General features: G+C 42.0%; 2 protein-coding genes across 2 annotated transcripts; one reads left to right on the top strand and one right to left on the bottom strand.

Moving 5' to 3' along the window:
* Positions 1 to 10116: 10116 nt before the first annotated feature.
* Positions 10117 to 11833, bottom strand: LOC310857171 (chemerin-like receptor 1; the record flags this gene model as incomplete). Its single annotated transcript, XM_083762782.1, has 2 exons — positions 10117 to 10986; positions 11720 to 11833. 2 exons carry the CDS (start codon positions 11831 to 11833, stop codon positions 10117 to 10119), a joined length of 984 nt encoding a protein of 327 aa, XP_083618908.1.
* Positions 11834 to 35070: 23237 nt separating this feature from the next.
* On the top strand, positions 35071 to 60622 carry LOC310857172 (aminopeptidase N-like; the record flags this gene model as incomplete). The annotated part of the gene is made up of 23 exons (XM_083762783.1): positions 35071 to 35143; positions 38416 to 38514; positions 39928 to 40114; positions 41308 to 41450; positions 41982 to 42118; positions 43375 to 43501; positions 44185 to 44339; positions 45027 to 45140; positions 45355 to 45498; positions 47174 to 47239; positions 47508 to 47573; positions 48097 to 48260; positions 49322 to 49398; positions 50123 to 50253; positions 50438 to 50493; positions 50839 to 50986; positions 51103 to 51194; positions 52216 to 52323; positions 53464 to 53631; positions 54464 to 54604; positions 54910 to 54991; positions 55806 to 55949; positions 60611 to 60622. The coding sequence occupies 23 exons, from the start codon at positions 35071 to 35073 to the stop codon at positions 60620 to 60622; spliced, it is 2634 nt and encodes an 877-aa protein (XP_083618909.1).
* Positions 60623 to 65805: the final 5183 nt, after the last annotated feature.

The raw sequence follows: 65805 nt of genomic DNA on the forward strand, positions 1-65805 counted from the left end.
CTCAAATACTGTACTTAAGTACAATTTTTTAGAGTTATTTGTACTTTACTTGACTGTATTCCAATTTCCAATACATTTACATCTACTCCACTACATCTCAGAGCCAACATTTGTACTTTTACTCCACTACAATTATTTGAAAACTTTAGTTACTAGTTACTTTGGAGATTTACATTTTGATTAGAAAAACATACATTACTGTAACCAGTTCAACCCTATATACATTTCGACCATTTGAAAATAGCTGATCTACAAGCTCACGATGCGTCGCGATGCATTGTGTGCGACCTCTCTTTTCTATTCAAATATGAATATAAACTAGTAAGTAGTCAATAGGCCCCTCCCGCTAATTTTGCCAGCCAATTACAATGTCACGTCACCCTTGTGATCATGCATAACTACTTTGGATGAGATTTATCTCCCAAAAATCATGTTTTTGCGACAAACGGTTACATTTCTCGCATTTGCGGCGCCCCCTATGGATGAAAATGGAATTGCTTTTGGAACTTGGTTGATTGAACCACCCGAGACATGCGATTCAAATTTGGAATGGATCGGACATTCCGTTCGTGATTTATGGCATTTTTTGTAAAATAGGCCCCTCCTACTATCTTCGGACGACAATTACGGCCGAACGATACGCACTACCAGTTGGTGTTTTAATCGGATAGGTAGGATCATGTGTGCCGATTTTGTGAGATTTGGACAAAATCTGTAGGAGGAGCCAAAAGTGTGTTTTGGAGAAAATTCTAATTAGCAGGAATTTCTTTCCTGACGAAAATGGGCGTGGCCTATATGTGGAAATGCATCATGACCCAAGGAATCCATGGAAAAAGACAATTTGATTTTACGACTTACGGTTCAAGAGTTGCGCTTACGGTCTCCAATGGAAAAAAAATACTTACATTTAGTCTTCGATTTCCCCATTATAAGTCTATGGAGAACTAATTAATTAATATCAATTAAACTATACAACGGATCTCTTAGCAAAATACAAGGACACGATTCCCGATGAAGCCGGTCAATTTGACATATGGCTCGAGTGTGTGCGGCAAAAACTGTGGGAGGAGTAGTGTGGCAAAGTATCGCTCATTTACAATAACAATAGTCTGGTTGCCCTGTTAGGGCAACCACACTAACTAGAAAATTCGCAATTTAAAAAAATTGCAGAGTGTGGTTGCCGCAGTGGCTTACATATGCCCCTCCCACTAGTATTGCCAGCCAATTACAATTTCAAGTCACGCCTTAGATCATGCGTAAGTAATTCGGAGGGGATTTAACCCCCGAAATTCATGTTTTTGCAACAAACGGTTACATTTCTCGCATTTGCGGCGCCCCCTATGGATGAAAATGGAATTGCTTTTAGAACTTGGTTGATTGAACCACCCCGGACATGTGATTGAAATTTGGGATGGATTGGACATTCCGTTCGTGATTTATGGCATTTTTTGTGATATAGGCCCCTCCTACTAACTTCGGAAGACGATTACGGCCGAACGATACGCACTTTCAAAATTCTGCGGCTCAGTTTTAATTGGATGGGTCCAGAGATCACGTGTGCCGATTTCTGTGAGATTTGGACGAAATCTGTAGGAGGAAAAGCAAAAAGTGTGTTTTTGACAAAATTCAAAATGGCGGAAGATCTATCATGGGCGTGGCCTATATGGGGAGATGCGTCATGACCCAAGGAATCCAGGGAAAAAATAATTTTGATTTTACGACCTACGGTTCAAGAGTTATAAGCCAAAAGGTAAAGTGGGCTGTTATAGCGCCACCATGAGGCCGACCGATAAAATTTTAGGGTTAAATAATTTTAGGGATAATGTTGAATTATCCCTAAAAGTTTTGTAACTATAGTGATTACAGTCTCCGACGAACAAATACTTTTATGTGAATTTTTGCCTTTTCCCATTCATGTCAATGGGGAAATTTAATTCACTAATAAATTCATATCAATTAAACTATACAACATTTCTCTTAACAAAATACAAGCACACGATTCCCGATTTTTCCGGTCAATTTGACATATGGCTCAAGTGCGTACAGCGTACAGTGTGGGAGGTATAAAGCGTCAAAATAAAGACTACTCCAGTGAAAGAATAAAGTGTCACAGTTACAAGAGTCTGGTTGCCCATTCGGGCAACCACACTAATTATATTTTTATTTTAACATGCTCATAAAGTGCTCTGTGCTCAAAGTGAGGCGCCCATAAAATGTAGCTAACGTTTGCTACTTTTTTGCGTGCACCCCTCCCTTTGAGCACAGAGCACTTTATGGGCACTTTTTTCTTAAAGGGATTGTGACATTTAAAAAAAGGTTTTGGAATTGTTCTTGTTTTTTTTAGGTTTTCTAATCTCAATTGCACCCAAAAAACATGAACTTTTCAGTAGATTTTCTGTGATCTGGGGTTTTCTGGCTCAAACAGGTGCTCTGATTTGCCGGCAGTAAGTGACATCACTTACTGCAAATCCCATATATGTCAATGGGATTTGCCAGCAGATGTCACTGTTTCACTGTGTTGCCTGTTTTCATTGTAGCTCAAAAGGCCCCCAAAACCCCAAAGAAAACTTCAGACCACAGAAAATCCACTGAATGTTCAAAGTTCAGGTTTTTTGGGTGTAATTGAGGTCATAAAACCTAAAAGAAAAAAGAAAAAGAAATGAAAATGAATGTCATGAAACCTTTAAGCCTTTTTCTTCCAGTTTAGGCAATGAGTGAAAACAAAACGCCTGTGGTTCCGAGGCTAGGCAACAAGTAGGTTTTAAGCTATCTTGTGATGTTACAGTAAGTAAGTAAGGGCTCTGACAGACCGACCACAGCCTGTCACCACCTCCATCATGGTTCCTCAAGATCAGTGCCTCTTACACAGATCATATCCCCTTTTTTCTTCTTTCATTACGCAGGCTGTTGATACCTCTACAAGTCTATATTATAGAAAAACTACTATAAGTCGCAGCAGCTTCTTGTTCACATATTTACAAACTGGCATTGTAACGCATAATCTGTGGCCCATAAAAGCAGCACTATAGCATTACAGTTGAATGTACTGTACTCTGGTAGGTGAACGAAACTCCCTTCACCAGGGCACCAGGCATAGACTAAATTAGCAGTATTTGTTTCATAAGCAAGCGTGAAGCGTGTTAGATCATCAGCTTCACTACAGGTATAACATTGTATCAAACAATCTCTCTCACCAGTCACCAATGCCATGCAGGGTCTATTTCTATATATTGTGTTAAAATACTTACATAGTTTAAAATAGAGATAAGATTCAAATAATTATGAGCTTTAATTCCTGAAGAGGAAACTCGCATTGTCATTTCCAGCACAGACACATCCACATAGTCACACATCCACATCCACATAGTCATACCATACACATCCACATAGTCATACCATACACATCCACATAGTCATACCATACACAGCCACATAGTCATACCATACACAGCCACATAGTCATACCATACACATCCACATAGTCATACCATACACATCCACATAGTCATACCATACCCATCCACATAGTCATACCATACACATCCACATAGTCATACCATACACATCCACATAGTCATACCATACACATCCACATAGTCATACCATACACATCCACATAGTCATACCATACACATCCACATAGTCATACCATACACATCCACATAGTCATACCATACACATCCACATAGTCATACCACACATCCACATAGTCATACCATACCCATCCACATAGTCATACCATACACATCCACATAGTCATACCATACACATCCACATAGTCATACCATACACATCCACATAGTCATACCATACACATCCACATAGTCATACCATACACATCCACATAGTCATACCATACACATCCACATAGTCATACCACACATCCACATAGTCATACCATACCCATCCACATAGTCATACCATACACATCCACATAGTCATACCATACACAGCCACATAGTCATACCATACACATCCACATAGTCATACCATACACATCCACATAGTCATACCACACATCCACATAGTCATACCATACACATCCACATAGTCATACCATACACATCCACATAGTCATACCATACACATCCACATAGTCATACCATACACATCCACATAGTCATACCATACACATCCACATAGTCATACCATACCCATCCACATAGTCATACCACACATCCACATAGTCATACCATACACATCCACATAGTCATACCATACACATCCACATAGTCATACCATACACATCCACATAGTCATACCATACCCATCCACATAGTCATACCATACACATCCACATAGTCATACCATACACATCCACATAGTCATACCATACCCATCCACATAGTCATACCATACACATCCACATAGTCATACCATACACAGCCACATAGTCATACCATACACATCCACATAGTCATACCATACACATCCACATAGTCATACCATACACATCCACATAGTCATTCTGTCTTCTTCAATAGCTACTCAAAGTTACTCTATAAATGACATCTATGATGTCAGTGTCTACTTCTTCTGTCTTCTTCTTCCTGCTATATTCCCTATTTATTTACTTACTTAAATGACGACTGCATAGCTCATAGTTGCTCTTACGTTCCGCTGTACTTTTACTTGTACTTACATTAAATTGAATCTCATCTCATCTAGGACACACATTCCATTTTCCAATTTAAATTCAATGGTCCTATTACAAATACTATTTCAAATCAATTGGTTTTTAACAAAACTATGCCTGCACTACAGTAACTGTCCATCTTGTATTACTGCGCACACATGCTAACATAATTCAGTGATCTATCACTTATCTCCACTAATTTATATTAGTGTTGTAGTATCTGACCTGATGAGCAGCTGATCATGGTATGTCTCATATTCAGCCCTGCGGGTAACTCACAGCCTAGTATACATGGGGGGTTTGTTGCTTTGACCGTCGTTATGCCATAAACATTTCAAATAGCACTAGCCCAGCTGTTTTCCCTATCCTTGGCCAAGTCAAGATAAGGTCAAAATAAAGTCAGATCCTGAGCACAACCATTTTAAAGTTTACAGACCAACCACCCATTTCCTTTCATAGCAGCCATAATTGATAATCCCTCCTTACTATTTTGTCAATATGCATCTGTCATTCTTACCACACCTCTCACCATCACTACAGAGAGAGTAAACACAGTTCCTGCTAGCCACAAAATCAGCAGATGACGTGGAGGAGAACACAGCCATAGTTCCCAAGGTCTCACAAAATCAGATGTCGAAAACATATCCTCCATTGTTGTTGCAGAAGTCAGCTCTGCCTTGCATTTGAACCCATCCTTTGCAGGGTGCCCAAAACCCTTCACACAGTGTCTCAGTACAGTTCAGTTCAGTTCAGTAGGTGTCTCAAAGTTCAGTGCAATGATCACACCTCCCACAGTGTGATCTTAAAAATCAAGTAAGCGGTTTGTAGCCTGTATCTCTCCCTCTCCATGGTAACGGGTCAAGAGCAGGCTTACTCTGACAGATGCATACGTTTTGCATACTGCAAATTACTATATTTTAAATGATCACAATTACAGCTGCTATTACAATCATATTCCATGTACGTGATCTAATTGCCATATTCTTTGTTCTTACCTAATGTAAATCGCTCTGGATTTAAGGTTTAGCTTTCTGGATTTCCTTAGATCTTTGCAAAAGATGTCACCAAATCAATCATCGTCACACCATTCTTATTTGCCAATCAGTGACTAGTTGTTAGCCTTGTTATCCTTGATAAATGCAATCTCCTGTATCAGCCAGATGTATACACAGTGTTCGGGCAACTTCTTCATTTTTCTCTTTTACGTGCACATACGTACATGATCAGGTCTCTGGCTCAAATACCACAAAACTAACTTTTCCCCTTACTTGCGGACTCTATCGGTGGGGCCTTGATTCCGAATTGAATTTTAATTCACACATTAATCATGTTACCAAGATTGCCTTTCTTCACCTTAGAAATATTGCACGAATCAGAGCCTATGTGTCGCTCATCCACGCCTTTGTTTTCTCTCGGCTTGATTACTGCAATGCACTTTTCCAGGACTGCCTAAGAAAACAACTGACAGATTACAACTTGTCCAAAATGCGGCAGCCAGAGTTTTAACTTCACTGCACTGGCTCCCGGTTGTTTTTAGGATTGATTTTAAAATTCTTTTACTTGTCTATCAAGTCCTCAATGGTCTCGCACCTTCCTACCTACATGACTGCTTGCCTAAATATGTTCCAAACCGCCCGCTAAGGTCTTCCACTGCTGGCTGCTCGCTTTGCCTGTCAGGCAGCCTCTGTAGACATTTTTAAAGCTCAGCTCAAAACCCACTTCTACAACATTGCCTTTAAGTGATCTTATATATTTTTTTTATTCATGTCCTCACTGTATTGCATTACTGCTTGCTTTTTAATGTCGTTGCCTTGCTTTCCTTTTACGCTTTGCTTTTATTTTATTCTTCATTGTTCTGTAAAGCACTTTGAGCTGCATTTGATGTCATGAAAGGTGCTATACAAATAAAGTTTTACTATTATTACTTTATTATTATGACACACTAGCGTCATGACCAGGGGTGTAGGGGTTAGGCTCCTGCCCTGTGACCCTCATGGCTTCAGCAAGGCTACTTACATACTCCCTATAATCCCACTGTAAACCCTTGTTCTTGACTACGGTAATTGCTTCCAGCATATTTTAACATTAATTATCTCACAGCATGACCCCAGGCTAGCATCAACACTACTTCTCACCTTTTCATTACTACTCTGACTACATTTCAAACAACATGCTTGTAGAACTGCTACTTCTTAACCTCTTTCCTAGCACATATCAAATGTATCATCTTAGAATCTGTCCTAACAATTACCTAAGGTAGAACACCACCTGTTTCTGACTGCTTGATTTCAACAAACCACTACCCCCAGGCATTATTTGACCACATGGGGTGGAGCACTCCACATTCCTTTATCTTTTCCTGTTTTTACAACGGCCTTATACAAACCACCTCTAGCCACATTTGCTTCCTCAAATGAACCCTATCATTGCCAATTTGCCTATGGGGGTGTTTCAATACATGTATACTTTAACAACACATTTATGTAACAATGGCAAAACTTAACTTAACCAATAATCACTATTGTGAGTCCATAAAAAACTCTTTCCTTTTGGATGCATTGTTGCATACATTATACTCAGTTTTTACTTTTGGCCTACTCTAATCTTATCCTCCAATCCGCACTTCTTTAACCTCTATTTGTACCCAGGCAAGTTGAGGTATTTATAATCCGGGCCACCTGCTGTGTTACTGCAATTCTCTGCTAATTTCTGTAACATTTTTCCATTCTGTTTTATCTTAAACCTCAACCAATTTAACATTAACAACATACTACTAGTCTGTCACTATTGCTGTTTTCCTTTTCTCAATCTGACATGTCTACAATTTAAACAACATGCCTCGTGCACATAGTAGATCTGCCATTCAACGAAGTCAGGCTATCCTTATCTCACAATCTTACTACACTAATTGACACAGTCCAATATACTATTAAGCAGACGCTCTCAATCCGGAGCGGTTTACAAGAATATCCATGGCATACTCATACAACACGCCACGTATTTTCAGAAAACAGGAGATAGCCTCCTAAATATGGTGCATGACTCTTAAACTAACTTACAATATTAATCAGGGCATGGCCTGCCTGGGGGATTTAGATTACATTTTGTTTTTCTACATAAACCAATCCTAAATTTTATGACAACTCCCCTTGCAGGGAGCCATATAGACTGCCATCATGCCAGGTTAAGGAGGAAGAAAAATAAATAGTCCTAATTCAGACATTCCACTGCTCATTTGAGGTATTTCCGCAGTTACCATTTCCATCAAGAATACTTTGACCCCACATATAAAATGTAGTTGATAGATTTAACTACCATAGGCTCACTATTTCATCAAGATTTACTTTTAACTCCACAAATTACACAGTAACAATATCTAAAATAGAATATCTTATAATTTCAACACACCAAATATAATATGCCAAGAAAAAAATGAAACCATACCACTCTCACACTCTCCTTCGTTTCACATCCTTACTTTCATCCATATTATGGAACCATTTCCATTTTCTCGACTCGAGAATTATGTCATATCATGTGACTAAAATGTATTATTTTACCTCTATATCAGGCATTACCATATCTCCATTTTAGATTATAAAAATCTCCCATTTCCACATTTTCTCTCCCTGTCATACTGACACCTTGCCTCACCCATACTCACACACACACAGGCAGATAGGCAAACACACTCAAACACCCTCAAACACCGTAGGCCTACATTCACACACTGGCTAGCCAACTTTCGTTGTTTCTTAAAACAACAGGATACCCTGGCAGGATCTCTTGTCCCCCTATTAGACAGCAGGCAACTTAATGAATGATCTATTGAATAGACTACTTTTTCCTAGCCATTCAACCAACCAAACACTATTCCTCCGTCTCTCATATGCACATATGAAAGGCAAAACTTCACAGTTTCCCTCTTTAAATAGGCCATCAAAAAAAAAACAATTGTGATCACAACCAACTTCATCACTATACTTTAAAACTCTGAATAAAAGCAATACCTCATTTTCTGAACATCCAAACAGACCCATATACTCACTTGCGCGACGTCGGCCCAGCCGAAAGACAGAACTTTACCCCACCGGGCCGACATCGCCAAGCCCAGCACATCTCGCTGGGGCCTCCAAATATGTAATGGAATCTGTGGACATATGCTCAAAACCAAATCACAACAATGAATAATGAGGCAACACAAGAATTCTGAGGTATAGAATATAGAGATTTACTCGAGCAGGAGACAGACTTACACTCATGTATGGAAAACCCAGTCTGACTCCCAGAGTCTCAACAATTGACAGCCTTTATAGCCCTCCTCTTCTCCCACAGACAACCCCCAACATATAGCCACAAGGCATGACCATGTGTGGACAGTGACGTCATAAACCAGGGCTGTAACTTTGAGTATTCTACATGTTTATATATAGATTTCCACGACATATACACATCCACATAGTCATACCACACATCCACATAGTCATACCATACACAGCCACATAGTCATACCATACACATCCACATAGTCATACCATACACATCCACATAGTCATACCATACACATCCACATAGTCATACCATACACAGCCACATAGTCATACCATACACAGCCACATAGTCATACCATACACATCCACATAGTCATACCATACACAGCCACATAGTCATACCATACACATCCACATAGTCATACCACACATCCACATAGTCATACCATACACATCCACATAGTCATACCATACACAGCCACATAGTCATACCATACACATCCACATAGTCATACCATACACATCCACATAGTCATACCACACATCCACATAGTCATACCATACACAGCCACATAGTCATACCATACACAGCCACATAGTCATACCATACACATCCACAAAACAGAAAAAAAGAAGAAGGAAAAAAGAAGAAGAAGAAAAGGTGATGTTAACACACTGCTCTGTTAGCATTTCTTGATTATGGGCTTGCTGGAATCCTTTCTATTTTCCTTGTTACGTTGCCTCAATTGCAAGCCTTTCCAAGTAGCACTAATTAAGGCATTTTGCGGCCAAGCAAAGCAATTGAGAAGAAGTATAATTATCGATACATTGGTAAATGGATATAAAGCCCTATATTCCCCATTGTGAAAATATAACTTTTTAGGCCCTCTTTAAAAGAAAATGATTCAGAGTTTGGCCAGAACTCTTAAATCACACCCGTGTGAACTGAGCGGTGCAGGGTGTGTGAGTGTGTGTATGTGTGTGCTGCAGTGCGGTCAATGGGTCTGTGTATGTGTTGGGCTTCTCAACAGTGACACTTTAGGTCACCAATTGGTATTGCAGCTGTTTTTACTTTAAACGGACATAGGGACATACATAGTGACACACGCGGCCAGTTATTGGATCGGTGTGCACCACTCAAAAATAAACTAGGCCACAAATGGAATGAATGGCCAAACTGAGACTGCATGCCTATCCCTCACATTGTTGTTAGACAGTGTGGGCTTCCATCCTGTTACAGCTGTCCTCCCCGGAGAGTGCGTGGGACTGGGTGTATGATCCCCCATCCACCCCGGATGTTCTCGTATCCTCATCGTCAGCCAGCGCCGTGCGGAACACCCCAGCTAGGCTCTGTCTGAACTTGGCCTTCACCCCCATAGCGAAGTAGAGCAGTGGGTTTACACAGCTATTGAAGTATGCCAACGCCTTTGCCACTTGCAGCCCCATCTTTACCGCAAGACTGTTTTTGTCCCTCATACTGACCAACTGTAAGCAGTGGTAGGGCGCCCAGCACAGAAAGAAAGCAACGACCAGCAACGCCATGATGCGAAGTGGTCGAGACGTCTTGGCGAGGCCCTTGCGTCTGATGGCGAGGCCCTTGCGTCTGATGCCAACGCCCGTCAGGATGTAGCAGAGAAGCATGACGATGAAAGGCAGCAGGAAGCCACACAAGAAGCGAACTACATTCAACGCCAGAACGATGACTTCATCTGTGTTGTTTGACCCTTTCACGACCGCTCTACATTTGGTCACGTTGTTATTCCCCAGGTACACTTCCCGGTAATGGAAGTATGGAGCGCTCAGAGCGGATGCCAGCAGCCAGATGCAGGCGCCTATCACCCTCGCAGCTCGCAAGGTCCTCCGATTCCTGGCGAGGATGGGAAACCAGACGAACAGCATGCGGTCAACGCTGATAACGGCCAGCAGGAAGACGGAGCAGAACATGTTGGCGTACTTGAAGAAGCCGTTGAACTTGCAGCTGATGAGAGAACGTCCCTCAAAGAGAGAAAGGGCACGTGTGAAGCAAAAGATCAGGTCAGCCACGGCCAGGTTCACCAGCCACACGTTGTTCACTGTAGGCTGGAGATGAACAAGGAAGCAGGAGATAGACAATTGTAGAGGAGACTACAGCAAGGGACACTTTTAAGTTATATTTTTGTTCCAAAATCAGATATGTATCCCTCAATTGAAAAAGAAGAAGAATAGAAGGTAATCTGCTTTTAGAAAATAATGCAGTTAATCATTAACACAAATCATGGTACTACTTTTCAAAGCACATGTTATTACTAATCTAGATGAATTTCATGAATAGTCTACTCTATTAAACCAGAAGGAAGCGCTGCTTTGGTTCAGTCATAGTAGCTTTCTCAAACAAGTACTCTGGGGAACAATGGAACAGTTGGGAGGAAGAAAACAATTCTGCTTGTGGTGAGTCAGACTCATTAGCCTCCCTACAGTCTGCCTTCACCATAAGCAGAACTTTATTTTGCTTCCTAGTGTATTGTTACTGAGATTGAATTAAATGGGTGCCAAAACGTTTTCATCTATACACAACCCTCCTGTGCCAGAACGTGAAAATCATTTCTTTATTAAAATTGCAAAAAAAAAAACCAAAAAATATTTTTTTTTAACTTTTTTAAAATGTTTTAATCCGATGCACGCGGACGCAGGCACCCTTATTTGTCCTTTTTCTCTGGCACCTGCACAACACTTTCTGTCCACCAGGTGGCACTCATTGTGTTAACCTCAGGAAATTACCATTCCCCAAAGATTCATGAATAGCAATTCTAAAGTGAAGATATATATAGGCTACCTTGAGTTTGAAGCTGGCAACCCAGATCACCAAAGAGTTGCCTGTGATTCCCAGAATAACAGTGAAGGTATAGATGACATAAGAGATTGTGAGTACAATGGCATCGATGTCCATCACGTGTCCTGACTCTTCTTACTTGACAAGAGTTCGAAGAGAGAGATGGATGAGTTGTTGAATGATATTCTTTACCACTGAAGAGAAGAACACATGTTATTTTATATTATTACAGTATTTGGATTATACCATTGACCACCCATCTTCTGTGCATGCAAGCTAATTGTCTCCACCAGCCGAAGGCATGGGGTGAGTATATGTTTTGCGTCCGTGTGTCTGTCCGTCTGTGTACAGCTAATCTCCGGCACCGTTGGCCCGGTCGATGACAAACTCTGCTCACACACTCCCTGGATGCCAACCTCTGCCCCAATTTTTCCACAATGGCCTGTTATAGCACCACCATGAGGCCGATTTTGGCAGAACACATTTCTGTACATTACTCATCCATATTTCATCCATGCATCTCGCAAATCGGTATACAGTACAGAATAGTCATGTGATCAACACTGACGCTTACCCATATTCCATCCCCATTGGCTAACGTTACCTTCCAAAGTTTGCAGGATTGGTCCATTATTCAAATCATGAATGCAGAGTGCAATTTCTGTGAAATTATGCACACACATTCCCACCTGGCACAGGAACAAAAAAAAAACACATCCGCCTCATGATGATTTTTTTAACCTATACCTGCACGATCTGTGGACAACTTTATGCGCATTCCCTAGTTCATACAAAAATATGTATGTATTGTTGCTGTCTGGCAGAAAGGATCCGTTTTTTCTTTTGGAGATTTTCGTAAATGAAACGGCCTACATGATCATAGCTGCAGTGTCATAAAGCATCAAAAGTAGCAGATCCACAAGCTTGCAACACGTTTTGAGCTTGTCGATCTGCTACCTTTGCTGTTTTTGACAATATCTTAAATATGCAAACCTAACAATGTCATTCTAATGCCTTTTTCAGAACACTAATCAAACGCAGCACGCGGAGCGGCGGAGTCAGTTCAGTCAGTCAACCTCAAGGGAGGTTCTTGCTTGCTCAAAGGCCCATACTATGCTCAAGGGGTTAACATGCTGCATTACTATGTGGGAGTATACGTGTGTGCAAGTCTCTCACGTCATTCGCTGATGCGGCAGTCAGCTGACTAAGTGGGCAGGCTACTTAAGCTCACTAGACTCCATGCTCTTCCTGCCTTCCTCTGCTCATGGTTCCCCGGTTGTATGTGATGTTTTCTGTTCCTCATGATTATTGCTGCTGCCTTCCGCGTGTGCAGCTACTGCTGCTTAAATTATGCTTCTCAGCTTCTGTCCATGCTGTGATAAGGGCCTGAAGGTTGTATGCAAAATATTAAGTTTGATATGATTCTGCTAATGCTGCTGAGCTCGATTATGTGGCTTCAACAAGCTTCATAATAGCCTGTTCTGGTAATTAAGCCAGATGCACAGACAGTGCTGCAGCTTCTATTGTAATATGGTACGTGTCTAGTGTCTACAGTCAAAGCCACGCTTTCATTTTGCTGATGTTTTGCCAAGTCAGCTCAGGTGCAGTGTTTGTCCCCTCCAGCTATGGGTCCTCAACTCATGTGCAGTGGTTGCCACATGCGCTTTTATAAGCAACTTTGGGCTTGTTTTCTGTAGTTAATCGTTGTTCTGGGGTTCTGTCATAGATCCAAATGACCTTGTCCATGAAATGTATTGTTTCAAGTCATTGTAGTCATTAGGTTATATATATTGTAAACTAAGTTCTCACGTGGTGAGTCCTAGGTATGGGAAGGTTCTACACCTAGTTGCTTTCTTTCTCAAGATCTGGCAACTCTGCTGCCTGTTTGTCTCCGTTTCATTAATTTTGAAGCAAGACTTCAGTCACACTCTGCTTACTCTAGTATTACTTAACACTTCTTATATGTGCTTGAAAGTATTGCCGTGAGTTAACTACCTTAATGGCAATCTCTATAGATTTGGTGCTTTACTGCTTTGTAGCCATGTGGTTGTTGAGGTTTCCTCATTGCCATGAGGGTTGTTCATGCTAAACTAATGCTAAAGCTAGCACCCTTTCTCCATGTGATTTATTATGTTTCAGTTTTGAATTTATATGTGGCATAGTTATTATTCTTAAAGTTTTCCATGTTTCCATTCAGGACAGTATCATAACATAAGTTATTGTTAATTCATCTCAATCGATTCAGTTATGTGCAGTGTCATATTAAAGTAGGTTAAGATTGCAAATTGCATTTGCAGTAATCTCATGTCAAGTGTCATAGCCTTCTGTCTAGTTTAATTTCTTCTGTAAGATTTGTTTATAGCTGTTTATTTTGGATGTAGTTCTTAATGGGCATTTAATTAGTGCTTCCTCTGTCGTGGTATCATGTCTCAGCTTCTCTATACGGGTTGAGCTGTCTTGGAGAAGAGCTGAAAGCCTTAACAAACTGCTGCCTCCGTCCGCCCCTCAAGCCTATCTAGCTGTCGGTCTAGTCTCTCTAGTGTATACCCTCCTCACTTTCTTTGAGGTCAGAAGTTCAGATCAATATATACGTATACGTATATAGCGTCTTGTCACCGTGCGTCCCATTGCCCATTTGTCCCTTTTAATGTCTCAGATTCATATCGTATGTTCTGTTGATCAGTCCTTGAGTGGGATTAGGTAATGGCAGTTGCTTCGTGGGACTGAAGATGTTTCAGAAGGTGGTAGGTTAGCAGCTCGCTGCGTTGCTTCATTTCTGCACAGCTAACATCCACTGCCAGGAGCTCTAAATTGAACTCGTAAGCAATAATTCATCACTTATCCGTGAGAGGATCTGGGTTGAAGGAAGGCAGCCATAGACTATGTCTATGTTCGCAGCAAGCTTGGCTTCCGTGTCGCAGTGCTTGTGCGACCTATCGGTTGTGGTTTCCCCGGTGCAGTCTTGGGATTGTACTCTGCCAGTTGTATTCAGATCAGTAATTGATTTGATGTCGCTCAGTGCCACTATAGTATTGAGTAACAGCATTAGGAATATGTAACCAAAATGTATCCAAGTGTAACCCTAACCTTAACCCAACAGGATAATTATGTCATAGGTATCCTCTGCACTCGGCACCAATGGTCGGAATGGAGTAAGTCCCTGCGTCATACTAGCGTCACGTCCAGGGGCTGTACGTGTACATCAATCTGCTCACTCTACTGAAACAAGAGTTAGGCTCCTGCCCTCGGGCCTCATGACTCGGCAAGGCTGTTTTCTGCCCATCTTAGTTATTGCAACTAATGGCATCGGATGACAGTAATCAATTCATAGTTAATTGCATATATGTTGTCAATCAACCGTAGCCTTTGTCATTGCTTCTTCATAGAAGCTGTTTAGCGTTGTGTTAAATTAATTAATAATATTAATTAATTATTAATAATATTTAATACAAAAAAGTGGCTATTCAGGACAGGCACATATATAGGCATGCTTTCTCTCAAAGCATATCATGTTTTATCTGTTATCTGTGGCTCATTCGTTCATCAGGTCATGAACCCCAGATGATCTTTTGGTCCTAAGCTTTCTTTCAGCTCAATCACAGATGTCCCGGGTCGCTCAGTCAGGAGATTCACCAATGCTTCTTCAGCCGGTGTGGGCCGGTTGGGTTTCTTCGAAAGTGATGGTTCTAGTATCTAGCGAAGAAGTAAGTCCATCACCATCACCCATGTGCAGGCTGCAGCGCTGTCGATCCTGCACCATTATAGATTGCTTGCATGGGTCATCTCATCTTAGTTCTGGAGAGTGGTATCGAACAGTTCTCGGGTCTGCATGACATGAAGCTTAACTTCTTTAAAGCTCAGAATCAATTGCTCAAAGGCCGCTTGAGAGCATATGCCGCTCATTTAAGTTAATTCATTAAGGGTCTCTATCAGGTCCTCCATGCTGGCCTACTTGAAGTGCCTAAAAGAATGCACAAAAAGAGGCAGCTTTTTGCTTCTACGGCCCAACAGCCTGGAATAAACTTCCATTCGAGCTCAGACACGCACCCTCTGTAGACATTTTTAAATCTCAACTCAAGACTCACCTCTTCACTCTTGCTTTAGTTGAGTTTTACTATGCACGTTCCTACCCTGCCCTGACTGATTCGCTGCATGTGGTGTTTTTATTTGTTTTTATTTATTTTATGTTCTTATATTCCATTTTGTTCTTTGCCATTGTTCTATCATTTTAACTACTTGTGTTTTATTGTATTATATTTTTGTGTCCTGACCTGTGAAGCACCTTGAGCTGCATTTATGTATGAAAGGTACTATACAAATAAAGTTTATTATTATTATCACTTGGGTGTTTAAATAGTTTAGGATTAAGATCTAAGGCTTCTCTTTAAGTATTGGTATCTCGGCTTGTGGGTGTGGGAAGTCTCTCCGTGCTTAGGATCCCCTATTCACTCTTTAATTAATTCAGTCAGGATGAAGTATAAGTAACTCTGTCTCTGCTCGTGTCTTTTAGTTCTACATTGGGCAACCTGCTCCGGCTGCGTTCCGGATTCCGTAAGGTGGCGTAAGCCCTGCTTAATCGGCTATCGGTCTCCTCAGCACATTCCCTGGCTACTCCCGATTCTACTGCCACGCTGATGCACCAGTCGCCACCTGAAACTCAGGCCATGGTCCTCATCTGCCCATGAATCATCATCATGTGCATCTAATCGGAAGAGCTTTCAGTGTTTATTCAGGATGTAATGAGTGCAAGTGTTGTATTCGATCAGGAATGGTAATCTTATTACCTTCATATACGGTGGTCGCTGGGGGTAGTTCAATTGGTGGCATGTCACAAGCTAATGTTAATAATGGTTCGTTGATGTTCCTCTACAGTGGCATTAAAGGAACATCGGGGTAATTGTGGTTTCCTCACTCTGGCGTTAGAGGAACGTTGGGGTAACATAAATGGTTGCACTACTTGTAAGATCTGTGAAATAGTTCAGGTAAGCCTCACGGCTATGGCATGCGCCATAGCTACACGTAGCTCACGTGTATCCGTGCAGGATCCAGAAATGCATAGCTTGCATTTCGTCACTATCGAGTGGGACATCTGCCCGGATGTGTATCGGTTGAGAATTCCCGTAGGCTGATGGCGTTTCCTCATAAGGAACGTCGGCGTAATTGGGCCAATGGTGTGTCCTCATACTGGCAGTAGAGGAACATTGGCGTTGCACTACACGTAAGCCCTGCAAAAGCAGCGTAGAATATTCCTCTATAGTGGCATAGAGGAATGGCCTATCGGCGAGCGCAGCCATGCAGGCCTTTTTCAGCTTAAGCTTAAGGTTAGTATATGCTTGTACTCCAAACCAAATGGGTTTTGAGTCCGGCTTTCACCCCACACATTACTTTCTCAGAGATAAGCCTCACGGCTTGCAGTCATGGCTACACATAGCTCACGTAAAGTTAAAATATCCGCGCAAGATCCAGAAATGCATAGCCGTTGCATTTCGTCACTATCGAGTGGGATATCTGCCCGGATGTGTGGGACATCTGCCCGGATGTGCCCGTAGGGCGTTCTCGGTTCTGCTTTGTTGGGGGGGTTAGCAATCTGTGCAGGCTCCAGAAATGCATATTTGCATTTCGTCACCGTGCATTCATAGTGGGTCACCTGCCCGGATCGACGGTGAGAGTTCACCGAAAGGTATGTGTGTTGGGGGGTTATTGTATATCTATCTCCCTGCTCTTATGTTTTATGATGTTGCTTAATCATGCCGAGCAGGGAGAAATCCAGCAGAGCCGAACGCCAAGTCAAATATCATGCACACTCATTACTCATTCTTCAATAAATATTGTTTAATCTATTCGTGAGTTGTCTGACTGAAATCAAACGCAGCACGCGGAGCGGCGGAGTCAGTTCAGTCAGTCAACCTCAAGGGAGGTTCTTGCTTGCTCAAAGGCCCATACTATGCTCAAGGGGTTAACATGCTGCATTACTATGTGGGAGTATACGTGTGTGCAAGTCTCTCACGTCATTCGCTGATGCGGCAGTCAGCTGACTAAGTGGGCAGGCTACTTAAGCTCACTAGACTCCATGCTCTTCCTGCCTTCCTCTGCTCATGGTTCCCCGGTTGTATGTGATGTTTTCTCCCACCACCACCCCAGCACCACCGGTGGGCTCTGCTATCTATGCTCCCCATGGGGGGGTTATTGTATATCTATCTCCCTGCTCTTATGTTTTATGATGTTGCTTAATCATGCCGAGCAGGGAGAAATCCAGCAGAGCCGAACGCCAAGTCAAATATCATATGCACACTCATTACTCATTCTTCAATAAATATTGTTTAATCTATTCGTGGGTTGTCTGACTGAACTACTTACTGAGACACAAGCATAATTATGACTGTTATAATGCAGTGATGACCACTTACTGCATAGTGACATATAGTCACACAATGTTATTATATAAATTCTATATTATTACTAGTATAGGCTACTATTTAGTAAATAACTAATTATACACATGCACAATATGTGTAAAAATAGTTTACTGCATGTTCTGAACACTATTAGACTTTTCAAATACCAGCTAACAAACATTGATGAAGTTTGATGTAGTATTATGAAATGTTTACAAAGCATGTTTAGCTGTTATAACTGTTATTATGCTATAGCCTAACTAATCCTTTGTAGTAGTGGGAGTCTTGGGACCCACACCTGCTGCAGATTGAATTGAAGGATTTACCTGAATTAGCCTGACAAAACAGAAATAAAACAAAATTGCGCTGGCAGGTTCATCAGGTTTCCTGGTTTCTGAATAGCAATGACTATAGAATGCTTGTAGAATGTAGAAGTTGCCTTTGCAGGAACAACTAGATAAAGTGCCAATCGGCACAGGTCTCCACCAGGATTCTTCCTCAGCCTAGTGGGAATATGCGTGCACAGTTTCATCGCAATCGGACGCTGCCGAGTTGTGGCCATCATTTGCTACTCCTGAAAACTGTAGGAGCCAATCGTGGCCAATCAGGATGGAATATGAGAAATCAAACAAACCTGTGTTGATCACATGACTATGGAGATCATGTGTACCGATTTGCGTGAAATTTGGATGAAATCTGAAGGAGTAATAATGGAAAATGTGTTTTACATATGTGGGCCTCCTGGTGGCGCTATAAAGAGCAGATGTGAAAAATTCCAGACAAAGGTTTTTCCTTGGCCTCTAGGGAGTTGGCATACAAAGTGATCCACAGATTCGTGCAGTTAGAGGTAAAAACACTTTTCGGCCAGTTATAGCGCCACCTTGAGGCTGAGTTGAAATTGTTCATGTGGCATTTCGTCCTCGGCCTAGTGGGAATGTGGGTGCACAATTTCAAGGAAATCACACGATGTGTTCATGATTTGCAGCATTTTGTTTGAAACTGAGCACTCCTGTGAACTTTGGAAGCCAATCTTAACCAATCAGGATGGAGTCTGAGAAATCTGAAAGACCGGTTTTGTTGAATGGCTGTAGAGAGACTGTGTACCAATTTGCGTGATGTTTGGACAAAATCTGTAGGTGTACTGTGCAAAAAGTTGTTTTGCACAAAGCGGCCTCCTGGTGGCGCTATAACAGGCCGTTCTGGAAAGTTTGGGGCAGAGGTTCATCGTTGGCATCCAGGGAGTGTGTGTGCAAAATTTGGCATCGACCGGGTTAACGGTGGCCGAGATTAGCTACTAACGGACGGACGGACACACACACACACACACACACACACACGGACGGACACACACACGGACGGACGGAGTGCAAAACATACTCTCCCCACATGCCTTCGGCCACACACACACGGACGGACACACGGACGGACGGAGTGCAAAACATACTCTCCCCACATGCCTTCGGCCTGGTGGAGACAATAACCAATGGAAAACGCTATGATTGCCCTGATTACAACCTCAGTTGGTTTCAACTCAGAGTCTAAGTCAGTGTAATGTTATGTTTCTAAATGCTATTTAGCTATTTAATTCTGTCACATTATCATGCAGTGTACAAACAGGCAGCCTGGCCAAGGTATATTTTATCGGTAGCATTACGTAGTAAAAGATGACGTTTATAGAATCATCATAACTCAACACGTCAACATTTATTTCTTACCTTTCCAACGGACGGCGTCTATGAGAAAGTGATGACTTGAAAGACCAGCTAGTGCCAGCGAGGGTTGTTGAGATTCCAGAGGAAGGTGAAGGGTGTGTCTGAAGGTTCTCCCGGAACCACACCAGCGTTTTATAGCTTCTGCATGGACTTGTTTAGTCATTGTGTTGTTGTTGTTGTGTATTTCACCACTGTGTTGTATCTGCGATAGCGATCACATGTCGTAACATCCAGGATATGTGGTCACACACACAAGGCCTTATCTCCACGGACACAGACACGACACACGTTTCTCGTTTTCTGATGGCGCTCATCGCCATCGTCGCGCTCAAATGCATGGGTCTTCAACGTGTTGGGGGTTCCGGGACCCCCTATGAGGGCGAGGTCCTCGGAGTTACAACAGGGAGGGGGCTGCCAAATCTTTGTGCGATAGGGATTTATAGAATACGGTAGATTAGATTAAATTACAGGTGTTTTTATTATCCACAAGGGATTTTATTTTCTCGGGTCAAGACAATATTAATACAATATACATACATGCACGACAATTAACACCCGGCAAAGTACTTCAATGATATAAAAGCTCATTCTAAATGTAAAAGAGTCTTTGAGAGAAAGCAATGTCCTGCACTTCTACTGAGACGTTTAGTTGGCATAAGGTCATGGGTCACCCAGACAGCCTATAGGATCTGGCACGAATTGTGACCTGATGGTCAAGATTAAATTTATCCCCTGAGCAAGCGTTAGCTCAGTGGTAAGATAAAAATCAGCACTCGAGCAGGAAACCGGGTTCAATTAAATACAGGGTAGAGGAGGAAAGTTACATGAATCTAATAGATTAATGTAATCTATGATTTCTAGATTACATTAATATAGAAATCATTTCCACCGGTTCTTTTGGTTCTTATAGTCCATGAGCCAGAGCTCCACAATTGGACCGTTAATTATGAATTGAGTGTGGGCAAAAACACACGGGTCGTTGTCACCATGACACTTCCTCATACACGGAGACAATGATTTATTGTAGTACAAATGTTATTTTATTTTAAATATGTAAAAAAAAGAAAATATGAAAAAGCTGCTACCGTTTATTTATATTGATCCTATAAACACCCCCCCCCCCACTGGGGAGGCACTGAGGGGGCACTTGGGACAGTGGAGGCATTGGGGGGACACTGAGGACAGTGGAGGCATTGGGGGGACACTGGGGACAGTGGAGGCATTGGGGGGACACTGAGGACAGTGGAGGCATTGGGGGGACACTGAGGACAGTGGAGGCATTGGGGGGACACTGAGGACAGTGGAGGCATTGGGGGGACACTGGGGACAGTGGAGGCATTGGGGGACACTGGGGACAGTGGAGGCATTGGGGTCTCACTAGGGAGGCCCTGGGCAGACATTGGGGAGGCACTGGGGGGACACTGGGCAGTTTTTGGGAGTAAAAGAATAAATAAAAAATAAATGTGTGGCCTGTAGGAAGGGCCGGGCCTGTATAAACAATAAGGGATAGTTTTGCCCCGCACTCAATTCATAATTAACGTTCCAATGTTGGAGCTCTGGCTCATGGACTAAGAACCAAAAAGAAATGAACCATTGGGAACCAACTGGTGGAAAAAGGGGCCTGAGTGCAAAGCAAACAGCGTAGAAGTGCTTCACAGAGCAGTTCAGGGGTCATCACTATGTCCCTACTCAGTCTGGACCAGTGTTGTTTTTGGCAGCAAAAAAATTGTTTTTTTCATATTTTAGTCACCTGGAATGTTTTAGTGTTTAGTCTAGTTTTAGTTGACTAAATATCATAAGATTTTAGTCGACTAAAATCTTGGTGGGCCTTGATGCTGCTTGTTGTCAGTAAAAGTCTCCAGGTTTTCTTCAGCATATTTATGTACAGTATGACATTGATTTACACTATGGCATATTAGGAGTCCTGCAGTACCAAATGTTTCATTCGCAAAGACCTCCTTAACTCTAAGAGCTTTGAAATGGAACCAAGTAGACCCACGGGTCCATTTGGATCTCTTCTCCACTCGTGCCTCCCTAACATTTTAGTGTAGTTTTTATTTTATTTTACGAAATTGTCAATATATTTAGTCTTAGTCATCGTAAATCTTTATTTTTATTTCGATTTTATTCAACCTTTCCTCTGTGTAAAAAGGTAGCCGACGGACATATTTCGTCATAGTCATAGTTCCAGTTGACGAAATCAGCACTGGCGTGAACAAACAGTATTTTTGATCATGGTGAGCGATCGAGCTAGGGCTGTTGGCCACTGTCACCATGACTGCTCGCTTTTATCGATTGAAAGGACGATACGGAGGTGAAAGATCTGATCTGCGATGAGTTTGTCATGCAACCGTTATTGTGAAAGAAGTATATGTCTATAGACTATAGGTCAGGAGTCTTCAACATGTTTTAGCCCATAAGGACCCCTTGGCTGAGAGACAGATGAAGCAGGGACCCCCCTACGTAGGCCTATGAGGGACCCCTTAGCTGAGAGACAGATGAAGCAGGGACCCCCCTACATAGGCCTATGAGGGACCCCTTAGCTGAGAGACAGATGAAGCAGGGACCCCCCCCTACATATCCCACTGTATATGAGGGACCCCTTAGCTGAGAGACAGATGAAGCAGGGACCCCCCCCTACATATCCCACTGTATATGAGGGACCCCTTAGCTGAGAGACAGATGAAGCAGGGACCCCCCTACAAACTATATACAATTATGTTGTCATGTCATAGATTATTTGACAACTTTAGTTACTATATAGCCTATAGTTACAAAGAGAAATCAACCATGGGGCCGGACTGGTAAACCAAATCAGGTCGGGAGATGAATCGAGGGTATGCGCATGCATGAAGTGAACGGCAAATCGAGTGGCAAATTGAGTGGCATTTTGTGAGTTGTCAAGGCTAGAAAGGATACTTTTTTGCCACTCTGTATAAGCATTCCTGCATTTCTGGTTTGATGATGATGTCACGCGCATATTACCCTCATATATAGCCAGGCCACACACTTTTTCAAATTAATTATTTAATTCTTATTTTTTGCGCCCCCGTGGATGTAATGTTGATCATTAATAATTTTTTACTAATTATGATCAACAAAAACACAGACAAAGCCGGTCACCAAAACAACATATATGGAGGTGTGACCGACCGAACGACTGATGGGAAATGCATGTTTTCATAGTAAACTGCGGCCAACCACTTGGATGGTTTTGAAATTAGAAGAGTGGTAATATGTCTTTTTTGGTTGGGTCTCTCTCGTGGTCTCTTTGTAAATGTGTGTAGCCTATAATTATCAGGCTACTGATGAGCCTGCAAAAGTGCCGTTGGATAACTCAATAAGTCTGCAGTTCATATAGGTAGCTACCAGGTGTCAGCTTTGGCACTTGTTCAGTGTCAAATAAAAGCCTGCTGATTTATGAGCAGATGACAGTGAGCCTTAACCTTAATCTTCAACACTTGTTTATGGAACAGTTAGTCTACCTGCACCATACAGTGCAATATGTGCTATGCAATGTGAAATCGAAATGTACCAGGAGGTTTTTCTACTGTCGTGGCACTTCTTCTTATTGTTTACTCTGTGGAGTTGTTTTTGTAAAAGATGGTTGGTGGTTGGAACTTGGAGGTAGTTCCAGAAAGGCTGTGATAGCCTAAAATAGTCTTGCCTAGGCTGCCTATAGGCTATCATATATCTATCATGTAGTCCATATCCATATAGTCTAAAAGGCTATAAACAGCCATATCACTTTAAAAGTTAAAAGTTGTAGGCTACTATTGTGCTCAGTTTGTACTATCACCCAATAATGAATTACCTCGCACCACTTGCACCTGTCACCAAAGGAAGTTTTCATAGTTCAGTCCTGCAGTTTGCCTGAACTTGGAGAATGTTGTCTGTGGGAATATATTTTTCGACACAGCCCATAATGACAGAAAGTTTCATTAATATGAAACTTGAGGACATGCATAGCTGATCCCGAATTGCAGCAGGCTATATAAATGCACATGACAGAATAACTCTTCTGGGCCCCTTCCCTATACTTCCTTCACAGGTGTTACCGATGATACTAATTAAGGCTCTGTTCCGAGTGTATAGCCTACAGTGGTTCTCAAACTTTTTAATTCCAAGGACCCCCACAGTAACTCTGAGTGTACAAAATGTACAGTGTGTACATTTATACACTCAGAGTTACACACCAGTATGCAGCCATTTGGAACCCACTCAAAGACACTTTTGAGACCCACTGGTGTAGCATAGTGTTTCCAGTGAGCCAACATGCACAATAGCAGCACCCACAAACCACTCTGTTTGACTAGAATGGAACAGAGCCTTAAAAAACAGGTCTCCACCAGGTTATCCACAGATCCGTGCAGTTAGAGGTAAAAACACTTTTCGGCCAGTTATAGCGCCACCTTGAGGCTGAGTTGAAATTGTTCATGTGGCATTTCGTCCTCGGCCTAGTCGGAATGTGGGTGCACAATTTCACGGAAATCACGCGATGTGTTCATGATTTGCAGCATTTTGTTTGAAACTGAGCACTCCTGTGAACTTTGGAAGCCAATCTTAACCAATCAGGATGGAGTGTGATAAATCTGAAAGACCCGTTTCGTTGAATGGCTCTAGAGAGACTGTGTACCAATTTGCGTGATGTTTGGACAAAATCTGTAGGTGTACTGTGCAAAAACTTGTTTTGCACAAAGCGGCCTCCTGGTGGCGCTATAACAGGCCGTTCTGGAAAGTTTGGGGCAGAGGTTCATCGTTGGCATCCAGGGAGTGTGTGTGCAAAATATGGCATCGACCGGGTTAACGGTGGCCGAGATTAGCTGTTCACGGACGGACGGACGGACGGACACGCGGACGGACGGAGTGCAAAACATACTCTCCCCGCATGCCTTCGGCCTGGTGGAGACAATAACGTCACCTCAACTGTTCTGCAGAATACAGAAGTAAGTTGTGTCACTATTTATGCTGGATTTACTGTAAATTAACAAATGTAGAAAACAAAATGAAGTGCTCCTGTCGTATAATTCTATAAATGAAACCGGAATACTAGCTGAGTTAGTAAAAATGTCTCATCCTTTTTCTGTAGACTCAGAGCCAGGAAATGGTTACACTTCACATCTATTGTTCTAAAACCTTAGTTTGAAGCCTGCTCGGAGGTGTGAGTGAAACCATATCCTATTGTTTGTTACAGGAACATGTGTTTGCATAGTCCTGTGACCAAATGGGTGGGGTTTTAGAAGCATAAAGTTAGAATACCTACTCTGGATTTGATTTAAACTGTTCCACATTTTCTAAGAATGACTTTTAACAATCTGTCCCTATAGAAAAGTATAGACGCTATAACTATTAATAGTGAGTGCAATTTGTACTGATTTAAAATGTACTATGAGACTATAAGATTATAACTTCCTCCATTGGGTTAAACCGTTTTCATTCACTTATTAAAATAGAATGTTCAGTTCTATTTTTAGTTCCGTTAAACATTGCTTAACTATAAGTCTGTTTCCGTTTCATATACTTTTAGTTATGGTTTAACTATGTTCATGAGAGTCTGTTCAGTTTACATTTAGTCCTGTTATGTTTTAACTATGTATTCATTATATCTGTAATTCATCATTCATCTGTTTATATTCTAAAAGTTAGAACTCCAGTTAAAACAGGACAGGTCTTTGTAGTACAGCAGATAATAGGAACGATCTTTCACTTGGTGATACAAGCGTGAAATTTGGCATGAACATGCCTCTGAGTCACCTCTTTAACTTTTTTAACCGAGCCAACGAAAAATCCAATATGGCGGTCTTTTTTCAAGATGGCCGCCAAATAAAAAAGGCCTTTTGTGGCGGTTCTGGACAACCATGGGTGCGGCCGACTCAAGACCGGGCACTGCACTCCCTGTTGGTGTGTGGAACGTGTGTGTCGAATTTGAAGTCGGTGGGGCGAACGTTTCTCGAGTTACGTGAATTACAGATGTACACACGCACACAAAATTTGTGCAATATAGCAGATCATTGGAACGGTTGTTCGCTTGGTGATACAAGCGTGACATTTGTCATGAACCTTCCTTTGGGTCAACTCTTTAACTTTTTTAACCGAGCCATCCAAGAATCCAATATGGCGGTGCTATTTCAAGATGGCTGCCACATCTAAATGTTAGCCTATGTCTACATTTCTTACAAATTTTAGGAACATTTTCACCATTATAGATAGATAGATAGTTTTTTTTTTTTATATATATATTTTTTATATTCTTTATATTATTATTATTTTTTGTTATTATTTTTAGTTTTCATACTGAAAATGGTAGCATGCTAATGCTAACTTAATGCTAACATGGTAGCATGCTAATGCTAACATGGTAATATGCTAGCATGCTAACATAGCATGCTAACATGATAATGCTAACATGCTAGTGCTAACATGATAATGCCAACATGCTAATGCTAACATGCAACATGCTAACATGCTAGTACTGACATGCTGCTAATGCTAACATGCTAATGCTAACATGCATCAACATCAGCATGTTAGCATGTTAGTGCTAGTATGTTAGCATTAGCATGTTAGCATTAGCAGCATGTCAGTACTAGCATGTTAGCATGTTGCATGTTAGCATTAGCATGTTGGCATTATCATGTTAATATGTTAGCACTAGCATGTTAGCATTAGCATGTTAGCATTATCATGTTAGCATGCTATGTTAGCATGCTAGCATATTACCATGTTAGCATTATTATGTTAGCATTAGCATGCTACCATGTTAGCATTAAGTTAGCATTAGCATGATACCATTTTCAGTATGAAAAGTTAAAATAATAACAAAAAAATAAAATATAAATATAAAGAATAAAAAAAATATATATAATTTTTTTTTTAATCTATCTATCTATCTATAATGGTGAATTTTTTCCTAAAATTTGTAAGAAATGTAGACATAGGCTAACATTTAGATGTGGCGGCCATCTTGAAATAGCACCGCCATATTGGATTCTTGGATGGCTCTGTTAAAAAAGTTAAAGAGGTGACCCAGAGGCATGTTCATGCCAAATTTCACGCTTGTATCACCAAGCGAACAACCGCTCCAATGATCTGCTATATTGCACGAATTTTGTGTGCGTGTGTACATCTGTAATCCACGTAACTGTTAACAAGCCGGCAGTAGGCCTCAATGAAGTTGCATGGGATCAGGTCAAAAGGGGCGGAAGGCAAGAAGCCAGGGTTGGAGGAAGGCGTGAAAAACAAGCGCTGGTCACAGATCAGGGGCGGGTGAACTTTCAGGACATTTCACAGGTGAGGAAAGGGTCACCGCGCCAGCAAGTGGCACCGCCTTCCAGTTATGAGGAGAGTTTTCCCAGATTGTATACTAGGCGACCCCAGAATGGTAAACAACAAGAACAACAGTGGGGTCGCGTTTACCATAGGTACAACAGGGCAGGCGAGTCATCTCCCACCTTTCATGTGCCAGAAGCACGTTCTGGCCAGGATGACAGGGCCCGTAAATCTTCTCCATCTATGGAGGAGAACAGTGCCAGAGCCAGGGATAGAGATCTGAGGGCTGACCAGAGACGTCCGGTATTGCAACAGGGCAGAAGGGTCGAAGGTGACCGAGCTGAGGGAAGATTTGGGGCAGGTCTTATGAGAGGCCGGGGAGGAGCCAGTGTGAGACCCTACTACAGGAACAGGGATTTTTGAGAATCCACAAGCAGGCCCACTAAGAAAGGTTTTTTAGGTTTTAGTGATGAATAAACTGTTGAAGTAACTAAGATCTTTTTTTTTGTTTGAGTAAAATGTTGTTTGCTATAGAAGCATGATTACTTTTATGTGCGTATAAAAATATAGTTTTGGTTTTTGCTGTGTTTGAGTCTAGAGATAAGAGGGAGGGATAGAAAGATAACAGGTTGTGTGTGTGTGGCTGACCTAGTTTTTGTTAACTATCCCCCTCTTTGCCCCCTTTCCCTGACGGTCAAAAGTTTAGGGGAGGGGTTTGCCCCTCTGCCCCTCTCAAAGCAGAGAGCATTATGATTGAGTGTGTGTGTTTAATTTCATTTATTGTGTCACATATTGTGTGATGTAGTTCAGGTTTAATGGGTGTGGCAGTATGATGTACCGGTAAACAAAGTTTTTAGCGTAACATACACACTAACAGTTTTACTCATGTAACGGTTTTTCTCTAAATATAATAATAATTATTTTGTTTTGTATTTTAATGGCTTTTAAGTATGATTACAAAAGAAAAGGGGAAGATTTTTTCGCCTCCCTGCAAAAAAAAGGAAGAAGGTAGAGTAGTGAGTATTTTAAAGTAGACAGTCTATGCCTTTGGTAGGTTTAAGCTTCTAGATGTGTATAAAAATGAGTATGTTAAAATGTGTGTACTAAGGGTTACTGACTCATGATGTTGAAAGGTGAGAGGTGAATAGGGGGGTCATAATTTTGAAAGAGAGTTTAACATTTTGAAGTGTTTGTAATAACAAATTGATGCAGAAGGCCAGAGCCAAATGGTCAATCAAGATAAGGATTGGAGGGGGGGGGGGGGTCTAAACAAGGTAGTATTTGAGGAGGTAGGCGGGAGCAGAAAGGGACCTTTCTTTTTTCTTGCAGTAGCCTCTGGGGAGAACAGTACTCTGATTTGTGATCCCAAAGACCATTGTATTATTTTTCTTTCTTTTTAGATTCGTTTTTTTTCCAGTCATTTATTTTTTACCTATTTCGATATTTTCTTTCCACTGGATATTTTACGGAACCTGTAGCGTTTCTAAACATTTTGGTTGTAGTTTTTACCATTTTGTTCATTTTTATCATTTTTGCTGTAAACCATATATTTGCTGATTTTGTGGAGAAATAAACGTATATTGGATTAACTACTACTTCTGCTATCCGTTCATCTATGCTGGTGAGTAATAGCCTATAATGTATATTCGTATGTTTGTTTGTCTGTATGTTTGTTTGTTGGTCTGAGTCTGATTCAATCTCTGCGACAGTGTATGTCCTATTGCTGTCACAATATTGCGGCTGGTACATTCTGAACATATGCACAGTGGACAGGGAATCAGAAAATAACACCGGGAGTTAACAGCAGGAAGTGTCCTCAGGCGAGTCGCTGGGATATCTTGTTGTTTTCCTGTGAAGAAGGGCTGCTCCGCTCTACATGAGAGCCCTGTCGTGTCCTCTCAAAGCAACTGAACAGTGCACTTCCGGTGCCCTATCGGTGAGTCGCGGTAGGGGCCTAGGATTTGACTGCATCAGAGCATATACGTGGATTTCTCTTGATAACCGACAAAGGGGTGTGATCAACGGGACTTGAAGCTATAACAGGGAGAGATTTGTTGCGGTGCTACACTCAACTGGTCGACAGTAACCCGAGAACCGTTCGCCCCACCAACTTCAAATTCGACACACACGTTCCACACACCCACAGGGAGTGCAGTGCCCGGTCTCGAGTCGGCCGCACCCATGGTTGTCCAGAACCGCCACAAAAGGCCTTTTTTATTTGGCGGCCATCTTGAAAAAAAATTCGCTGGCTCGGTTAAAAAAGTTAAAGAGGTGACCCAGAGGCATGTTCATGCCAAATTTCACGCTTGTATCACCAAGTGAAAGGTTCTCTCACAATATGGCTGTTAGCCGCTGTACTATTGTTCCTTTGTTCTCTCTGCTAGCATGACCGGGTCCCGCCTCTCTCTAACCGGAAAGAGCTATCTCATTGGTCAAAAGTCAGGAAACGCCTGCCGTATGTCCTGAGGAGAGGAGGGACCTAGTTATGATTTATAAAGACAGGGTTGAGGAGGAGAAAGGGTTGCTCGCTGGATCCGGTTGCACTGCTTTTGATGACCCAAGTGTAGCCTGTGTATTATTATCCGGGAGATCCAAGGGATCCGCTTTGTGATCCCTTTGTTTTTGTCTTGACTGTGGACTATCTTTTGGCTGCAAATAAAGACGTCTGCTTTAAACTCATTTCATCTGGACCTGCCTCGGTTTTTCCTGTATCGCTGCACGCTGTACTTTGTTCTTCAGAAGGGGAAATACACCTCACTCCTCCTAGTGATACAATTCACTATGACATGCCAGTTATTTCCCTGTTCCTGTTCTGACATTATGAATTAACCATATGAGCTCCTTTTCAAATAATAGTGAAAATAGCAGATCTATAAGCTCACAAGTCACAACATTTGAGCTTCTATTTTCACTATTGATATTTTTTGAAAATAATACAGCGATGCATTGATATTAAAAATAAATGTTGTAAAGGACCGATATGGGGATCTTGGGCAGTGGTGGTCAAAGTGCTCAATATTACTATTAAGTGAAGGTTGCTCTGTTAAATTTGTATAGGCTACTTGGAGGAGCCTACTGGAGTAGGCTACTTCGCATGGATGCACCTGGGACATATCCTCAGTGATGTATCCTGAGGTCAACGGGGTTTCGGGTCTTCCAACATCATACCCCTCACTCAGGCGACCCAGCCGGGGTGATCAAGTCCAAACTTACGTCCCAGTAGCTACCCTCAATCAATCCCACTAGGGCAAAACCAGGGCCACACAATCCGTTGGAACTACTCCAGAACTACTCTGCCAGGGCTGGGAGGTACACTTCTGGCGCATGGAAGGACTAGGCTCTGTGGGTTGTCTCCTGTCCGGGCCCCTCCTACTTCTCACCAGGTCCACTTCTGCTCTCACCAGGCTCAGGACCTGTGGATTGCACCAGAGTCCCAGCACCATTTTAATGCATTGCTGTATTAAAATGTAGACATTTTGCCAACATTTCAAAGATTTTCAAGACATTTAAAAAAAATCACACCTGTGTGAAGTGAGCGGTGTAACTGTACCGTGGGGGTCCCCGGGGGGGTTCCCGCAACATCCAGACCCCCAGGAACGCCATGGGGAGCGGCCTGGTTCCGGCGAGCCGCCCCGCATCCGAAACAGTCAATGAAATGACAGTTTCAGCTTTCCGTGCTTGGACAGACACGGGGACATACATATACATACCAGGGCCGGCTGCAGGATGAAATGACTAAGGGTGCAGATGAAAATTCTTAGGGTGCACAGGAAATAGTGTTATTTTATTTCAACATACAGCTATAGCGTTGTTAAATCAAATGGGGTGATAACTGTACAAGTGCCTCCAGAGGGCGCTGTGGACTGTAGGGGTTTGGAGAAGTGTAGGACGGTTGTTACAGAATAAGAATGGCTTGTCTGTGACCGCAGTCCTGCACTGCATATTTAGTAAAACTTGTATCAGCCTGTTGCCATGTTGAATGATTTAACAATGAATAGCTGAATGCTGAAATATTTACTGCTGTTAAATAGGCAGCATTTATTTAATTTAAGTGTGGTATAGCTACAATCTGCAAAAATTGATACAGTATTCAATCAATCAATCAAAAACCTGAGTTTCCGTCTGTTTCTACTGCAGCCGCAGCAGCATTTATTGAATTAAGTGTAGCCTACATGCATGCTACTGCATGCAATCTGTTATAAAGTATTCAATCAATCAATAAAAATAAATTGTCTGAACTGCAGCCACAGCCAGGTCGGACACATTTTCTAAAGTATAAAGCACTGTGCAAACTTATAAACCTATTCAGTCCCTTCCTATAGGCAGAACAGGCAGTTGCCTAGGTGCCATGAGAGGAGGGGGGCAACAACCAACCATGCATTCTTTTTTTAAACTCATATACATATTTTTATATCATTAATTGAAAAAGCTCCATCAAATTTTTAAGTTTTGACAAATCTAAGTTTGGGGCATCACAATAACACACCCTCTGACTGAACTGACATCCCCCATGTCAGTTCATGGGTTCGGTGCCCCCCACCCCGGGGGACACCAAAATTCCTGCCTAGGGCACCAAATTGGCCCCCCACCCCGGGGGACACCAAAAATCCTGCCTAGGGCACCAAATTGTTAGGGCCGGCACTGTAATAAACGGATCGCCTGAACTGCAGCCCAGCCAGTGAGCCAGGACCCAGGGCAACATTTTCTAAACCAACATAAGTTCAAAATTATACATCTGTCAATGTGGCCATGGTGGAAAAACAAAAATAAACTAGAAAAAGTGCCCTTCTGGGCACAGGTCTCCACCAGGATTTCTTCCTCAGCCTAGTGGGAATATGCGTGCACAGTTTCATCGCAATCGGACGCTGCGTTGAGGAGTTGTGGCGATTTGTACAAAGCGGGCTACTCCTGAAAACTGTAGGAGCCAATCGTGGCCAATCAGGATGGAATATGAGAAATCAAACAAACCTGCCTTGATCACATGACTATGGAGATCATGTGTACCGATTTGCGTGAAATTTTGATAAAATCTGAAGGAGTAATAATAGAAAATGTGTTTTACATATGTCGGCCTCCTGGTGGCGCTATAAAGAGCAGGTTTTTCCTTGGCCTCTAGGGAGATGGCATACAAAGTTATCCACAGATCCATGCAGTTAGAGGTAAAAACACTTTTCGGCCAGTTATAGCGCCACCTTGAGGCTGAGTTGAAATTGTTGATGTGGCATTTTGTCCTCGGCCTAGTGGGAATGTGGGTGCACAATTTCACGGAAATCACGCGATGTGCATGATTTGCAGCATTTTGTTTGAAACTGAGCACTCCTGTGAACTTTGGAAGCCAATCTTAACCAATCAGGATGGAGTGTGAGAAATCTGAAAGACCGGTTTCGTTGAATGGCTCTAGAGAGACTGTGTACCAATTTGCGTGATGTTTGGACAAAATCTGTAGGTGTACTGTGCAAAAACTTGTTTTGCACAAAGCGGCCTCCTGGTGGCGCTATAACAGGCCGTTCTGGAAAGTTTGGGGCAGAGGTTCATCGTTGGCATCCATGAGTGTGTGTGCAAAATTTGGCATCGACCGGGTTAACGGTGGCCGAGATTAGCTGTTCACGGACACACGGACGGACGGACATACACACGGACGGACGGACACACGGACGGACGGAGTGCAAAACATACTCTCCCCACATGCCTTCGGCCTGGTGGGGACAATAAGATGAGATACTATAGGCTATAGTCTCTGGTGGGTCACGTCACGCTGACTCGCGCAGCTCAGCAGCTAGTGGAGAGAGAGAGAGAGAGAGAGAGACAGAGAGAGAGAGAGAGAGAGAGAGAGAGAGAGAGAGAGAGAGAGATCGAGGCGCGAGCATCTCGCTCGTTCAAAAAGACAGCCATTCCTTCACCAAGTTCACCATTCTGTTGCTACTGCTACAATGATACAAAAAATAGAATAGTGAAAAAGAATTAAGCCTATAGCATAGCCTAAAATAGCCTGTTTCAGACAGACATGACAAATAAAACCAGCAGAACAAAATATGCCAGCTAAATTCCAACTGAACCAGTCAGTAGATTGCAGCCTACCAATAATTAGGAAATGTCCGACATGGAAAGCAAAAGGCAGCACCAGCTTCCCAAACCAGCTAATGCTAAATTAGCTGTTTTATTGAAAAATATTCGAGTTGGGTAGGATTGTAGCTCCATGGCTTCTCTGTCCCCAAATCAACCGGCGGCGGGTGTGTGGTGTGGTGGCAAGCTTAGGCTTACCGAGGTGGAGTTCTTCCAGCTAGAGGAGAGGGCAGATCTTCGGTCTTTGAATCACTTTGTTTTAATTTGTTTTGCACGCTTTTACTTTCCACAACAAAACACAACAGGAGTCAGGACGAGGTGAAACTATAGGGTCAAAATTCTAATCACTAAACTGTCCGTGGTCACGGTGCCACTGCTGACTGCTGAATAACAGGCTATACTGCCTGGCAGGCAGGTGATCGTAAATTGTGGAATTAGACTGGAGCTGCGCTGCAACGACAACGAGCAATTGATAGGCTGGCTGTGGCTATATAATATTACTGGGTAAAACTGCGTGTTTTGATACTGTTATTGTTATCTCTATGACAATTATAATATTCTGAATATATGTTTGTTATTTTTGATATTTTCATAACTTTACATAGAACATAAACTGAGGGTGCACATTTTGCAACTGAGGCACCCCCGTGGCGCCGGGCATGATACATACGCATGCACGCACACACACACACACACACACACACACACACACACACACACACACACACACACACAGTACATACATAGCTGCCGAAGCTGCGTAATGGAGCGGTTAGCGGGGCCTAATCGCTGTTAGGACTGTGGGGTCCATCCTGGGTCCATCCCGCCTTCTCCCTTGTGCCATTTCACACCAGAAATGTAGTAGGCCTGGCTATTGGATGTCTATGTTTCACAATATAACTTGGCCCATGTCATTGGACAATAAGCAATGGACTTTGGCAGCAGGTGCCCAAGCCCCAAAAGCCACGTGTCTCTGAGTCTGTCTTGTTTTGGGCTTGTTTTATAGACCTGCCTGCTGCCTCATGGTTGTTATTCTCTGACAAATCTGGCAACACTAATAGGGGATTCACACTGAGACGGACTGAATCCGTTTCATTGGAACCGTTTTCGAATACGGTTGCCTGGTCCCCGATGGCCATGATTCACATTGCCCGAGATTCAACAGCGCACCCGGTACACTTGCATAACACACTTTAATCCTCCTGATGACGGTGTGCTTGATGGCTGGCGCGCACGGACATTGGCCATCAACTGTGCGACATTGTCTCAAATAAATCCAGACACACTGAATTGCATTGCCTCTTTGGCTTTTTGCCGTTATACTACTTGTCAGCCTGCCTGCTATTCACTGTGTCAGTCAGTTCTTAGCCCTGGAACATGACTGCCACGAGAGTCATGTTTACAGGGCTAGTCAGTTCTGTGCTCCAGTGTATTAGTTTGCTATGGATTCTACTTTAGCATTATTATTTTGTTTTACTTTGGAAACTGTGCCAAGCAAAGCCCAAGAGCCACGTGTAGTCCGCAGAATAAGATCAGCGCGGTGCTGCGCGTATAAGCAGATTCAACAGGAGAAGGGCGGCGTTGAGAAATGCGCTGGTGTTACGCATCGTGCAGAGGCTGTGTTTTTTTTTGTTGACGCTTGGCTCGTCGACTGCATGCATTCACATTGGAACGATCGATCCGTATATCTGAATACACTTCAACGGTCCAGAGACCCTCCCCCCATGCGGTCCCGGGGACGGTTGGGCGATCCGCTCCCGGGAACGGTACGCATCATTCACACTACCACAACATCTGCCAAGTGGTCCCGAGTGCGCACCCGGGACCATAGTGTGAATCCCCTATAACAATCCGAACCCCACTTCTGTGATAAGTGAGAACCAATTACCAGTGCTGCCCGGCAGTTAAGTGTGCCATGATTTGGAACAGCAGCCTGCAGCCCCCGAAAGAGAAAGTGTACATGCCACCGGTCGCTAGCCAAAGTTTCAGTAAGTAAAACAACAGCGTGCAAAACTCTTTGACGTCATTACCCCAGTCCTGTCAGTTACGGTGAGTGTTTTAACATGAATACTAGGCTACCCATGTGACCTTAACAGCCCAATAAAACGCTGCTGTGGTTAATTAATTACTATCCTTATCTCTTAAACCGACTGTCATCATTAATCTTCTCACCAACGGACCAACCCAACCCATGGGAGATCTGCGCCAATACATGAATTACTATAGCCTATAGTGATGCATGTTGTTGTTGTAGCTCAGTGCAGAGAGATAGGGAAACTTAGCCTATAGAGTGGACAGTAAGTGTTGGACGTTTATAGCAAGTGTTAGAATGTTTTAGCTATTTTAATCCAAGTGCTTCTTCAGGTGATTGTGTGTAGCCTACCTGTGCCACTGAAACCATGGGAAAACGTAGCTGCCATGTTAACAAATGGTATGTATTTGCTGCCTTTCTAGCCATGGGATCTGTGGCAGTCATCGTTGGCTTGTGGACTGTTGCCCTCACAGCTGGTAGTTCTGTCGTCAAACATCCGTGGCAAAGGTAGGTAGGACATGGCTATTTCCTTCCAGTGGTGGAAAAACTGAAATAAAAGTATCAATACTATTGTAATGTAGAAAATAGTAAATCATGATTGATTGATTGAAAATTGTATTGTATTAATAGTTTTTGAATTGCATGGCCACCCATAAGTGGTCATTATGCAGAATGTCCCATTCACAATCACAAGGTATCCAAATGTATTAAAATATTGTAAGTGTGGTTGCCACAGTCGCTTACATAGGCCCCTCCCACTAATATTGCCAGCCAATTACAATGTCACGTCACCCCTGTGATCATGTGTAAGTAATTCGGAGGGTATTTATGCCCCCCAAAAAGAAAATCATCTGCAACAAACGGTTAATCTTTTTGCATTTGTGGCGCCCCTATGGATGAAAATGGAATTGCTTTTGGCTTTTGGTTGATTAAACCACCTGCGATATCTGATTCAAATTTGGGGTGGGTTGGACATTTGGTTTGTGATTTGATTTGTGGCGGTTTTTGTAAAATAGGCCACTCCCACTAACTTCGGAAGCTGATTACGGCCGAACGATACGCACTATCAAAATTGCTGTTTTCAATGGAAAAGTCCAGAGATCATGTGTACCGATTTTTGTGAGATTTGGACAAAGTTCGTAGGAGGAGGAGCAAAAAGTGTGTTTGAGAGAATTCAAAATGGCGGAAAATCTATCATGACGCAAATGGGCGTGGCCTATATGGGGAGATGCGTCATGACCCAAGGAATCCAGACATTCCATATGTTTTTCTTTTTTTTAAACATATGTTTATTGTTTTCTTTACAAAGAAGTATTTTAAAAACAATTTACATATATTCCCCCCCCCCCCACATCCCCATGGCAGCACAAATACAAACAAAATTTTATCACGAAATGTTTTGACAACAATAAATAAAGAACAAAAATAAATAAATAATAATGACAACTAAAAATAAAACACATTACATACAGTTAAACAAACAATGTCCGCGACATTCCATATGTTGATCTGACCTCATCAAACCCTATTACACTCAAGACAGGCTCCATATATGGCTAGTACATAATTCATTCCATACGTTATTACGTTGATCTAACCCCCAATGCAAAGCGCCGGCGTTCGCCCAGCAGTCTGTTGTCACCCAGGCTGGTTTTAAAAAGATCAACTATTTAAACATTGAACAAAAGATTGTTCGTAGATTATAACACTGTAAACTGCAGTTTGTGAACTGGATTAAATACTGTAATCCATGCTTTATTGATTATGAGAGCAGTTTTCGCCCTGAACGCTGTTTGTTTTTCCTTATTGTACATTTCTCACAGATATCGTCTCCCAACTGCATTGGTCCCACATCACTACAATGTGACCCTGTGGCCTCGCCTGACCCCTCTACCCACCAGGGTGGTAGGTGAGGAATCAAAGTCATTTGTGCACTAGCTTGTACATTTTAGGGGTTTCCAGGATAGAGTATTAAAATAAAGACACAATGAAATCATTGATGCCAGCATCACTGGGTCATCATGCAAGTCTGCAAGTCTGCATGTTCACATATTGCAGTTTAATTTAAACATGGTCTTGTTCCTACAATGGTCACAACAAGTGGCAACAAACATAATATACGCTACAATACAAGTTTGAAGTACATTTTCCATGGTCTGTGCTGTGCTACCATGCTCTAAATCTAAGTCTAAATCAATCACCACATCAACCAGTGGTCCGGGGACCACCAGTGATCTTTGAGGAGGTTCCAGGTGGTCCCCAGCTAAATGATGGAGAGTTGGTAACCACCTGGACCTGGAGTGAATCTTTAACTCTTGAGAGCGTAAAATGAAACCAAATGGACCCGTAGACTTAAATTATTGTTAAACATCTGCATTACTTAATTTACAAGAAGTCTACACAATTAGAGAATGTAGAAGAATTGTTATTTTGATCAACGTTCGCATGTACTCTCCTAATGGTACAAACATCAACACAGCATGGAATTGTGTACAAAATCTTATTCCATTAATAACAAAATATTCTTTAGTTTTGGGTCTGAGATGCTAAATCTCATCAAATGGTGGTCCGTTAGCTCAAATGCCAAATAAATAATGGGCCTGGAAAACCACTGCTCTAAAAAGAACGGAGCTCTGAAAGACACGTCAACGTTTTGAAGCACCAATTTGGCGTCTTCAGTATGGCTACACTACAGCCATTGTATCAGGGCCTTAACACAATATTCCTCTATAAAGGTTGCTCTTTGTCTGCAGTCCTGTTATGACATACTGTATATCACAACCATTATGTAGAACCCAACCATTATGTAGTGAGAATTTACCGGTGTTAGACCAGCTAAGCCAGGGGTGCCCACACTATTTTGACTTCAGAGCTGATTTAAAAATGACCAGTTCAACAAGATCTACCCACCAAGAAAAATGGATTATTCCATTGCTGAAAATAGCGTTGCTGAAGTTACATATAAGACAAACACACTATAGGTATGTAGGAAGGGGAAATAGAGAGGGGGTAATGGAATTGGTAGGGTTTTATTTGTATGTAACTTGTATTAACTTCCCAAAGCTAAGTCCACGCCTGAATGACGTTGTAATATTTTTTTAACAGCCCTCTGTCTACAGACTGCTGTCTGTAGACAGAGGGCTGTTAAAAAAATATTATCAGATTATCAGATTAGCAGATTATCATCACCATCTGTCTTTACATTACTGACACTTCCATGCATCACAGGTCACTCTACGGTGGAGTTTGAGTGTGTGGAACCGACCAATGTGATTGTAATCCATTCTAACCGGCTGATCTACAACACAGTCAGACTCGCCACTACAGGTACAGTACATACACAATATCTCTGCTGTCGGGCAGAAACCAGCCAAGTCCAAAATATTCACTTTTCAGGAAATGAAAAGCAAAACAAAACATGTTTTTAGAACAACACACTACTGCAGTGGTAGGCAACAGGTGGCCCGTGGGCCAGAACTGACCCGGCAGCGATAATGGCCTGGCCTGTCAAATTATTTAGTAAATCATTTCCAATGACTTGAAACTTCTCTCAAGCTGTGTTATACATGCCTTAAATGATACATTGTTTCTCTCCGTTCTAAGAGACCTTGAACCATGAAAGAGCTCTTGTTCCAAAGACGTGTCTCCAGATAAATTGTTCATTTGAAACCTTTTGACGAACTAAATATCCTTTAAGTGCCTCTTTCAAGGATGAGGCCTGCACCTGCAACATTTTATTCCACATGATTTTCCATCTATTTTTATTCCACACACATAACTAACTTTTATAACAATATAGTTATTATTGTATATAAGGTTCCAGGTTCAGGTTCCACCAGAGCTGCGCACTGTCACTTATCCTGTTTGTGATTTTCATGGACAGGATCTCTTTTTCACCACCTGTGCGCAACCTAACACACACACAAACACACATGGGTGTGCCAGTACAGTACAGTGACAGTACAGTACAGTAGAGGGACTCCCACATGGTAACTCTGTCATTTCTCAACCGTAATGGATTCAGAATCATGAAAACCCCCTACATTTTTGCCTGCCATAGGATGTTAATGATTTTTCTTTATGTGACCACAAGAAACCCCTATAAAAAATGCCCAATACCGACAGCCGGTCAGCAAGTGGATTCATGAATATACCGTATGTATATATACTGTACACAATATTGTAGGCCAATAAAAAAGACTATATACCAAATTTCCCACCCGTCCACCTCGACTGCCGGACTACATTGATTGTGTTCTGGCTCACCATCTAATGTCTTTGTAAGAGTTTGGCCCAAAGCCGAACTTACTTGCCGACCCTTGCACTACTGCCTCATCAAAGTTGGTATGGTGACTTTATACATGGTCAGATACTTGGATGGAGTTAGCAGGTTTAGTTAGAAGTGTTTTTTAATACTTTTCATTGGTTAAATATTTGTAAAACGCACACACAGACGTAAATGGTGTTCAATAGCACTGATAATTAAAAAAAAAGTTGAAACTGGAGATACAGTAGCTGGTTTCTGCCCGACAGTGACAATATGAAATATGACCTGTTAGGACTGTTTCATCAGAACATCAGTTAACTTGCACCTTAAATAAAGATAATGAAAGGAAAAGGACATCAAACATGATCACGCATCATCAGTCTTTTGTATAGCCTACAATTTGTACAATTTGTTTACTACTACAGTACTACTGATAATAATAAAGTTTCCGTGAAAATGTTCTTTCCCTTCAGGTGAAGTGTCTGCTCCTGATATTAAGTCTCACTGGCTGGAGGCTGACACTCAGTATCTAGTCGTAGAGTTGAAAGGTAAACTGACTACAGGACAGAGGTACCAACTGTACACTGAGTTCACCGGAGAGCTGTCGGATGACTTGGCTGGCTTGTACCTCAGTGAATATGAAGAAGATGAGGTCAAAAGGTGATGTTAAAGGTGTTGTTAAAGGTATTGTTCTTAAAGGTCTTGTTAAGTGTTAAGGGCCATCTACGCCACTTATGATAACTATAATAATTTTGTGAACATGAACGTGACGCCCTGTACATTTGGACAGATTTTAATAGGCTGACGTTCATCGCTCTGAAAGTGATCCCAGCGATCTTGTTCACCACTATCGCCCTTATAGTTGTGTTGTGAACTTTGCTATCCATTTAGTTGGAACAATATTTTTTTAACATATTTGTAGTTATTGTAATATATTTATTTTATTATTTTATATTTATTTATTCTTGGTGTTGACAGCTATTTACAGCCACAAGAGTACCTGCTGACCAGGAGCCAAACATTGAAAAGGTTTAGCTAAAGATAGTTTCTAATTAGATGTTCTCATTTACATGATACATGAACTGTACAAAAATAAATGTGATACTTTAGACTCTGGGCTTAAAATGGTGATATAAACGCTTCTATCGTAACCGTATACTATAGTGTATGCAAATGTGATAATAATAAATAGTGACATTTATTCCTTCTACTAAACGCAGTAAACATACAAAACTGTACTCAACAAACGCCAACTTGTTTTTCTTCTCACCAGTAAAATATGGAAGTAGTTTGAGTGGTAACTGTCTTCACATCATAAATAAATATAAGTAGAAATATAAGTCATAAATATCCTAAATGCTACATGGAGTTGGCGAATGTGTCTGTAAAACTTTATGGCTGATCGAGTTAACCATATCTTTGACTGGAGTTGTGGAAATGTGTTGTGTAAGAAGAGTCCTTTGCAGTATGCGACTTGTTTCTGTACTTTTTACGTTTACATTTTACATTTAACCCAGGCGGTGGCGTAACCGTCTGGGCACCCGACTGGTAAACCAGTCGCAGTTTGCCGACACGGCCTTTACTGCATGTCTTCCCCCATCTCTCTCCCGTTTCCTGTCAGCCTACTGTCTGTCCCTTCAAAAAACCAATAAAAGGCGTAAGCCGCAAAAAAAATAATATCTTAAACTGAATGCTAGACTTATTTGGTCCTATTGCACCATGGCAGAATATTCTGAATTGTTTTGACCTGCAGTTCCTGTCAGTATGCAGATGTTTAGCTAAGAATTGAATTGTCAGTGTTCAGTGTCAGTGTCAGTGTTCAGTGATACTGATGATGTTTTGATCATTCTCAGGGTTGTTATCACTTCTCAGATGCATCCAACGTATGCAAGAAAGACCTTTCCTTGTTTTGATGAGCCAGCTTTGAAAGCCGTTTTCCATATCACTCTTATTCACTCCCCCGGAACTATAGCTCTGTCCAATGGCATGGAGGCAGGTGAGTGGAAAGTGCAATGGCAGTGTGAAAGAACTTAACCACCTTTGATATACTGTAACCCAAACCTTTAACATTCACAGCAAGTAACCATAGCATATCAGAAGCTACAGTATTGTATCTCTGGTACGCAATGCTATTTTAGCCAAACTAATAAGAGCGACATCCTGTCACTGTTATTAAGCCTGCTTGCAATATGATTTGTCGTTGTGTAGCCTGACCTAAGCAGAGACATTTCTGGTCTAGAGGGGCGGGTCGCGCCTCAGAAATGCGCGCACCCTGATTGGATCTCATCGATCTGTCCGTCACCCCCGGCCCCTCCTCTCCCTCCTAGTGCAGCGCTACGTCACATCATTTAGAGCGACGCCCACCCGGAAGGGTTGACTCCCACTTTTAGACTGGTTCAGCCCACGGCTTTTTCCAGGCTTTCATCTTTCGCGCAGACGAAATGAAAGCCTGGGTATCGAGGCTAGTCGTTGTGCAACTTCATGCATGAAAATGGCATCCAATTATGTGTTTTTTCCTTCTATCCAGAGGTTGTTAACACAACCATAGATGAAGTGGCAGTGACACGGACAAGGTTTGAGCCCACCGAAAGGATGTCCACTTATTTACTGGCCATCATCGTCTCTGACTATGCCCATCTTATCTCTGAAGAAGGAGACATACTGGTAACTCTTCATTTATTATGCCCAGCTCTACAGAAGGAGTATTGGTAACTTTTCATGTATTATGCCCACCTCAACTATAGAAGGAGACAAAATGTATTACCTCATAAACACTCACTAATTACCCATGCAGTGGACATGATGTCATAGTCATATCCACATAATAGAGTGAACGTAGAAGAACATGTATCTATTATATGACAAAAAAAGTGCCCTTCCGGGCACAGGTCTCCACCAGGTTATCCACAGATCCGTGCAGTTAGAGGTAAAAACACTTTTCGGCCAGTTATAGCGCCACCTTGAGGCTGAGTTGAAATTGTTCATGTGGCATTTCGTCCTCGGCCTAGTGGGAATGTGGGTGCACAATTTCACGGAAATCACGCGATGTGTTCATGATTTGCAGCATTTTGTTTGAAACTGAGCACTCCTGTGAACTTTGGAAGCCAATCTTAACCAATCAGGATGGAGTGTGATAAATCTGAAAGACCCGTTTCGTTGAATGGCTCTAGAGAGACTGTGTACCAATTTGCGTGATGTTTGGACAAAATCTGTAGGTGTACTGTGCAAAAACTTGTTTTGCACAAAGCGGCCTCCTGGTGGCGCTATAACAGGCCGTTCTGGAAAGTTTGGGGCAGAGGTTCATCGTTGGCATCCAGGGAGTGTGTGTGCAAAATATGGCATCGACCTGCACAAAGCGGCCTCCTGGTGGCGCTATAACAGGCCGTTCTGGAAAGTTTGGGGCAGAGGTTCATCGTTGGCATCCAGGGAGTGTGTGTGCAAAATATGGCATTGACCGGGTTAACGGTGGCAGAGATTAGCTGTTCACGGACACACGGACGGACACACGGACGGACGGACACGCGGACGGACGGAGTGCAAAACATACTCTCCCCACATGCCTTCGGCCTGGTGGAGACAATAATCTGTGTGAAGTGAGGGGGCACTCTTATCATCGTACATCATCATACATCATCTCATTCCGGCAAATCACAATTTGCGTCCTCACCTTTGTCATCAATGGTTGTGTTATTGTCAATGGCATTCAATGTTTGTGTTAGGACAAAATTTGGGTTACACACACCAAAAGCTGGACATAGGAGGGGGTATCGCCCTCAAATACATTCAAGTTCATGGTATACTCTATATCAGCATGGCTGCGATTATCTTCTATGACTGAGTCACAGCTGTGCTGATATCATGTACTTTAGTTAATAGCATTAACTTTGCTTCAATAATATTGCATAAGTAATTATTTTCAGATCCGTATCTGGGCTCGGAGGAAGGCCATAGAGGAAGGACAGGGAGACTATGCCCTCAATCTGACTGGACCCATACTGGACTTCTTCCAACAGTACTACAACATCTCCTACCCTCTGTCCAAGTCTGGTAAGTTAGTACTAAAACACCTCCTACCCTCTGTCAAAGTCTGGTAAGTTAGTACTACAACACCTCCTACCCTCTGTCAAAGTCTGGTGAGTTAGTACTACAACACCTCCTACCCTCTGTCCAAGTCTGGTGAGTTAGTACTACAACACCTCCTACCCTCTGTCCAAGTCTGGTGAGTTAGTACTACAACACCTCCTACCCTCTGTCAAAGTCTGGTGAGTTAGTACTACAACACCTCCTACCCTCTGTCCAAGTCTGGTGAGTTAGTACTACAACACCTCCTACCCTCTGTCAAAGTCTGGTGAGTTAGTACTACAACACCTCCTACCCTCTGTCCAAGTCTGGTGAGTTAGTACTACAACACCTCCTACCCTCTGTCCAAGTCTGGTAAGTTACAGTAGTACTACAACACCTCCTACTCTCTGTCAAAGTCTGGTAAATTACTACTACAACACCTCCTACCCTCTGTCAAAGTCTGGTGAGTTAGTACTACAACACCTCCTACCCTCTGTCAAAGTCTATCTACTGTGCAGAGGTCATTCAACTGTCCACTATTAGGCTTGTCCTATATGTAAACCAGCAATATGTCTCTCCCCTACGGTGTACAATCATAATAACCTGCTTCACAGCCATATGGCTCAGTTCAACTTGCCCAGCCTAGACTATGATTTTGTGCCTTACAGATCAAATAGCTCTTCCAGACTTCTATTATGGGGCGATGGAGAACTGGGGTTTGGTCACATACAGGGAGACCAATCTGCTCTATGACCCCCTCACCTCCTCCAATAGAAACAAAGAGACCACTGTCACCATTATCGCTCATGAACTGGCCCACATGGTAAGATTATTTGTGTTTAATAATTAGCAGAGAAAAGCAAATAAACACTTGCACACTGAGGGCTCCAATGTGACAGATTTATTGCACCAACAAAAAGCTGTGCCATTTCGAGGTCCGAGCTCTTCCTCAGACAGTATGAGGAACACTCAGTGTATGAGTTTATTTGTTTTTAAGTGGTGCAACCACTTCCTTAAGTAGCTTTGTGTGTGCCTGGGTGGCTGGGTGGCTTGGCTGGCTGGCTGGCTGGCTGGCTACAGTACAGTACAGTACAGTACAGTACAGTACAGTACAGTACAGTACAGTACAGTACAGTACAGTACAGTACAGTACAGTACAGTACAGTACAGTACAGTACAGTACAGTAGACTGACCCCCACATGGTAGTCTATGGACGTTAATGTTTGTTTAGTGCAGTAAATGACAACGCAAGACATCATCTGGCTGATATAAATATATCTTGGAATGTTTGTGTCATAAAACAAGCCCGGATGGACAGATGAAAGAAACGATACAACTGTAACCAGTGTGGAAAAAGCTTCACAAGAAACAGTACATTAAAACAGAACCAAATAATTCATAGAAGAAAAGCTGTGGCATGGAAATGCCCCCCAAAAAATGATTAGACCTTTTCTTATTGTAGTATACGTCTGTCTGTGTATGGATTAACTGTCTGACTGTCATGACCAGTGGTTCGGTAACCTGGTGACTCTGAGGTGGTGGAACGAGGTGTGGCTCAACGAAGGCTTCGCTTCCTATGTTTCCTATCTGGGAGCCGACAAAGCGGAACCACAATGGAACGTGGTACAGTATATAAACTAAATTACTAATGTGTGTGTTGTGTGTGTGCGTGTATGTATCTTTGTTTTTCTATACCTCTGTATACAACACGGTGGCTAAGCCAAAACTGCTGTTTTTAAGAGTGCTGTGTGAATAAACTTGACTTGAATTCACATAATATATTGATAAATATGTCACATTTAAATAGACACTGACTGCATCTGTCTGTTCCATCCAGAAAGACTTGATAGTATTGAATCATGTCCAAGAGGTGTTTGCCGTGGACGCCCTGGCCTCTTCGCACCCTCTGTCCTCCAAGGAAGAAGACATTGTCCTGCCACATCATATCAGTGCGCAGTTTGATACCATCTCATACAGCAAGGTACAAGAAGCACTTTGATAGCATCTCATACAGCAAGGTACATGTACAATAAACACTTTGATAGCATCTCATACAGCAAGGTACTTGAAGCACTTTGATAATATATCATACAGCAAGGTACAATAAACACTTTGATAGCATCTCATACAGCAAGGTACAATAAACACTTTGATAGCATCTCATACAGCAAGGTACAATAAACACTTTGATAGCATCTCATACAGCAAGGTACAATAAACACTTTGATAGCATCTCATACAGCAAGGTACAATAAGCACTTTGATAGCATCTCATACAGCAAGGTACAATAAACACTTTCATGACAAGAATAAGGGAATATAAATTAGATACAGATTATCACTGCTCATTACCCAGTAGCCTTATTTTACATGAAGATGATGAGAAAATAATGTTTAACCCTAAACATGGGTGATTTTCACCCGGACGATTATATATTATATATTATTATATATTTTCATAATGTTGCTGATGTCTGAGGCGGGTGGGTCTTTCAGTACCTTCATGATGCTCAGTGACATCATAGAAGGTAGGTTTGTTTCCCTGCCCACATCCCTGATTTTTCCTACAGGCAGGTCTCCGGGTGAATTTCACCCATGTTTAGTGATAGTGTGATCCAATACAAAATCCAATACACCCACAATTTTGCCACCCCATGATAGGGCCACCCATGAAATATCTTTTTTTGTTTGTGAAAAGTTATGATGAAATATTAAAGAAGAGTACCTCAAGTTGCCATGTATTGCTGTACTGCAATATATTTTTATATTTTCAATATTTTATTGGGTAAAATATACCTGCGTTTAGTGATGGTGTAACAAAGAATATGTTTAGTGTTCTAGGATTAATCAACACTTATCCACATGAACCCTAGCATCACACGGCACCAGTGTTGTTTTTGGCAGCAAATTTCTATTTTAGTTTAGTCAAAAGTCTTTGGACTGAAACTTCATTTAGTTTTAGTCACATTTTAGTTACCTGGAATGTCTTAGTGTTAGTCTAGTTTTAGTCGACTAAATGTCATAAGATTTTTGTCGACTAAATCTACAGTTGATTTAGTCGACTAAAATTTATTTTGGCGGGTCTTGATGCCGTCGTAATGAGTGTTTTTACACTGAAAATAGCCGATCTACAAGCTGTTGCGACGCGTTGTGAGCTTGTAGATCAGCTATTTTCAGCATGCAACCAAGTGTAAAATGACTTATACTGGATCTCTTGTCCACTAGTCCCTTCCTAGCATTTTAGTCTAGTTTCTATTCGTCGACGAAATTGTCAGTATATTTAGTCTTAGTTTTAGTCATCGTAGCTTAGTTTTCATTTAGTTTCCATTTGTTTTTGTCAGTAAAAAAAGATAGTCGACGAACATTTTTCGTCTTAGTTTTAGTCGACGAAAACAACACTGCACGGCACTTGTCATAATAGGCGAAAGTTAATCAGAATTAGCTGATCTACAAGCTCACATTGCCCTCTCGTCATTTGCTCACTACCTCACCCGGGGACTGTAATACTGTAAAGGCTGGGCAATGGTAACGGGTCGGGGACCCCTACCAAACTGAGTGTGATTCTGATGTCCCCAAACACATTTGGTTACATTTGCAGGCTCTAGAAATGTATAAATGAACTGTTTAACTTTCAGTTCCTTTCTCTTTCTCTTCAGGGTGCAGCAGTGCTGAGGATGTTGTCAGATTTCCTATCAGAACAAGTCTTTGTCCAGGGTCTCAAAGTATGTATTTGTGTTACGTTACTGTATAGCCTGGCCTAGCCAGCGTGTTCTCTGGTCTAGAGGGGCGGGTCGCGGCTGAGACTTGCGCTGGAGAATATTGGTACACCGATACAGTACACTACAGTAGTAGCCTATGTATATTTAGATTGTCTGTATATAACATGAATGTGAATGAGGACTTATCACTTCCTGGAAATGAAGGATGGTATTATTACGGTTACCAGTGATCTCATAATGGCATACTGAGATGTGATGCATTCTTCCCCAGAGCTACCTAAATCATTTTGCCTATGGCAACACGGCAGGCACAGACTTGTGGGACCATCTACAAATGGTAAGAACTTGTTTTGCAAAGTAATCCCTACTACTACATTACATTTACATTTGATTTAATAACCGTCTAATAGGGGAAACTTTGGTACTCTCTAGCTGTGTTTCTCAAACTTTTCCATGTCAAGGACCAGCAAATTAATTAATTGTATTTGTCCACCTGAAAATACTATTTTGGGCCAGGGACATACTTGAGAGAAGATTTGTGGTGTTACAATTGTTCTATACGTGTGTGTGTGTGTGTGTGTGTGTGTGTGTGTGTGTGTGTGTGTGTGTGTGTGTGTGTGTGTGTGTGTGTGAAAATAGAGTTCAAGTGTTTAAATTATTGCTCAATTCGCTGGGGACCCCCTGGAGTATCCCCCTCAACGACCCCTGGCGATCCCTGAACCCCACTTTGAGAACACTGAACTTCCAGAGTTGAACACTGAACTTCCAGAATAAGCGGATGAAGCAGCAGTTTACCTGGGCTATACTGTGGCCTTAAATCCACCTCTTTACAATGGATATCTGTCATGTTTACTCCTTAGGCGGTAGATGCCAACGGTGCATTGACCCTTCCTGCTGGGGTCAATGACATTATGAAAGGCTGGGTCTTCCAAATGGGCTTCCCTGTGGTCACCATAGATACCTCTACTGGAGCATTATCCCAGAGGCATTTTCTACTGGACCCAGAACCTAATGTATCATATAAGTACGTCACATGACCACATCACACAGCAAAAACACTATTCTTGGCCTGGGCCATGTCTCAGTGGTCCAGGCACCTTGTCTGGCAGTGTACCGCGGGTTCGACTCTCGATCACGACGGCCTTTACTGCATGTCTTCCCCCCATCTCTCTCCCCATTTCCTGTCAGCCTACTGTCTGTCCCTCCATAAAATATATAAAATAAAGGAAAACGTCACAAAAAAAACATTAAAAAAAAACACTATTCTTCACACCCAACGTGAAGAACATTTCTACCCAGGGATCCAGCCTGATTAACTTTATTTTCCTCACAGCGACTGAGAAAGGTGAATCATGCTGGATCCCAGGCTGGTACATCTTATCTCTTGCTTGATTCATTGGTGCTTAATCACGCCATGTGCGTCACGACGTCATTCTCAGCCAGTGTCGAGTTTGACAGCAAAGTAGTTTTTTAGTCCTAGTTTTTTTAATAAATTCCAATAAAATGACTTGTCCTTAGTTCTACTGGATATCTTCTCCACTAGTCCCTCCCTATCATTTAGTTTTAATTGTCAATATATTTAGTCATATTAGTTTTAGTCATCATAGCTTAGTTTTGATTTAGTTTTAGTCAGTGAAAAATGGTAGTCGACCAACATTGTTCGTCATAGTTTTAGTTGACAAAAATAACAATGTGAATTCGCATCTATCTTTGCATTGACTTTGTTATCGTGCTGTGATGCTTTGCATCAGTTGTTGACAAGTGCTTTTAATGTGCATATTTGGACCATGATCCACATAGAAAATCATTTATTCTTCCCTTTACATCTTCCTTCCCTAGCTCCCTCCTTTTGTCTTTAGTTATGTATTCCTACCACTCCTCCATTCACACTTTCCTGCTAGATCATGATGATGAACCCATTGAATCTCTCTCTCTCTCTCTCTCTCTCTCTCTCTCTCTCTCTCTCTCTCTCTCTCTCTCTCTCTCTCTCTCTCTCAGTCAGTAATTACTCAGACTCACTAATCCTATTTGGGCATTACCTATGAATGAATGACTGATTTACACATACTTTATGTTTGTTGTCAGCAATACATGGCTGATTCCTATCAGGTGGATGAAGCCAGGAGATGTTCAGGGAGACACTTGGCTGATGGAGAAGTCGGGTATGAACCAACCTGTACTGTTGTGGGTCCTCTCTTTTAGCAATCAGCAATATAATTATATATCACTTTGCTAATGACAGTAAGTATGTTTGCACTTAGCAGTGATGTAGCTACCATGCTAAGCTGACAATTTACAATTTAGACATTTAGCAGATGCTCTTAGTCCAGAGCGATTTACAGTAAGCAAGGAAAAAGTGTGGTGATACATCAAATAATCTAGGATCATAGGTAAACCATGAACCTATCATCAGTCTACTCAGTATACTAAACAGTGTACATATATATACATTATACGGTAACAAAAATCTATCATCTGTACTTTGAGACTATATATACACTATAGGATGCCATGTGTACCTGACCTGGCATCTGTCTACTATCTAAATTTCATTTTAGCCTTTGCATAAGCCTGCAAGGTCATCTAAAAAACGGATTTCTTCTTTATTTTTTATAAAATCAGGTTGTATAATTTTCTGACAGTATGTTTTGGACATTAATTTACAAGCAGATTTGGAATGAATCTGAAACAGGCTGACACATACAGTACAATGTAACACAATGCATAATGCAGTGCCTCCGCTTTGCTGCATGCACTGCTGTTTTCTGCAACACAATGTATGTGCACATGGGACATTACATAATGCGTTATCTTTCTATGTTTACGTACATTATCTTGCTCTCTTGACAGTTCAGTGAGTTAACACTACCTTTATTTCTCTTCCAGGGGTAAACCTTGAGATGAAGAGTGGTGGTGATTGGGTTCTGGCCAACATCAATGTGACAGGTTATTATAGAGTCAACTATGATCTTGGCAACTGGGAAAGACTCCTCACACAACTCAACACAGACCACCAGGTGCACAATTTTTTAATGTCAGACCACAGATCAAGATCTATTGACATCATCTTCAGACATAGCCACCCTGTAATACCATTATGTTTTATTTCATACACAATTGGTAATTTCACTTTCTTCCCTGCTGTTCATGTTCCACATTATAAACATTTCTGTTGCCACTAACTGTTTGAATGTTTTGCAGGTTGTACCAGTGATCAACAGGGCACAACTGGTGGATGATGCTTTCAATCTGGCCAGGTAAGTTTCAGTGTCTACCAAACTAACATTGTGAGTCATTGATTAGCAAACCAAACACAGTTTGGTTTGCAACGCAGTGCTCACTCATAAAGCCCTACTTTACGAGACATTGATTGATCTAGGGCAGGCTAGAGGAAAAAAAGGGTCTGTCTGTCGGTGTGTGTCTCTGTCTATTTGCCTGGAGTTAATCTCGCAAACCACGCTGGATTGATGGCCACATATGTTGTGCACGCTGCCAGTAGGCCAATTTAGTCGTCTTCATCACTTCGTTTCCTCATTGATGATCATGAAAGTAATATGAATTGACATCTCCATAAACATACAGTAATGTGACTGTTCCTCCAGAGCCTCTTTACTTCACACTACTCTAGCCCTGAGGACTACCCTCTATCTAGAAGGAGAAACACAATACGTGCCCTGGCAGTCTGCGCTGAACAACATGCACTATTACTACCGGATGTTGGACCGCACTGAAGTTTATGGGCCTCTGCAGGTATAATATCTGAGTCTCTCTCTTATTCATAATGTCTTTCTGTGTGTTCTGACACATCTAACCTGATGAAAGGTTACTTGGATAACTAGAATAGCATCAAATCTTTACATTTTTAGGACTACATGAAGAAGCTGGTGATTCCTCTCTTCCTGTACTTCAAGAACGTGACGTCAGAATGGACGCAGGTTCCACGTGGACACACTGACCAGTAAGTATAGTCTGGATATATATACTTTCTGCCAGTATTTCTCAAACTGTTTCATGTCAAGGACCCCCAGATTTATATTGTATTTGGCCGCGGACCACCATATCAAAATGTTTTGTGCCAGGGTCCCCCAGAAGAGAAGATTTTATGTTAAACATTTTGATGATGATGACGTGATATTGTTTATGATGGTAGGTAAAGTCATAGAGCACCGGAGTCCTGACGTCATTGTCAGTAGAGGGCGTCAGTCCCCAGGTTCGTGTACTTTTTATTTGCATTGTAATCTCCATAGGGGGATTTTAGATCGCCTCATATAAGAACTGTGTTTGAAAAATAAACCGATCACCCCGGCCTTTTCACTCATATGGATATTAAGCATCGACTGAAGGTGGAAATTTACAAATATACCCAAAGAGTAACAAAATAAGCGTTAGAAATGAGTCAAACAACCCAGAGACTACATTTCCGGGTAGGCGGGTGGCTGCATCGATCTGCCCGTCGCACAACAGAAACTGAATATTAATTAAGTTTATTTTTATGAACGCAATGTGTTGACAGCTGAGCGTGACGTATATTAGCAGCGACATTGCCTTCATATGTAGTTTCAAGGCTTTTGCGGCCACATTAATTCCATTTTCTCCAGAAACTGGCTGTATCAAATATGAATGGACATCATTAACGACGCACAGCCACTCCCCTGACAGATGGCCGGGGTGGTCGGTTTATTTTAACACAGTTCTTATATGAAGCGACCTAAAATCGCCCTATGGAGATTTCACTGCAAATAAAAAAATACATGAACCTGTGTATTGGCGCCCTCTACTGAAAGTGACGTCAGACTTCGGTGCTCTATTGAGATTGGAACACAGTCTAACTTGGTAATGCTAGCATGTTCTCTACGCTGATATTTCCAAAGCAGTATTTTACACAAAGCTAACTGATTCAATGAAGCATACTGTAGGCACTAGTTAACATCTCTTGGGAGTCAGTAAATGTTAATCATGTTTGTCTCTCCCTACTGCAGATACAACCAGGTGAATGCTATTGATATGGCCTGCAAAACAGGAGTGGCAGAATGCCAGACTTTAACCACCACATGGTTCAAACAATGGATGGACACTAATCACAATAGGTTAGTAGTACACCCACTTGTAACCTTCCATCTCTGCCTCTGTTGTGTGTCTATGTACCTCGCTGTGTGGTTGTCTGACTGACCTCATGTCAGTACTGTTTCAGGTACTGACCTCATGTCAGTACCCGAAATCCAATTAACAGTTTCCGTGCCTTGAATGGATTACTCCAGGTTAATGTCGCTGCCGTATCGGACATACCCGCCTTTTGTTTTATGTGTTTAATCCGCCGTAATGTAATGAATCAAAAGAAAATCCGTCTTCGTCGCGGAGTATGAGACTGGATGCCTTCGATGTGATGACGAAACCGGAAATCGTCACATGCTGTGGGCTGCTAGGGCTTCTGGGAAATTGAGGCCAATGGAAATGCATTGGATGCAACGCCTCATTGAAACCAATCTTGTGTGCGTCTTCCGGGTGCACCAAGATGGTGGATGCTACACACAGATCATAACAAACCACGGGAGCTTTTTTTGATGGATTTTCGCGGATTAAAAGCCCAAATAATTCAGCGTATGCTCTAAAGGTAATACAACAATCTCGGCAGTGAAGGGGGGTTGATTAAAATGCGGGTTAATCGTAAAAAACAGTCAAACTGTTAAGGGACACGAGCGGGCCTACCTTATATCTGTGACAGAAAAATATAAAACTGTCACTATAAATATTGTACAGTTTTTGTATTTTATATTAATCACTTCAACACTAGCATCCATATTAAAAAATAGCCAATCTACAGGCTCTCAGCATGTCGCAACGCGACTTGTGAGCTTACATTTGGTGTAGACAGAAAAAAGTGGTCAAAGTACTGAGACAACTCGGGTCCAGTTCACTAAGTTCAGAGGGTTTGTTTTCACTGTTTACAACCTGTGTTCTTATAGTATATCGTATATGAGCTGTTTGAAATCATAAGACTTGTGTCATTGATTGATTCCCCAAAATAAGGAACAAAGTGTCCCTTAATCATTTCAATAAGGGACACGTCTAATTAGTTTTCAAATGAGGGATTTCACAGGATGGTTGGCAACCCAAGGTACAAGTGGTATTGATTGATCATGTATTTTACTGTGCTGTGCCAGTTAAACTCACTCCATGCCACATGACGCCTATACCTTAAAGATAAACTAATCCTAATGTGTTGCCAGGATTCATCCCAACCTGCGTTCGGCAGTGTACTGCAGAGCCATGGCAGCAGGGGGCGAGGCAGAGTGGAAGTTTGGCTGGGACCAATTTAAGAACGCTACACTTGCCAGTGAAGCTAGCAAACTGATGCACGCTCTTGCGTGTACCAACGACACACAACTCTTGAAAAGGTGTGTGTGTGTGTGTGTGTGTGTGTGTGTGTGTGTGTGTGTGTGTGTGTGTGTGTGTGTGTGTGTGTGTGTGACACAGTTGATCTATTTGGAGGAGAATGTGCTTCCTGCACCCGTAATCTTTTCCGGTGTTGGTAATTGGCAGACAGAAGCGTATAATCTATGATGACTGTGAATACGGTACGGTTTTTCTGTGTGTTTGGATTCAGTCACTGAGACACATGTTTATTAAGATATTTTTGGGGCTTTTTGCCTTTATTGAGTAAGAGGAGACAGACAGGAACGAAGAGAGAGAGACAGGGAGTGACATACAGCAAAGTTAGTCAGGATTGGGACTTTAACACGCAATGCGCTGTCAGGCTGCATTACTACTGGTGCCCGGACCGCTAGGCCAACCCGGGGTTTGGCGCTAGGCCAACCCGGGGTTCAAGGTTCAAGGTTCAAGGTTGTTTATTAGTGTCCCCGAAGGGCAAAAGGTTTTACAGCAGGTCATAAGGCTTGAAACACATATAAATACATCAGTCAGACCAAAGTTATTGCTGCTGGTCGCAAGCGTGCGCTGCGCCCGGCCTACTTGCATCTTCAGAAAATAAAAGAAAAGAAAGAAAGAGAGGGGGGGGGGGGGAGGGGTAAGAAGACATCACATCACATTTCAAGTAAGATGATAATACTCGGCTGTGTAGGCACGTTTCTGGGTGGGGGTGGCGGGGGCATGGGCCCCTCCTCGTGTGTGTGTGGTGTGTGTGTGTGTGTGTGTGTGTGTGTGTGTGTGTGTGTGTGTGTGTGCGTGTGCGTGAGTGCGTGCGTCACTCCGTCTCTTCTGCCCTTCCAGGTATCTCAACTATAGCTTAGAGCCAAATATGATCCGGAGGCAGGATGCCACTTCAGTCATCGTCTCCATTGCCGGTAACAGAGATGGGCAAATCCTGGCCTGGGACTTTGTCAGGAAAAACTGGGAATACATGTTTACATAGTGAGTGTTATACAGTATTGCACTGTCAATAGATAAAGTCGGAAATAAAGATGTGTGTGTGAGAGAAAGAGAGACGATGATTTCTTCAGTTACATTTGCAGTAACGGTGTTCAACTGTGAGTGCATTAAAAAATGAGCAAATTGAAAGGAACTGGTTATAGTATTGAATGATGAAGAATTAAATAATGAATCAAAGACAGAGATTCACCTAATGAACCCCACTGTGTCACCCGAGTGCCTGCGTTTCCAATTTGATACCCACATCCACATGGATTTCAGCTTTGAACCGTTTTGTTGTGTTTCAGCTATGGAAAAGACTCCTTCAACTTTGCCAACTTGATCAGTGGAGTCACTGAGAGATTCTCTACTGAAGCTGAACTGCAGCAGGTGTGTGGTGGAATAATCAACATCACTTAGTACCTAACTTATGTGCAAGAATGAACCATTTTCTATTAACCCTTTTGAAACCGAGAAAGCAATCTGTGTCATTTTTTATTTATTTTAACCACTTTTACCATTATTTTATTCCTTCCTTGGCTATTGAAAAATAGAAGATCTACAAGCTCATAGTGTGTCACAAATATCTGCCATCTTTGAGAAATTATGAAAATTTGTGCAAATCTTTGAATATATATTTTTAAAGTGAACATCTTTTTCTGGGGGTCCCCTGGAACAAAATATTTTGAGATTGGGTGGGGGGGTCTACAAGCAGGTAGTAGATCTACAAGCAGATTTTCAAGCTCAAAGCATGTCACTTCATGCCAGACAGTGACCTTGTGGTTAGAGTGGGAGGTCGGGGTTCGATCCCCGGCCGGGTCATACCAAAGACTGTAAAAATGGGACCCAATCATGCCTCCCTGCTTAGCACTCAGCATCAAAGGGTTAATCCAACCCTTTGATCAAAGGGGTCAAATCTACTAATCAAATGATTCCCGAGCACGGCATGGCTGCGGCTCACCGCTCCAAGAGATGGGTCAAATGCGGAGAACAAATTTCACTGCGGTAATGTGTGTGACAAATCGTATGACTTTGACTTGACACACTGCTAGCTTGTACATCTGCTATTTTTGAACATTGAAAACAAAAAAAAAGTTTGAATAATCTTTCATTACTAAATCATTTGAGGGAGCCACTGATTTAGAAGGTGTTTGTAGAATCGACCCCGGGTCTTGACTGTACATCCATGTCTGTGTCCCTGTAGCTTAAGGACTTTGAAGAGGAGAACAGTGACTTTGGCTCAGCCACGCTGGCTCTGACACAGGCCTATGAGAGGACCACCGCCAACATCAACTGGCTAAAACAGAACAAACAAGACATCTTGGACTGGTTCAACAAGCAGAATATTGTGAGAGAGAGCGTGAGCTCTTGGTAATAATGTAGATTGTAGGACAAAAAGGGTAATTATATACACTAGCCCTTACCCTTACCTGTTGTGAGATATTGCGCACACACCCCCCTCCCCCGCAGGGGGTACTGCACGCCCTGGGTGCGTTTTCGCATTTTTTATTCACTAATAAATTAATTAAGTTGTTAAATTGGAAAAAGGGCTTCGTTAAGACCTCCATATTATTATGGTCAATGCCTGTGTGAAAAGTGGGAGTGATTGGTGCAGGCAGTGAGGAGCTACGGCAGTCACAGTGACACACACAGACAGACCCCTATCCATTGAGTCCAATGGACAGGTGGTGCCATCTTGAGAGTTTTTCAGCTACTACTTTCAATGGTGTGATGTCACGTTCCCTTTCTAAATCTAAATAAAGTTGGTGGACATTCCCCATTCCCTGCATCCATAATGAGACACCTGTTTGCCATCACATCACTCAACTCATTGCCCAATCACAGTTCAGGTGTGACCTACATAAGCCATCACTCATTCCACACTCCTCACTCAGGCCCTCATTTATCAACCGTGTGTACGCCAAAATATGGGCGCATTTTCGGCATTTTCAGCATTTAACATTTTCGGCATTTAACATTTCCGGCAAAGCTTGAAATTGAACGTGACAACGATCAAAAGTCACGTCTGCTCAGCAGCTGCCGTACGCTTTTTTTCTGTCTTACACAAGCGGAGCAGCCTTGTCTGAACTGCTGAGAGGCTGTCACAGGCATCTAAACATATATGTATTCACTCCTAAAATGTTTATATAAAAGGTATGTATATGTATATGGGCTACATGTAAAAAATAAATAAATAAAAATGTTAAGGAATACATGTGTCATATGAAATTAGTAGGAGATAAAATCGCGCAATTAAAAACAATGTTGCAAGAGATGCTTAAGCCATTTAAACAGTGTTTTGCATGAGCGCATACATGCGAGGATTTGGGCTGTCTGTGCTGAAATATTTCCATGACGGGACGTTGGAGAGTATAGTGCAGCAGTGCTGCAGCTCAGCTGCGGAGAGTCCCAACGTGCAGGTATAGCCTACTGTAGCCTAATCTACAGCATGAAGGCCGATGTCTTTCTTACGGTATGTGCAATATAATAAACCCGACGCGTCGCTCGAATGCCAAATGTACCGTGCCAGGCTCCCAGCGCAAGTGGGAACTGCATCGGAGATATAGGTATATTACCCAGCCAGCCCATGCACCAGCCACATGAGGCTATATAGGTTTTGGCTGCACATTCATATAATGACAGTTGACAGCCCGGCCACTGCAGTGACTAACGACTGTGAGGCAATCTAAATAGACTGTCGAACGTCGGAACGTGCATGGTCAGTTGGTCACGGACGGACCACTGTGATAGAGAGAGACAGACAGGACAGGAGGAGCACCTGCAAAACAGCAGCGTGTGTGTGCCTATTTGTTATTTAATTATGGTACACAGGTTCAGGTTTTCGTTCACTAATATATCTTGTTGTATATTAAATTAAAAATACTTTCATAATTTAATATACAACTAACAACACACAGTGAAAGTTGCAAATAGCGATATGTGCGTGCGTGCGTGCGGGGGGTGAGGCGGGCAGCAAGGGAAGCGAAGCGAGAGGAGAAACAGACAGCTTTATTTAATGTGTCATGTAGGTGCGTGCGTGCATGACAGCAAGGCAAGCGAGGTGAGAGGGAAACAGACAGGGTAGGACTAGGCCTACAACTTTATTTAATTCATGCAGGTGTTCGTTCTTTATTTGTTTAACAACACACCAGTTAGTTGGGCTTGCAAGTTGCGTGTGCGTGCTGTGCGTGTGTATGAGAGAGGGGGGTGAGGCGGGCAGCAAGGCACGGGAGAAACCTATTTTTTCATGTAACCATGGTTTCAGGAAACGTATTGCCGTTGTTCATGTCGCAAAAACGAGGGCGAGGCTTGAGTTCTTAGGGCGTTCCAGATCAAATTCAGCCGTGACATTTATTAACGTGAGAACGAAATTAAGGAAGGATCAGCTGTTTGCGATCACTTTATAAATGCCGTGGCGACGTGGGTGTACTACGAAACCTGCACTCGAATCTGTGGCAGATTTTACACTTGATTGATAAATGAGGGCCTCAGTCTCCAGCCGGCGGTAACAAGATGACTCACCCCCTTTCCCTTTTTGGTGAGTTGTCCGGATGACTCACCAAAAAGTGCAGACAACTCACCAAAAAGTGCACATAACTCACCCCGGGGTGAGATATCTGGACTTTTTGATGAGTTGTCTTCACTTTCCAGGGTGAGTTATCTGGACTTTTTGGTGAGATGTCTTCACTTTCCGGGGTGAGTTGTCTTCACTTTCGGGGTGAGTTGTCTGACTGAATATGTACTTTTGCCTAATTTGTTTACATAGATGGCTGAATTGTAATTTCTCACATGCTAATATGTAATTAGCTTTGCTATTCAGATGTAATTCAGTCAGTAAGTAGGTCTATTATAACTGTGATTGATTGATCATGTTATTTCACACTAGGGAAATCATTTGCATTTTCAGAACTTTACAACAACAATGTCTACAATAAGTTATAATTAGGTCTAGGCATGATAGCACAATCACAATAGGCTACAGATGTAAATATACAGACACAGTAAAATGTCGAAAATTAGTGCTATTCCACACACACACACACACACACACACACACACACACACACACACACACACACACACACACTGCACACACACACACACACACACACACACACACACACACACACACACACACACACACACACACACACACACACACACACACACATACGACAGGCAAGGCTGTTGTTTGCATCGTTAGCAGGCAGCATTTATGAGAAATAAAAAACACTAATCTGGGAATTATTTCGGGTACCCCCTGTGTGATATATTGGGTTTAGCTGACATTCCAAGAACTGACAATGCAGCCAGGCCTTTAGAGGGCAGCAACGGACCATCATTGGGCTCTCCTACTCCACACAACACCACTCACTTCAACAACATGCAGGCCTTCAACCTTCAAGTAAAAAGGGGGATAAATTCACCACAAATGTACTCAAAGGTATACTGGATTGAGAGACTCATAATAAATGTACAATTATAGGAATGGTCTGATGTCGAAAGACTCATTCAAGCCCTTATTAACAGTATTGAGGGTTGACATCCAAAAAGTTTCACGCTGAAGGAGTAGAACATCAATGTCTCCACCCCTAGGTGGCAGTTGGACCCTTTCAATACCAATATACCTCAAGGAGGAAATACAATGTTGGGCTTGGTGGAAATGTAGGGCTACAGGATTTTTGAAATTTTTGTTTCTTATGTCACTCCTATGTTCCGAAATTCTGGTTTTAAGGGGTCTTAGAGTTTTGCCTATGTAGGCAAGCCCACACACACACTTAAGCATATAGACCACATTATTTGTCGTACAGCTGATAATGCCCTTGACTTTAAAAGTCTTGCCTGTAGTAGGGTGATTAAATGTATGACATTTAGATGTGAAACCACATTGTGCACATCTGCCACACTTGTAATTGCCATCTGGAACATCAGACAAAAAATGTGTGGGTGTCTCCTGACGTAAATGTGACCTAACCAAGAGGTTCTTAAGATTAGGTGGTCTTTTGTAGACTATGCGAGGAGGGGCAGAAAAGGTTCTTCCTAGGGAGGGATCTGACCTCAAGATATGCCAGTGCTTTTTGATCGTTGCTTCGAAATGTCTCCCTAATGGAGAATACTGTGTATAACAGTTAATTTGTTGGGCTTTATCAGTCTTCTCCTTTGTTTTAAGACAATCTAATTGGGTACATTCACTGAATTTGTCTATGGCAGGTTTGATCCATTCATCTGGGTACCCACGTTGTTCAAAACGATTTTGGAGGTCATTTGCATGTGTAGTGAATGATTGATCTGAGCTGCAGATCCTACGTACCCGTTTGAACTGACCCATAGGGATGCATGCCCCTCTTCAATGGGGTCGGATGATAACTTTCACCATGTAACAGGGCATTTCGGTCTGTCGGTTTCCTATACAGATCCATGTTTAGTCTGTTGTTTTCTTTAATGACAAGAATGTCAAGAAAATTCATTCGGCAACGATCAGAGGCCATGGTGAACCTTAAAGAATGACTGCTGTCATTTAAAAAGTTGTGGAAGGCTGTCAACTCTGTAGAAGAACCAGTCCAGATAAGGAATATATCATCTATATAACGTTTCCACAACTGAATGTGTTGTAGAAACGGATTGTGACTGGAATCTAAAATAAACTCAGTTTCAAGGAGCCCAACGAAAAGGTTAGCGTAATTGGGTGCCATCTTACTACCCATAGCTGTACCACATTTTTGTAAGTAAAAGTCATTTTCAAACAAGAAAAAGTTTTTAGTAAGCACTATTTCAGTGAGATCTTTCAAACATTTAGTGCTGGGGATAACTTCAACCCTCTGATTGAGAAAGTGTTCAATTCCCTCTAGACCACCTTGGTGTGGGATGTTCGTATATAAACTTTCCACATCTAGTGTAACAAGAAAAGACTCATTGTCAACTGATTCTATGGTTTGTAGGACCTGAGGCTCACCAAATACTCACCTGTTGTACTATTTGTATCTCACATGTTCTCTTTCTTATCTGTAGGTTGTCGGATGATGTACTCTGATGGAGTGCCCCTCCTGAAGAACTACTAGTCCTCATCCTCATTTGTTCTCAGCATCGGACACAATTGGTGATAATTAAAGTAATGGTCTCAGCTTCCTCACTAGGAGCTTTGGGACTTTATCCCTTTTTTATTTTCAACATCAAACAATTAACAAATGAGTCATCTGGAATTTCAAATAAGATTTTTGTTATCCATGACAATCTTTTTGTGTCCTATCCTGAAATCAATGTGTATTATTGTGCTTAAATATTGCATATTGTGTACACATTCTGTACCTGTTGTATTTTTGTATTTGTGTATATTTAAACCTGTCATGTTTATTATTAGTATTGTGACATTGGAAACTGGCTAATTGGTTTGGGCTTAGGTGGCATGAGTCACCACCCATCGTTAGAGCCAATCAGTTGTACCCCTTCCTGTATATAGGTACACACCCATTCCCTGTCACACTATTCCTGAAGAAGATCCTAAGGGATCGAAACGTTGAATCAAATAAACCAGTGGAGCTGAGTTTTTCATACCAGTGTTGCAGACTCTATTTTTTCTATGTCCAGATAGTTGCCTCGCGGAGGCCTCTTTGTCCAGTGTCCATTCTGGGTCCGGAAACGGTACTTTTTTCAGCATTGACCACAGTAGACGGTCTGCTGCTGTGAATTTTACACCTCTCCCGCTTAGCGGAGAGTGGAGTGTGGTAGAGGACATCTCCCCGAACGTGTGGGTATGTCCAGATAGTTGCCTCGCGGAGGCCTCTTTGTCCAGTGTCCATTCTGGGTCCGGAAACGGTACTTTTTTCAGCATTGACCACAGTAGACGGTCTGCTGCTGTGAATTTTACACCTCTCCCGCTTAGCGGAGAGTGGAGTGTGGTAGAGGACATCTCCCCGAACGTGTGGGTATGTCCAGATAGTTGCCTCGCGGAGGCCTCTTTGTCCAGTGTCCATTCTGGGTCCGGAAACGGTACTTTTTTCAGCATTGACCACAGTAGACGGTCTGCTGCTGTGAATTTTACACCTCTCCCGCTTAGCGGAGAGTGGAGTGTGGTAGAGGACATCTCCCCGAACGCGTGGGTATGTCCAGATAGTTGCCTCGCGGAGGCCTCTTTTGTCCAGTGTCCACTTTATAAAGTCCATGCACTCCAGTGAATAGCATTTATCCATTTAGATAACTTTTATTATTATTTAATTACTTATTAGTAATTTAATTACTTATTTTTACACAGAAACATAATGTGTGTCTTTACAATAACTGTAATGTAATAATAATACTAATTGTTATAATAGGTGTATATTATTGCTTGATGAAATAGGAACCTTTATTGTTTGGATAGGAACCTTGCTTATACAAGTGCGTGACGCACGGTACGCACGGTGCCTGTTGTTGGTTGCACCTCTCGCACGGTACCTGTTGTTGGTTGCACTAGACTGAGCTGACAGGTTGTTTATTACTACTCTTAGCACGGGACTTTATAATAAACTATTGCCCGGCTGGGCTAAACTACAATCCTTGTTGGGTGATTCTTAACGAAAAGAACACACTTTTACACTAATAATGTAACGTAATAGTTATTTAATTAACGAATTAAAATATTATTTTATTCTGAAGGCAACCGGATGTCTTAAATCTGCTAGCTCTCAGAGCGGAAGTCTTAAATTTGCTCATAAGACGGAGCCTGTTTACATTACATCACAGGAAACGCTTCCTCAATACGGAAAGCCTTTAGGGTAAAAAAGAAAGTGTGTGTGTGTGTGTGTGTGTGGTAGTTTGTTGTACAAGGTATGTCCAGCAGATGTCAGCATAGACGCTCATTTACACCCAGGCTGCCCTACAGCTGTGCCAAATAAAATATGAATGAAGTGTTCGTATTCCTGGAAAAAGTACTCGATTTGTTTTACTTTTTTTTTTTTTTTTAAACATATGTTTATTGATTTATTTTACAGTACAAAGAAGTATTTTCAAAACAATTGACATATATTTCCCCCCCCACACATCCCCATGGCAGCACAAATACAAATAAAATATTATCACGAAATGTTTTGACAATAATACGAAATAAATAAAACGAAAAATAAAACGAAAATAAAACACATTACATACAGTTAACCAAACAAATCATTTGTTTTACTTATTAGTTATTAAAGTATCAATACTTCAATGTAGAAATACTCTGTTTTAATACAAATACAAGTCTGTAATTCAAAATGTACCAAAAGAAAAAGTATTAATTACTCATCATGCAGAATGTCTCATTTCAACAAATCTATTGAAAATAGCAGATATACAAGTCACATTGTGAGCTTGCAGAGCCTAGGCTTTAGGATTTATAAGTCGTTTTTAGAATCTTCCTCCTCAGGAGCATATCCACGGCTTCCCAAGCCGTGCATGCCTATTCCCACTATAGACCGATTCCGTACCGGTTTCATGGTCGCAGCCTACGTATTTCCTGTAGGCGGACTCGACGTAGCTGCGGGGGTAAAACCCTCACCAGGCGCACATCTTCCACTACAGTGAACGGCAGAGTGACTGATGTTAGTTTGCCTCAAACTTTACTCCTTTACCTGCTTTTTTACTAACACTAACATTACAAAGATGCCCAGAACATCGAGATGAACCTGTGTAGTTTATGGCTGCTCCAACAGTAGTGGCAACATAACAAATAAAATAAAACGGAATGTCTAATATCCACCGCGATGGCTGAGACCAGAGCCATTGAGTAATGGTTGAGACAAAGCAGTGAAGAATCCTGCAAGATACATAATTTCAGTCTTACCCAATACCCAATCTTTCTGTTTTATGAACACAAGGCTGCTGTATTTTATACCTCATACTAAGCATTTAAAGTATGAGGTATAAAGTACAGCAGCCTTGTGTTAATAAAACAGAAATATTTGGTATTGGGTAAGACTGGCGTTATGTATCTTTCACTGCTTTGTCTCAACCATTGCTCAATGGCTCTGGTCTCAGCCATCGCGGTGGATATTAGACATTCCGTTTTATTTTATTTGTTATGCTGCCACTACTGTTGGAGCAGCCATAAACTACACAGGTTCATCTCGATGTTCTGGGCATCTTTGTAATGTTAGTGTTAGTAAAAAAGCAGGTAAAGGAGTAAAGTTTGAGGCAAACTAACATCAGTCACTCTGCCGTTCACTGTAGTGGAAGATGTGCGCCTGGTGAGGGTTTTACCCCCGCAGCTACGTCGAGTCCGCCTACAGGAAATACGTAGGCTGCGACCATGAAACCGGTACGGAATCGGTCTATAGGCTGAGGAAGAAATGCCACTTGACAGTTTTCAAATCAGCCTCATGGTGGCGCTACAACAGGCCAAGTTGCGTCTCTCTCTCTCACACACACACACACACACACACACACACACACACACACACACACACACACACACACACACACACACACACACACACACACTCCAAACATCACACACTCTCCTATTAGTCCTATCCTCCTGGTGGAGACCTGTTCCCAGAACGGGAATTTTTCTAGTTCATTTCTGCATCTCTTAGGGCCCATTTAACCATATAATGCATTTGGATGGCAAAAAATGGCAGATCTGCAAGTTCAGTGCTGTGAGTTTGCATATCTGCTATTTTCCAGCATAGGACCGTTGCACAGTGAAGTATAAACAAGGCTAAAAGAGCTGCTGTTTTCAAATCGCTAAAAGGGCTGAATTAAGTGGTTAATGTACGCTTTGCAATAATAATCAAAGTAGCTATAGTAACTATATTAACGTGAGATTTGCATCACATTATTGCAAGCCACTGAAGCCAGACTGGCTGATGTGCAATGCTTTGTACGTATTTGTACTTTGAGTATTTCCAATTTCCAATTATTTTACTTCTGCTCCACTAGGCCTACATCTCAGAGCCAAAATGTGCACATCTACATATTGCAGTATTGATCCTACTTAAAAGGATCCCTGGCTAATAAGACAAATATGCCTTAAAGCATTATACTTGCCCTCTATAACTAAAAATAAAGAAATAAAAACACCTTAAATATTTTATTTCTTAATAATTAGAGAATCTTTCACTCAATAGGAACGGCTCCCATCGTAATTTGATTGATTGATTGAAGTATGGGCCGTGTGGGCATATAACATCGTCAACTTGGAGTAGGAGCAGTTCCTATTGAGTGAAAGATTCTCTATTTATGAAATAAATAAAATATTGAAGGTGTTTTAATTTATAATGTTTTTGTTGTAGAGGGCACGGGCCACGGGCACGTATAATATTTGGCTTATTTGTCTTATTAGCCAGGGATCCTTTTAAGTAAAACATGTGAATACTTTTTTCCACCACACTGCCCATTCTACAAGTGTGAAATAAAATCAATCAATCAGTCAATCTCCTCCACGCACCTGTGTCGCCCTTTAAATGCAGTCTCGTGTTGGTGACGTGTACCCTCTCCATCCATTCACTGTTATCTGCATCAGCTGAGCTGAGTGTCCTGTGGTCCCAACTCCCAAACCGGCCGCTACAATAATAATACCACAGCGTTTCTGTAGCCTACAACTGTTTCTGTGAGTACATTACATTCCACATAATTTTTATATATACGGGTTTTGTTTGCGTAAAGGGGCTTCGATTGGTTGGGGTCGTGTTTGTAAACGCGCTCTGTTAAGAGTCGATTCTGCTGCTCCAGATTTGCTGTTGCAACAAATGAATACCCATTAACTTGTTATAATATCAAACCGGTTGCCCCGAATTGTTAACCCGCGCTTCGGAGTCTTTGTGCAACGTATTAGTCTGTATTTTCCCAATATGAAAAGTGTTTTAATCACGTCTGTGTCGGATTCTGTCGGACGCTCCCCATATAGTCTTCAATGGGCGGCGGTAACTCGAGGGGGCGCTTCCGGTGAAGCCCGGAATTACACGCAATGTAAACGGGAAGTAAATGAGGGGGAATAAACTTTGTTCGGCCACAAACGAGATTAAAACTCATACATATTAAATAATATGGACTAATACATTGCATAAAGACTCCGACGGCCGAGTTATCATTTGGGGGAACCGGTTAAGCACATAATCATATGTTTTTGTACATACACGGAGAATCAACGGGCTGTACTGGTGACTGTGCACGAAGCACTGGCGGTGCAGGCCAACACTACCGCAGTTACGAAAAAAACTCGATAAAAATGCATCTATAATGCGTTATTT

Source organism: Protomyctophum parallelum (assembly GCF_964188405.1).
Source record: "Protomyctophum parallelum genome assembly, chromosome: 4".
NCBI lineage: Eukaryota > Metazoa > Chordata > Actinopteri > Myctophiformes > Myctophidae > Protomyctophum > Protomyctophum parallelum.